Here is a 72089-nt window from a genome sequence, read left to right as displayed (position 1 = left end):
TGCATCCTGCAGTGGCAGGGCAGTCAGGGAGGGCTCCTCAGTGTAAGATACAGCAGTGGCATAACTAATGATCGTGCAGCCTGGTTCCAAGCTCAAAATGTTGCCTCGGAAGTGATGTCACAGCGAGAAGTGACGTCACGCTTGAGTTTTTTAAAAAGTGAAAATTGGAACCCACCTGCCGCCCCCAGCAGCTCACCACCCACTTGTTCTCCTGCCTCCCCCCAGTCAGTGGCATACCTAAGGCATCTATCTGCTACCGGGGTCAAAGAAGATTTGTAGCCCTCCCCAGACAAAATCAAATTTAATTAAGTAAATATATAAAAAGTGTGCTCCTGAATGGTTCGAGACACTGTGCTGGGGTGAAGACGGATGGTTATATTTAGCAAGAGGGACAACACTTGAAAAAGTGCCTTTTTACCCAGTGAGCGGGGGCAACTGTATTAAAATACATGGAAATGTGAGTTGACTCATATTAATATCTTATTGGTTTCATGCTGTATCATAATAACATGTCATTGGCTCTCAGAACAATCAGTCTCATAGGTCGGTTTTGAGTTAAGAAAATCCACTTGTTCCATAAGGCAGTTGTGTTTTCATTTTCTGGTTAATTGGCCATAACTTTTGACAGAATATAAATATTCCAATGCAGTTTGCTTCATTGCATTCAGCATTAAATTACTTTTCCAATGATATATAACATGATGGTATTATTCATACATAACAAGATTTTCACAATTTTGGTCACTACTGTCAAGCTCAGTTTGTTAACCCCCTAAAGCTTGATGCCTGGTGCAACTGCTACCCCCTGCACTCCCTTAGCTACGCCACTGAGATACAATTTGTTCCCTTACCTTGGGGCTGCATTGCGGCTTTATCAGTGCTGGGAAGTTGGATAGGTTTGTGTCCTCAGTGTAGTTTGACTAGCAAAACAAACTTCAAAATTTGACACCAAATCACACTTGAAATTTTTTCCAGCTTTTGTTCTAACAGTAAGGAATGGTTAGAAGTGGGAAAGGTTCTATGTCTCAGCTTGCTTTTTATATAATTTTTGCAAGCTTTTTGTTTCTGTAAATTTGCAAAAAGCTGTTAATATATGCTTCAAAAGTGAAGTAAAATTAGAGTCTCAGCGCATGACAGTGTTTATTACTTATTCATATTTAAAGGATGTTAAATTAATTTCCTTTAGGTTGCTGCATGTTGCCAGGCACAATTGTTATAATTCATTATAATAATTGCAGCTGTTTGTTTTCCTCTGATGCAAAAAAGAAAAAGGTTCATGATTACATCCCTGGAACTAAAAGGATTTGCTGTTAGTTCATGGTAGAGCAAAATAAAACAACACATTGTATAACCCACACCCACCCTGGCCATATCCTGGTAACTTGTAACCAAAGATTCAGCCTGGCACTGGCGTTGCTAGGGCGTGCGGGGGGTGCGGGCCGCCCAGTGGGGGTGACGCGCCCTGGGGAGAACATGCTAACTTTGCAGCTTTCAGAGCTACTCCATCGTGCCATACACCATTGGATGCGGAATGTCCAGCAGAACGCAATGCAAAAAACAGAATTGAAATATCTCCTTTCCTTCAAAAGCTATGGCCAAAAAACCAGAAAGAAAAAATGCATGGAGTGCTATAGAAAGTGAAATTGAGCCGTATCGTGCGTTTACTCATGAGTAGGTGTACTTACCAATAGTCCATCGGAAAGGGCAGGCTGAGAGGAATCCAAAGACACCAGAATGGTCCCAATCCAATGAATGGTCCCAATCCAATGTCCCTGCCTCCTTCCCAGCTGTGTCTATTGAGCCTGAAAAAAAGCCACGTGGCCACATTTACTTGCAAGTAGGCATACTTACCTTAGTCCAGGCAAGGACTGAGAGGACTCAGGGCAGGCTGAGAGGACTCCAAGGACATCAGAATGGTCCTGATCCAATGAATGCAGCCCCCAAAAACACAAAAGGAGGTCCCTCCCTCCCAGTCCTATGGAAAGCAAAGCAGTCTCATGGTTGTGTTTACTTGCGAGTAGGCAGATGAGCCTTGGCTGGTGGTCAGACCAGGCAAAGGGGAATGTGAGGATACCAGAATGGTCCCAATGTGATGGAACTGAAGCTCAACGTATGTTCCAGAAGGCAGCCTCTCCACCCCCCCCCCCCCCACTAAAAAGGACAAAAAAAGAGGCTTGAATGGTAAGGGGAAAGTTTTCTATTTTGCACTTGCAAAGCCAGGTGGGTCTTTATCTTGATGTGCCTGAAATAGAAGAACTTTAAACTGGGCACTGGGGAGGGCTGGAAATCTCACTGATTCTTTTTGGGGGGTTGTTATTGCAGGCAGACTACAGAGTAAGCTCCATTGGCCACTATGGGACTTACTTCTGAGTAGACATGCATAGGATTGGGCTGACAGGCTGCAATCCTACCCACACTTTCCTAAGAGTAAGCTCCATTGACCACTATGGGACTTACTTCAGAGTAGACATGCATAAGATTGGGCTCACAGGTTGCACTTCTGCCCACACTTTCCTGAGAGTAAGCCCCATTGACCACAATAGGACTTACTTCAGAGCAGATTTACTTGGTGGAACAGGACTGGCTCCCCCTTATTATTTCTTTTATTTTCATTTAATTATAAATAATTATTTATTTTAATTTGCTTGATGATGTCACTTCTGGCCATGACATCACTTCCCATGGATCCTGGACAGACTGTCATTCTAAAAAGTGGGTCCCAGTGCTAAAGGTTTGAGAACTGCTGCAATAAAGTGTTAGTAAGTCAACACCGGAGTGTGTGTGTGTAACTCTACAAGTTTTCAAAATCACTAAAATCAGAATTTAGAGGAACAATACCATCATGTTATATATCAATCAATGCGTAATTTCATGCAGAATGCAAAAACAAACCACATTGAAATATCTGTGTTCTAACAAAAGGTACAGCCAAAAAACCAGTGGGGGTGGAGCAATGGCACATCACCACGCCCACCACCTGGGGCATTGCTCCGCCCACTTAATGAGGTGACACGCAGGCCTCCCACTCTGGGTGATGTGAATCCTAGTGATGCCACTGCAGCCTGGTCTAGATAAATAGCTTCTGGACTAGATAGAAGGTGAGGAACTGCATATAAATGCTCCCCCATATAAAAAAAATCTGTGTACATGGAAAACTATCAAGCTAAGTTGAAGACTAGGCTAAAAACCATTGCCCTGATATCTCATTCTTTATGAGCAGGAAGGTAGTTTTTTGTTTGTTAAATGAGACCTTGTAAAGACTATTTCCAACAGATCAGGGAAGGGGGGAGAATAACTCTGGGACAAGGAAGAGCCAGGTCTGTCTTTTCTTTGATCACAATGGGAGTCCTAAAGGCAGGAGATTTCCAGCTGCCTGATCTGGCAACCCTACTTTTTACAAATCTCTCAAATATCTAAGACTATAACATTGTGCAAGCTTCCTCGCCCCCAGCATTCAGCCCTGGACCTTACAGAAAAAAGTTACATACAAACCCACGACATTTTGGCTAGTAGCCAGGAAGGAAATCAGCCTATATATTTTTCTTGATTGTGTGCATTTATTTGTTGATTGTGTGCATCATTCAGATAAGTCAACTGATCTAATGTGAAAAGGAGATAATACAGCAGGCCACCAAAGTCTTTAAATGTTTAATATGAATACTATGAGGTCTTTAATATGGATGTTCTGTGAGCTAAACTGAATCATTGTTTCCTGAGCCACCACTTTCCCTTGGAAAACAAACCTCTTCAGCACCAACCACCTTTCCTTTGTCTTAATCTTGCCTACATGACTGAACAGAATCTTTACTTGCCTTCCCAACTGTGAATCTGTCCAATGCCTGAATCTGATGTCTTGACTGCCTCTGTTATTGAGAATCACCTAGGTCATCTGTCCCTGTTCAATGGATTTCCTGATCCTGCACTCATGAACTTTCTAGTATGACAAGGCTTTTGATATTGAGGTTCAGCTGAGGACCACTTCACAAGGCCACATTCAGAACTTTTTCCATGTTGCACAGACTTTGATGCTGAGCATGTAGGACATTCTTTGAAGTCCATAACTTTTTCTGCCACCTGTAAAGTAGCAGCAAATTAAGAACCAATGTCAGTATTCAAAAAGAAAAGCTACTGATAAAGATATATTCTCCCCCCGCCCCCCCAGCAGCCCACTCCACAAAATTGCACCCAAATACCTTTTGGCCAGTTCTAGATTCTTCCTTGGTTCTCTAATGCACAATTTCCCTTCCATTCTCCATTTAAATAACCATCTATTCAAACAGTACCTGTTGATGAATGTGTTTGTGTTACCCCTACATTCAACCAGGTTGTGCAGTTGAACATTCTACAAAATATTCTTCAGGGTGTTTACTTTTAAACACGAAACAATTATAATTAGTATTTCTCTCACACATTCTGCTTTAGAATAGAACAGAATAGAAAATTTATTTGTCATTGTACCCGTATACACAAGTACAACGAAATTAGGTGCTTTCACAAGGTAAAACAAGACAAGACCAACACAAAACAACAATACAACAAAGTCAGGCAAACTACATATACAATCACCACATTGCTAAAACTCTGTTCAACATATCACTGTACCCCCGCATTTAATCTAGACACCGCACTGGGATAGAAACTGTTCTTTAATCTACTCGTTCTTGTTCTTATCACCCTATATCTTCTTCCTGAAGGCAATAATTAAAAAAACTGGTAACCAGGATGCGAGGGATCTCTCAGGATTTTTAAGGTTCTCGACATACACCTTGTACTGTAAAGCTCCTCCAAAGAAGGAAGGGAACAGCCAATAATCCTCTGAGCAGTGTTGATAACCCTCTGGAGCGCTTTTCTCTCCACCACTGCACAACTCGCAAACCAGACACAGAGACAATAAGATAGAATGCTCTCTATGTAGCTGCGATAAAAAATTACCAACAATGTCTCAGACAGTTTTTGTCTACTGAGGAGTCTCAAAAAGTACAATTGTTGTTGGGCCTTTTTGACCAGAGCCGCGGTGTTTGCACTCCATGTCAAGTCCTTCTTCATGATGGTCCCCAGAAACTTATCCTCGTCCACTTGTTCTACACAGACACCCTCAATACCCAAGGGCCGAATGTCAGATTTCCTTTTCCGATGGTCCACAATAAACTTCTTAGTCTTATTGATGTTAAAAATAAGGTTGTTGTTTTTGCACCATAAAGACAACTGTTGTACCTCTTACGATAGGCAGACTCATCATCTTCAGAGATTAGCCCCACTAACGTGGTGTCATCCGCAAATTTAATGATCTTATTGCTGGGATAAATATTGGTGCAATCTGAAGTATAGATGGTAAACAGTAGTGGACTCAACACACAGCCCTGTGGAGTACCCATATTGAGAATCCTGGCAGAAGAAACAAAGTCCCTTAATCTCACCCTCTGAGGGTGATTTGAAAGAAAATCCAAGATCCACATACAGATTGGATCTGGAAATCCAAGATCTTTAAGTTTAGATATCAGTTTGTACGGTATAATTGTGTTAAATGCAGAGCTAAAATCCACAAAGAGCATTCTTACATAGGTCCCCCGCTGCTCTAAATGAGTTAAAGCAGTGTGTAAGACGGTGTTTATAGCATCTTCTGTTGATCTATTTGCCCTGTATGCAAACTGATATCTTTCAAATGAGTCTGGAAGACAAGAGATGATGTACTGTTGGACTAATTGTTCAAAACACTTCATAATAATAGAAGTGAGTGCCACTGGTCTATAATCATTGAGGCTACTTATAAAGGACTTCTTTGGCAATGGAACAATGGTGGACGCTTTCAGACACGATGGAACAATAGCTTGGGATAGAGACTGATTAAAAATCTTAGTCAAAACCCCAGCCAATTGGTCTGCACAGTCTTTTACCACCCGGCCGGAAATGCCATCAGGTCCGGCGGCCTTCCTTGAATTTACCGCTTTCAGTGTCTTCCTCACATCATGCTCTCCCACAACAAGGAGGGAGCCATGCTGAGTTAATAACTGCGGTGTGGCAACTTCAGTTTGATTTACCTCAAACAGGGTCTGTGCATGAGTAAATAAATACAATATTAAGGATACAGAGAAAAACATCCATCAATTTCTGGGTAAAGTCTGGGGAGTTATCCTTGGTATGACAATAAGGTTAGTACATATACAGTAGAGTCCCATATTTTCATCTATGAAACATGAAAAGTAGAAAATCTGATAACTAACCTTGGGTCTATTGCACCTGGTGGATTATTACTGAACCCCTACACATAAATATATCTGGGACTGAGCCAAAGATTTTCTTGGTCTGGGATAGGAGCAGGGTCACAGAAGCAATCTGGCTGTCTGGCCATTTGACAGGCGTTCCTCACAGCCCACCACTCCAGACTACTAGTTGCCAGTCTAGCTCTTTTGGTCCCTGGGGAAAGAACAAAACCTCCTTGCCCCAAAGACCAATTGGATGCTTCCAAGCAATGGAAGTCCCATCACTTGGGAATATTCCTGGTTATACTGACCTCAGGGATGGGGAAAGGAGGCACTTCCTCTTCCCTGCCCCCCCCCCCAAAGTCAACTGAACTCTAGAGTCACCATCTGGCAGTAGATTTCATTACTCTTTTTGGAACTTATATTTGGAGCCACAGAATTCTAAAGTCAAAACACAACTCTAGATTTTCAGACTTTGGGCATCAGGGGTCAGCTATGGATACTGAGGATCACCTAGCCCCTTAACCAAAGTACAATCCATCTGATCCTTAAAGTCATCAGGACCTTTGATCTGATACAGTAGGGCGTTCCTTATGATCTTAAAATCTTAAAAGCTACAGGGGTCATCGGGAGAGTTTTTGTTACCTGATGAAGTCTGATGACTGTACCTGTGTAATAATGTTTTCAGACCATATACATGTGCTTTTTGTGTATTATATGGGCTCTACTTGGCCCATAGAGCACACACAAAAAAAGCACATGAATATGGGACACTTGTCCCATAGAGAAGATTATTCATTCTCTTGATTATGGAACAGAGGGAAATCATTGGTTTGACATGAACGCTTCCAGTGACAAGCAGATATTACTCAGAACAGACATTGGCACTGAAGCTCCTTTGTTCCCCATATAGGACAAACATACTAGCTCTTTGAAAGAGAAGAGCTTAATCTACTTCTTTTAGAATGTCTCAAGGATCAACGACTAACTTTTTAATATTAAGACAAACAATACCAGCACATGGGAGTGAAACTAGTAGGGTGTTTTGTTTTTTTTAATGCCCATGAGACACATTGCTACACACTATACAAATCTGCTTGGCTTTTATATCCTTGCACTTAAGATTTTACCAAAGGTTTCATTTTTCAGAATCCATAACTGACTGTAATATTTGGTTTACTTTTCTGATGAAAGCTTTAGTATTATTTAACCTTAGATCTCAAACCTATTCCCCACCAACTTCCGCCATGCAGCTGCACCGATGGAGCACACACTGCAGTGGGGCAGCGTCTGGTCCATCACATGCTGGGGGGAGGTGACCAGACAGCCTGGGAGAGGGAAGTAAAGATATGTTTTACTTATGTCTCCATAGGCTACCTAGATGTCAGTAGGTGTCCTTGGACCTACACCAGCTCTTTTGCTGGTGTAAGTCCAAGGAGAGGCAAGGGGCATCAGGCTAGGAAAATGAATATAGCATCTCCACATTTGCTGCTGCCAGGTTCCACCCCCTTCCTCCCCCTGCCCTCCCCATTCACTGCTCTATACCTTCTCTGAACCTTCCATGACCTGCACCCCTGGCACCTTTACCTGTTCTGGGACAGGCTGCATCTCTCTGTGGCAGACATGCAGAGCCACCAAGCATTTGTGTCAGTGGTTCCAACATGCATGACAGCAGCATGCCACTTATGGTGCTTCAGAGGCATTTATGACAGCGGGGTTGCAAGATCTGCCATTGTAAATGACCAAGAGAATTGGGCTAAAAGTCTTTCCATGGAAAGTATCCATGACTGACTAGGGAGGCAGGTGAAAGCCCCATCTATCCTTTGTTGCTAAGATTAGCAGAGACTAACCTTTGGTCCCTCTCCCTTGTGTTCAGAGGAACTGACTATTCCCCAGCTTTCGGAGAGTTTTTACTGAGTTTTATATTGAAATATTAAATAATTTAAAATTTTAGATTTCCTCTGCTCCTACATTCATTTATTGTGAGTCCTTTGGGGCACAAGCCATAGATGAGATTAAACTGTTCTTACCCACTGTGAGCTCTCAGAATGAACTAAAATCTCTCCCTCCCTCCCTCTTCAGGAAACCTTTACAGATAAAGTAGCCTGATCAATGATAGCACAATGTTGACTCAATTTGGGTCTAAGGACCTTCTTAAAGGGCAAGATTTAAAACAGGGGGCCTCAGATGCAGTGAGATGTACTAAACTGGGATACTTGTTCAGTCTTGGTCAAGTCAACAAGGGTTGATGATGAACTCAAATGAGCTTAACTGTGGAACTTAAGACCTTGCTGTGATGATTGCTGAATAAGTAATTCTTGAATGATAAAATCACACTACTGAAATATTACCTAACACATAACCATATCTGGACTGCTTTTACCCTCTAGATAGAAAGAAAGGTTTGAAACTGTAATGTGTCATATTACATGAAGGTTGAAAAACTGTTTGGCCATCTCTTTCTTTGCGGGCTGGGTCTTTAAGCAATGTGTGACAATGCAGAAAATGTGCTGGTCAGCAATTGCAAGTCTACATTGCTTAAGGTCCAGGGAAACTCCTAAGAGATAGAAAATGGTCTTCCAGGCTAGAGAGGCACAACAAGTATAATCAAATGTGGATGGCAAAGGCATTTATGGGAAAAGATTACATTTACCCAACACACACAGAGAGAATTTTTACACACACACACAGAGCAAATAGCTGCTACAATGCAAAAAGTACTTGGGTAGGCAATTTTCAGCAGGAAAAGAAAGGGTTAAGCGCCTCTTCACACAACAGTTTCAAGCCAGAGCAGGGCCCTGCATGGCTGCTTAAGCTAAAATAAAGAATATGAACAGTCCCAAGCATAGGATTCTACAGAGAATTTCAAAGTAACATCTAGTTTCCACATTTACACAGAAAGCCACACATTTCAGGTTTTGTGCATTTAAAATAAAAACAAACATTTGACCCAGTAAATCACGAAGGTATCTGACTTTTCTAAAAGCTGATATGGTGTTATTTTAAACACCGTTTCAGTACTCCTCAAAAAGCTGATATACCGTAGAGACTGGAAAATATATGATCTCATTATAAAAAAAACACTGCCACTTGGAAAGATCTCCAGTCGCCAATCATGACTTTGAGGTGGCTGTAATTTATAACTTTTGTCCCCAGAGCTAAGCCATTTAATCTGATAATCAGCATCAATCAAGGAATTTTAGTGCCACATTTTGCAGTCTGAGCAAAAATCCTCTCTCTTAGGAACAAATTAGGCACCCCAATGTGACATTTGCAAATAAATATTGTTCACCATAACATTCAGTGCTATGATTCAGCTGGATCGATTCACTATAGAAATGCTTTTGGAGTGAGAAAGAAGTGTGTAATTACATTTTAAAAAAATACACAAGAAAGACACATGCAGTGTAATGGCATTCTGGTGGAGTTGGAGGCTAGCTTCTCTGCCAGTAACAACATTCACTTTTGTTTACGCTTCCTTACTTGTTGACTGAAAGTTACTGCAGCCAAATATGCTTCTTGATGGTCCATAACTCATGATTAAAATGACGGCAAGATCCTATTATCTTGGCAGGCAGACTTTTTCATTGGCTCCAAGTACTGCAGCTTAGAGTTCAATATTTGAGGTGGGAAGAGCATCATTATCTGTCACAACACATTGTGACAAGCTACTTATTGCCAAAAACAAAACCAATACATCAGATGGCCTTTAGTAATATGTAATGATGTCCAACTTTCTGTTAATTTAGAAGCTTCTTCTAAAGCCAGGAAAGTACTGGAAAGGAGCATAATCATTTTCCCACTCACAAATCAAAGATTCTGTTAAATCTTAGATCAGGGGTGTCAAACTTGTTTCATACCAAGGGCCGAACAGCATTCATGGTGTCTGCTGAGGGCCGGAAGTGATGTCATTAATCAGGTCATAACCAAAAATAAACACTTTTTCACTTAGGAACTCATTAGCTGCAAATGACAGAGGAGAAAATACACAAATCTTGTTCATATTTCAGGGGCCTTATGTTTGACACCCCTGTCTTAGATGATCCCTGTCTGGGTCACAAAAAGCAACCTTACAGAATCAGTGAAACTGTGTTGCACCAGATTAATTAGATAGATAGATAGATAGATAGATAGATAGATAGATAGATAGATAGATAGATAGATAGATAGATAGATAGATAGATAGATTCTTTATAAATTAGTTGTGTCTTCACTGACTGAAAGATGAGACAACTAATCCAATTGTACTGTATATACAAAAGATATGTGTCCGTTTCTGAACTGTGATACATGTTGCTTACAACCCACCCAGAATGGCAAGACTATGGCTTCAGGCACTGATGTGACCTTCTGGTCATCCTTGGTCCATCTCTGGAAGAGGAAAAATGCACACATACACATGCACAAAGTCACTATAAATCTGTAGTGTATGCGCATTAAAAGGAAGCCCAAACCCAGGTCATGCTGTGCTCCTGGAACTTCTCACCATTTGGGAAAGTGTGGCACAAGCACATAGCAATATTGTTGTGGCAGGCTGTTGTGGTTCCTTGGGTTGTGTGTTTTCTAATGGAGCTGGACAGTATTCTAACACAGCAATAAAAATCCAGGAAAGAGAGAAAAAGAGAGAGAACAAACGCAAACAGGTCAGGAAATTTCTTCACGCATTACTCTCCCTTGTTCAGTATTACCTGGTGCCTGTTGAGTCTCTCAAAGTATCCCAAGGTCGAGTCTACCACCATGATCTCCACCTCCACTTGGTTTTAAACTCCTGCAATAGTTCTCCCTTCTTGATCACAGCAGCTTCTGACTGTATCCTTGAATATTGGAGCCACCTGATATGTACATCACTTCTTCTGTGCCTCACTTTTCTAAGCAGTAGGAAGTTCTAGGAGCACATCATGACCTGGGTTCAGGCTTTCTTTTGATGAACACAAACTGGAGATTTATGGTGTATCTGTAATATTTGCTTTATTTAGAAATATATAGGTTTGAACATAGGTAGCAGATGCTTCTACAAGCAACATCAGCTACAAGTGTCTTCTACGCACGTCAGCAGCTGCTAGCTGCCAGTTCCTTCTCTTAGGCTGCAATCCTATACCTGCATACCTGTGAGTAAGCCAATAAACCTGCCCCTTGCTTTGTGTTTTTGTCTTTCTATTCTTCCTCTTTCTCCAGTTTTCCTTCTTCTATCTCTTTTTTGTTTTTTGACAGTTTTCCTATTGTTAACTCTTTGACTTTTGCATTCTGTTCTCTATTCCCTCTCTCGGTGCCTCTCCAATCTGTATCGTTTGTTTCATTTTTTTTTTCAGAGTAAACATGCCCTGGACCAAAGTAATAGAATGGTAGGAGCCTTTTCTTTCTTCTTCACTGAATTTTGTCAGCTTCAGGCTGAATCCTATACATGCTTACTTGTCTGTATAGTCTCATTGAACTCAGTGGGACCTATTTCTGGAGAGACATGCCCTAGATCACATTATTAGGCTTCAGGGGCATGGCTGGAGCTTATTGCATTATGGAAGAAAGTTAGAAGAATTCACCAGGATCTAGACTCTGAGCAAGTCTAATATAACCTGATGCAAGAGATTCAACAGATTCCTGTAAGCACACATTTGAGCTATAATCATTCTTCTCCCCACTACCCAGTTCCACAAAATAATCCACCACCACCCCTAAACCAGAAGGGTGAATGAGTTGAAGGGCTGCAGCTCAGTGGCAGAGTACATGCTTTGTATACATATTTTTAATTTAATTTTTCAGTGTTCCCAGTTTTATTGGGTTTGCCCCAATTTTTCTGGGTTTGCACTGATGCTTCTGGTGTGAAAACATTCTGCATGTATTCAAAAGCACAGTTTAGTGATAAACAATGCTTTGGGGGGTTTTTTCTGTTCCTGACAGAAATTGCATGCCCTCTGGAGACATCTGGGTATAGTAGCTCCAACTTCAAGAAAGACGCACATTACAGCTCAAAATTAGCTACCACATGTGCCCCCCATCACAGATTCAGATGTCTTTCATTATCAGCTTTTAACATGCATGAAAACAGAACAGGTGTTGTGTGATGAAAGGAACAGAAAGACTGATTTTGCATCTGTTGGCTGCACTTGAAAATGGCATTTCAATTGTGTTGTGCCTGAGGGAAAAAGAATATACCCGCTTATTATTCACTGTCCAACAATACACCTGGCACCGAGAATATTAGCCCAAGAAAAGAAGCCTCCTCCCTTCTTGACTGACCGCTTCTTTCCAGGCAGGCCACAGTTTAGGAAATAGTTGTCATCTCATACCACACACGAGTGCCTCAGGCTGGCCATCAACATTTGATTTCACCAGCCAGTCAGCAGTGGCCACATAAGAACTGGATTCATTTGCTCCACAGGAAAATATTTATTCTTTATGGATGGTAGCCTTTTCCAAGTGGCTTCACTAGGGTTTGCATCACCTGCTGTGGGAGGCCCACACATTACCCCATTCAGTGAACCGGGCAATGCCCTGAGTGATGGGCATGGTGATTTATCATTGCCTCACCCCCACTGGTTTTTGGCTATAACTTTTGATAGAATAGAGATATTTCAACACAGTTTGTTTCCTTGCATTCTGCATGAAATTACACATCAAATGATATATATAGCATGATGGTATTATTCAAAAATAATTTTAAGATTTTAAAAATTTTGGCCAATAGTGGTGTCACATACACACCCCTGTGCGTGTCATCTGGTGTGGCCCACACCCATCTAACACCACCACTACCTTTTCCAGAAGTAATGCAAGTCCATCTTTCTCTTTTTTTATGAGACCGTAAATTATCTGGAACTCATTTAATGTGCAGCTGAATTTATATTTCAAGATTATAGTAACAAGAGTTAGCAAGATGGGTTTCAAGTACCAAACCCCTCAACACAAGCTTTAAATGCAGGTGTGCTAATCTGAAGTGTATACTAATGTGCGGATATGACCCATCAAAGTAGCACACCCTTTCTTAGCTCAAACAGGAATCACAGAAGGAAAAAGATAAGAGCAGCAGTTTGTTAGACATCATCACACAGCATCTGCTGTGGCTGGTCAAGAGGTGATCAACATACAACCCCTTATTCACCCTTTGTGGTATCTATGGGGGTATGTTTCTGAGAAACTTCCTTCCTTCCATATGTTCTCCCTCTTCCTGACCACGGAAGAAGCAGCATGCAGGCTGCTGCACTCTGACCCTGAATAGCAGGAAGTCATTGCTGATGAGCATCCCCTTATAGAACAACTATAGGATTGTCTGTTCCTTAAGTCAGTGGTTCCCAAGCTTACCAGGGCCATAATGCACCCACAGCGTCTTCTTCCAAGCTCAGCAGGTACCTCCATCTTAGATCTCACAAAATCTCGAGAGGTGCAAGATGGTGGCTTCCAAATTTTATGAGATTTTGGAAGACACAAGATGGCAGTGCCCAGTGCAAACAGGTGCAAACTCACGGGCAACTGGGGACATCCCGTGAGTGTGCCACGATGCCCTAAAACAGGGGTCTCCAAACTTTTTGACCAAGGAGCCGCATCAAATGTCTGGCATGGTTTTGAGGGCCGGAAAAAAAATTTAAATATAAAATTTATATAAATAAATTAGAGATCGAACTTAGATGTGTGAATAAATGAATGAATGGGCTCATTCATTCAACCTCTCTGGCCCTTAGAACACCCTCTAGATGCAACCAGAGCATAGTTCTAGTCATATTCGACTAAGTGGGCCAGGGGCTTTCAGGGGACAAGAGGCTGGCCGCGGGCCGGATAGAGGCTCACTGCAGGCCGCATCTGGCCCCCGGGCCGGGGTTTGGAGACCCCGGCCCTAAGACATCACAACGCATACTTTGGGAACCCCTGCTGTAAGCAGCAGAAACCTCTGATACTTCAGAAGATGCAAACAATTGTAGAAACTGTTTCTTTTGAAACTCTAACTTCCTCTGCTCCTGTTTGTTCATTCATAGCAGCAAAGTAGCTTGGTGGTGGAATTTACATAGGAACAAGGTCTTCTATTGATTGCTCTGCTTGCTGGAACCCATCCCTTTTTCCAACACATCGTATCAAAACTACTGCTTCAATGATTTTCTTGCTCACACATACACATTAGCACCCTACTAGTACATTCATCTAACCAAAAATCAAAACTGGACTCATGACAACTTCAGAATACAGAACAAGGGATCCTTTGACACAGGACCCAGTGACCCCTATGAAAAATAAAGCTTTGCAGGCTTATGATACTATGAAAATGCATCTAGAATGCAAACCTCATGATCAGGCACTTAGATTTGACTCATCTAACCTGCTCAGGACAAAAATAGGGTGGAGGGATCACAGGGATGAGGCATCAGTGCATAGGAACATATTACACCATATATGTGCTTACAGATGGATGCATAAGCCTGTGACTCAATTTCCCTACCATATATATAACCTAAACAGTATGAATTCAATGTATGATTCAATGTATGAATTTGTCCTGAGCATTTTATTTTTGCCTTATGCAAGCTATTAACGGGCAAAGTACATTATTTTAACCTAATTGTTGTCTTCCAAGCCATAGCAGTTAGTACAGTGCTATATCTTTTGAAATCCATCACCTGAGTATTGCCTAATTAAGTAAGCTAAATGGCCTCCAAATGAGCAAGAATGACTCCTTCTAGTTCAGGAAGGAATGTACTTTCTTTCCAACAGCAGATTGGTTTTAGATCCTCCATTCATTCATTTAATGATGAGCTAATTTGAGCCTGAATCCCCAGAGTGTCATTGTTTGGGTTTAACGTAATGCAGCATTAACAATGTTTTATTGACATGAGGCTGTATAAGAGCAGCTTCATATGTGCATTATCCAAGAGTCAGCATGTTTCAGTAGATTAGTTTTAAAAAAATTCTATTCACTGCTGATCTGGATTTCACCATTGGGAAACTCTAGATTCTGCAACCAGATCAATTAGCCAACTGGAAAGATGTATGCAAATCAGGTAAATTTGTCATAATGCTTCCTTGGGAAAAATGTTTCCTAATAGCAAAAAAACTGCTTAATAAAATTTGATTTTACAAAATCAGGCACTGGGAAGCACATTTTATACATACTGGGGGGTGGGGGGTACACACAAATCTACAACTAGCTCCACCACCCCACTGTGCAGACAGTAGACTGGCTCAATTTGAGGTGAGAGCTAGGAAGTTGTGGTTGTTCTGGTGTTGAACTGACACTTGAATGCTTCAAGTTTAAATCCCCATTGAGCCATGAAGTTTCCTAGGAGACCTTAAGACAGTCATTATCTCTCAGTCTCACCTACCTCTATTGTGAGGACAGAAAGAGGTAACAATCCATGTACACTTCCCTGTGCTTATTGGAGAAAGGGCAGTATAAAATGTGAAATATATATATTATAAATGAATATTAGTTCTTCATAAGGATAAAGAGAAATGCACCATACAGGTGTCTGTATTCTTCCCCAGTGGAATTAATATTTCGAGGAAAGTTTAGAGCAGAGAAATAGCATAACCAGAGCCTCTCTCCCAGGACCAGTGTTTCAATCAAAAATGTTACCTTTAAATGACAATAAAGTACAGGTAATGGGAAATTCAGTCATGGTCCACATCTCCCCCCCAAAATATCCATGTTGTTCTTTAACTTGCTTCCCTCCTGAGCCCTGATTTGGCAATTCTGATGCATAAATTGGTTGAAAGGTTTAAAATAAAATATTAAAATATTTTATATTAATATCAAAAAGTAAACACATGCAGCTGACAGCAAGTAGATGCAAATATAAAAAATGCCGATTACATTTTCTACAATTAGCCAGTTTAATGTTATTTTGAATTCATAATCCCTGATTTATGGAATGTTTCACTCTGTTCTTGGTACAAATAAGCAAATGCTCAAAAAGAATACAGCATAGTACCCTCCATGACCTGGAGCCTACCAACCAGACAGTTTTCTCCCCTTGAGCCTGATTTACTACCTTCACATTAACCAAGTTAACCACCTCTCTCCTGCTCTCAAGTTAGCATATAAAGGGCATCTCCATAAAAAGTGATTCAGACCTTCAACCGCTTAAGAATTACTTGGGCCTCTTGTCTCTCCATTCAGGTTTTCATTCATCAACCAATCAGTGTCATCATTTCTCAAAGGCATAAAACAGATTCTGGAAATAACTCCTTTTCACCTCAAGGCCAAAGCTGTTGTTTAAAAGCATTATTAGCCCTGGAGAGTTCACTTGGCACCAGTGGGAGCTTTTTCTCAGGGAAAATAGCAGCTGGATTGGGTCCCCTGCAGATCAGAATAGAGGGTAGGGTGAAAGTTTCCCTACTCTTGTACCACAGTCCCACTCCAGCTGATGTTGGTTAAAGAAAAAGTGAGTCTGTCAGGGTTAATGCTGTAAACATCGCATGCAGCCGGGCCCTGAAATCTCTCCAGCTCATTCTTAAAATGCAAAAGGGTGGGAGCAGTGGTGCTCCTAGAGGAGGGTCCATGGGTACAAGTGACCCCAGCTAGCCCAGCTGCCATCCCAACTCATGCCACCCATGCCCGCTGCCTCATCCAGGGGGTGTTCTGAGGGCTGGAGAGGGCATGTTCAAAGCCTACTAAGACCTCTTCAAGGCCTTTAAACATCACTTCCAGTTTTCAGACTAAAGGCCCTCAGAACGCCCCTGGGTGGAGCCAGCAGGCACAGCGGGGTGACACCTCCAGGTGGGGTTGGCACCCTTGGAGATGTGCCCCTGGGCATCACAATGGCCAGCAACAGGACTGAGGGGGAGGCACAGCTGCAAAACTAAGAGTCAAATCCTATCTTTTTTCTCCCTCCCCCAATGATGCAGTTGCAACAAAAAAGGCGTGAGCTGTATCCAGCAAGGGAGGGGGGAATCCAGAGGTTTGGGAGGGGACAGTGGAATTATTTTCCCTTATCTCTGTGAGCCTCCTGTTCTGCAGTGGGTCTCTTCGGACATGTGCCATCTCTCTAAAGCAGTGTTTCTCAAACTGCCAGTTGGGACCCACTAGGTGGATCATGAGCCAGTCTCAGCTGGGCCCCCATTTATTTCAATATCTTATTTTTAATATATTAGATTTGATACTACAATAGTGTGTGACTCCATTTGGGGAAATGTTACAGACCTGTACTTTTAACAAGCTACTATGTATATTCTTTTAGCAATGATAGCAAATGGGACTTACTCCTGGGTAAGTGTGGGTAGGATTGCAGCTTAGGATTGTTAAATTTTCCTGCTTGATGTCACTTCCAGTCATGACATCACTTCCAGTGGGTCCTCCCATATTCTAAAATGTGGGTCCTGATGCTAAATGTGTGAGAACCACCGCTCTAAAGAATCTTAAGGGAAAAATCTGAAGATTTTCTTAAGAAAATATCCTTAAGAAAAATCGCTTAAGGCAAGAAAAATCTCAAGGAAACACCTCTCTTAAGGCAGATGATTTTTCTTTTACACACTCAAAATTAGACCTTTTGGGCTGTGTCATGCCTCCAATTTTAACTGGGAGAAAAGACATGGTCTTCATCGATTGTAAGATATCAGCTATCTGGAAATCACTGAAACAAAGCTGGCTGAAGACATCATGGGTCTGATGGGCTCTTCAGGCAATACTCCTTATGCAGGCTAGATTTTCAAATCAACTTGACTTGTGCACAGAATGTTAAGGAGTTCAGACTGTAGCAGTGTAGAAGAAATTAATTAGCCATGCTTCCTAATGGGTGGGTAAATCTTGGGTAAATGAATATGTAGATCCCTGGGGTCTGGAACTAGAAGGTCTTAATTTGTATTTATGGAGAAGAAAAATGATACATCTCCAAAGCTGAAATTGTTAAAGAGATGGAACTGAACGAACAAGGGCCTCTTCAGCTGCAAACTGTGATTTTTATCTGATCTGAAATATAACCTGAACACTGAATTACACTGACATTTAAGTTTTTGCTGGCTACAAAAATTCTGAGGACGTTTTTCACCTGTAAATTACTGTGATAAAGTCTCAAACCTCAAACCTAATTTCACCTTTCTGAAGAGAGAGAGAGAGGATGTGTATATTTTTCCTGGACTTACGGATGAGTTCTCATAGATTCCTTACAGCCTGTCCAAGTCCCAAGCACCAATGCAGTTGTGCCAATGTGGCTTCTTCTACATCCTGTAGGGGAATTCTTCATGCTGGAGGCCTCCATGAGATAAGCAGATATTTGTCCCCTTGCCCTAGAAAGCAACTACAATGGGGCAATGTGAACTTGCGAGTGCTAAATCGCTAGAGCAAGTCCACGTTGCCCTGTGTTGCTGGATCAGGCCCAGGAAGGGGAATAGGTTATGGTGTGTGCCGTTGCCACTGATCTTGCACCTCTCCCTGGCCTGATCCACCCACTCCTGCCACTATCACTGCCCTTCCCCACCATTACACTCCCTTGTCACCTTCCCCCACCTTTCTCCCGCCCCTGCACTGCCCAACGCAGAACTCACAATCTGCTTCACAGAATGCACAGTCTGCCAGCTCAGAAGGGGGAAAACATTGGGCCAAGCGTGATCATAAAATACATCGTATTTTATTATTTATATTTTTATCCCACTCTTCCTTCAAGCAGCTCAGAACTTGTACATTGTTCCTACCCACATTTGATCTTCACAACAGCCCTGTTGAGCAATGATGACTTTCCAAGGCTTCTCAGTGAGCTTCATGTCTCAAAGTGAACAAAGGCCGAGCTCTTCCTTCTCCATTAATCAGCCACTACATCATGCTGGATTCACATACACAACGAAAAGACAAAAGCCTTATGCACAGACTCCACATTTACAAAGTTCCAGGTGTGCAACAGCCAACATACCATAGCCCTATGTTCAATCTCTCTGTGGACAACATTCATCTGAACAGGCAAAGAACATTCATGGGGAGAGACCCTCTCTGTGTTTGTGAGTGTTGAATTGTCAGTGTTCAAGTCACTGCGAGGATCTTTCCCATGGATATTTTTGGGTACAAACCAACACTATCCATGGGGAGAACTGGTGGGGCTTTGGCACACAGTACAGAGCATGTGGTTCTCACACATTTAGCACCGGGAACCACTTTTTAGAATGAGAATCTGTTGGGACCCACCGGAAGTGACATCATGATTGGAGGTGACATCATCAAGCAGGAAATTTTTTAACAATCCTACCCGCACTGACTCTGGAGTAAGTTCCATTGACTATCATTGTTAAAAGAATATCCATAGTAGCTTATTAAAAGTACAGGTCCGTAACATTTCCCCAAATGCAGTCACATACCGTGGTAGCATCAAGTCTAAGATATTAAAAATAAAATATTGAAATGAAAGGGGACCCACCTGAAATTGGCTCGTGACCCACCTAGTGGGTCCCAACCCACAGTTTGAGAAACATTGTGCTAGGGCAGGGGTCGGCAACCCGCGGCACTGGAGCCGCATGCGGCTCTTTCAGCTGTCTGCTGCAGCTCCGTGCGGGGCCAACCCATCCCGGGGAGAAAGGGGGTCGCTCCCCACAGGTGCTGAGGCTGCCGGGGCTGAAGGGGTGAGCCGGACGCGGCCAACGGGAGTCTCCCGCAGCCGCCGCTCACCAGCCCGAGCAGCTCCAACACCTCCTGCAGCTGTGCCCAGTAGGAGAGGGCGCGAACAGCCAGCGCCTCAAGTGCTCAAGTGCCTCAAGTGTTCAACAGCCCCACACCTCAAGTGCTGAGCTTCCAGCCTCAACACAGGTGAGGCCAGATCAGAGAGGGACGGCGCAGGCAGGACGAAAGAGCCCCCGCCACCGTCGAGGGCAAGCCCCCCCGCCACCACACGTTCCCTCCCGCCTGAGCCGCTTAGAGCCTCCCAAGCTTAGAGCACAATCCTGTGCGTGTCTCCTCAGAAGTAAGTCCCATTGTGCTTACTCCCAGGAAAGTGTGCACAGGATTACAGCCTTCAAGCTCCCCACTCAGCATTCCCGCCCAGTCGCTCACTCACACTCTCATTGCCCCATTTCCTTCACTTGGAAACTTGGAAAGGGGTTTGGAGACCCCTGCACCAGATGGTATTCTGTATGTGTTTGTATACTATATGTGTAACATACTGTATATGTAGCACCAAAGCATATTTCATGGTTGGGAAGTAATCACTGTTAGTTTGCCTTTTATTTTATGCAGTTTTGAACTCTTAGCTTGTTTGTTCAGGAGCACCTTTGTGAGCAGTGTTAAGCAGTACGAAGTGGTCTTGTTCAGAGGTAGTATTGTGTGGAAAGGCATTTACAGAAGTAAATGACAGTAAAGAATGACAGTATCCTTCACAAGCAGTTCACCTGTACACAATCTAAAACGGTTGTTCTCCAACTGTGGGTCTGGACTTGATTTTTGGTGGGACCTATAAGAGGGGAGTGTATTATATAACTGGGACCTACAAGAGGGGAGTGTATTATATAACTGGGACCTATAAGAGGGGAGCACATTATAAAAGTTGCATATACAAGAGGGGAGTGCATTATAAATTGGGACATACAAGGGGGAGTAATAACTATAAATCTCTTTATTGTATTGAAAAATACTAGTCATTAGATTTTGTATTTCATAGTCAAAAGGGTTTTGTGGCTCCCGAGGTTTTCTTTTCTCCGGAAAACAGGTCCAAATGGCTCTTTGAGTGTTTAAGGTTGCCTACCCCTGTACTAGGGTGTTCATGCTCCCCATCCTCATATTCCCTCTCTACAGAGAAGAAATGTATGAATAGGGCTAAAGTCATGGTTATGCAGCACTGTTATTTTAAAAAGCCTTTGGATAAAGTTAGATGTGCATTTAATCACACAGTTTCACCTGATGTGGTGGAAAGAAAAAAAAGATTAAATTCAGACTTTAATTTCAATGGTTATTAAAGATGTTTAAGTCCCCTCCTGTTAGCCATGGTATTATATATTAGCTAGAACAATGAGGCTTTTTTCCTTGAGTCAGCTTAAAAATAATGTTGACTGTGCTGTCGATATGTTATGGATTGCCATATTTATGTCAGAACTTATTGGCACAAAAATTCATCAGTAATATAAAATATTTAAGGATAAGTCTTAAATGTAAATTAAACTTTACAATTTCAGCCCCCTCTTTGTATTTCACTTGGCTGCTCTTGAATGTATCTGGGATGACAGTTTCCACAGATGATTTCAACATCTATATTTAGCCAGTAACTAAAACTACTGTTTTGAAATAAGTCTTTGCAGAAGAAAAACTGGCAGTCAGCTTCTTGTTCGCTGATTCTATACATCTGTAATAAATACCTACATTATACCTTTGCATGTGATAATTTACAGGTAGTTTTGACCAAATATAAGAACTGAAAGCTTCTGTTTTAAAGCTTTGTAGCTCCAGCCCATAGATGATACACCAAGCAGTGCCTTGGAGGGGGGCAACAAACTGAGAGCTGCCCATCTGTCAACCTCCTCCAGTTCTCTCCAACAATGGAGAACCTACAGTCGGCACTTCGCACTTCTCCCTGCTTGCAGAGAGCAAGCAAGAGGATTGGAACAGTGGCAGTATCTTTCTCCCTCCAGCGCTGCTGCAGGGGAAAGGGGGGGGACTGCCATGGCTGCTGCTGTGCCCACCTCTCATGGTCTGTGGCCACTCCACTGCAGCTGTAAAGGAGAGGTGGGGCATGGCAATCCTGCACCTTACCTCCCATTTTGTACTGTCTCCTTGCTTGTCCTCTGAACTGGCTTCTTTCAGAGGAATAGAAACATGCTCTCCTGTTCTTTTGAAAAACCCAGTGTGAGAACAAGTAGGGAGACCATGCAGAAGGAGAGGTAAGGGGTGAGATTGTCCTTCCTCACCTCTTGTTGTGGCTACAGCCATGGGCAGAGGGAGTGAGAAGGTGGCAACAAAGGCACTGCAGCACCTCTTCCCCTCTCCCTCCTTGGGCTCAGGTTGTACCTGGATTGCAGTATTTTAAAAACCCCTCTAGGTGTAAAAGTTAAAAAACAATTTAAGACATTAGAATTCTTCCAAGATATCTCTAAGGAAAAATACAAGGGGGAGATATCCATGATACACCATTTGCTTTTCATGTAGCAAGCCTCAGCTTCAGTCCCCGCATTCTCCAGGTATGGAAATGGCTGCATTCTATGCATTATTTTTGCTTCAACAGGCAATACAGAATCTGTTCTTCAAATCATTACCATAATCTCTCCCATTGCACAGTAATGTCTCATAATACTACAGTATAGCCAAACTACCTGTTTATTAGTTGTATCCATCAGCTATATTTTAATCAATATACGCTTTGGGGGAACGGAACACATTGTGTCATGTGTTTGGACAGTACCTAGGTCAATTAGGTCCTGATCTAATTGATTGATGCTCTGGGACAATCTGACAATAATGAGTTGATCAGCAGCCTGATTTATTCCACTGACATTATTCACACCAGGAATGTTAAGTGCACAGATACCTTTGCAGAATTGGATCATTATAAGTATAGTCTGCTTGTTTGCCAAGAATGCTTTAATTTGAAGTGCCCAAACAGGGGAAGTGCAAAATGGTAACTAAATGGCTTCCCCACTGCTGACATTAGCAGCTGCATAATAACTCCATGAGCAAGCTTTGTAAACATGTAAACAGCACAATTAATTGCAGTGATTATGCTCTTGGAAAACAGAGCATTTCAGTAATTCGGAGCTCATTGTAGTTCCCTGTTTACAGAACTGCAGGCACATCAGAATGTTAAATATATTTAATTTAGGCTTCAATTGTCTCCTCTTTAAAAAAAAACAAAAAAAGCATCTTAAGATAAAATTCTCCCCATCCTGAATTCCATTCGTTTCAACAAGGACAGAAATCTGCTTTCCTCCTTGTCTCAGCTGGAACAACCTCAAAAACAGGGTTGAGACAAGATGCACCATTTACAGAGGTGAGACTGACCTGTGGTTGAGCTCAGCTCATGCCCAGTGTCAGAGTGCACAAATCAGGAGGTTGAAGCCCAATCAGGCAACACGCTTGCACACTGCCTTTTGAGTTAGGTGCATGGCTAGCATTTTTTGTTTGTTTTAATGATTTGTCTAAAAAGAACGTATGTATGTATATTTGTATGTATGCGCATGCATCAATCTTTGACATTTAGAAATGAAAAACCCTCAACTTTAAAAGAAAGGACCACAACCGCTCTGGGGGTTGAATAGCTTTTACTAGGAAGGGGGGAGAAAGGGGATAGAACTTGCTTCAGGACAAAAAATGTTCTTCTGCATACAGTTGGCAACCTTCAGTCTCAAAAGACTATGGTATCGCGCTCTGAAAGGTGGCTCTGGAACAGCATCTAGTGTGGCTGAAAAAGCCGATTCGGGAGTGACAATCCCTTCCACACTGGGAGCAAGTGCAGTCTGTCCCTGGCCTGTCTCCCTGGCTATGGGCCTTCCTTCTTTGCCTCTTAGACTGTTGGCCAAGTGTCTCTTCAAACTGGGAAAGGCCATGTTGCACAGCCTGCCTCCAAGTGGGCTGCTCAGAGGCCAGGGTTTCCCACTTGTTGAGGTCCACTCCTAAGGCCTTCAGATCCCTCTTGCAGATGTCCTTGTATCGCAGCTGTGGTCTACCTGTAGGGCGCTTTCCTTGCACGAGTTCTCCATAGAGGAGATCCTTTGGGATCTGGCCATCATCCATTCTCACGACATGACCGAGCCAACGCAGGCGTCTCTGTTTCAGTAGTGCATACATGCTAGGGATTACAGCACGTTCCAGGACTGTGTTGTTTGGAACTTTGTCCTGCCAGGTGATGCCGAGAATACATCGGAGGCAGCGCATGTGGAAAGCATTCAGTTTCCTCTCCTGTTGTGAGTGAAGAGTCCATGACTCGCTGCAGTACAGAAGTGTACTCAGGACGCAAGCTCTGTAGACCTGGATCTTGGTATGTTCCGTCAGCTTCTTGTTGGACCAGACTCTCTTTGTGAGTCTGGAAAACGTGGTAGCTGCTTTACCGATGCGTTTGTTTAGCTCGGTATCGAGAGAAAGAGTGTCGGAGATCGTTGAGCCAAGGTACACAAAGTCATGGACAACCTCCAGTTCATGCGCAGAGATTGTAATGCAGGGAGGTGAGTCCACATCCTGAACCATGACCTGTGTTTTCTTCAGGCTGATTGTCAGTCCAAAATCTTGGCAGGCCTTGCTAAAACGATCCATGAGCTTCTGCATACAGAGCAACAAAATTGCCATTTTTTTTCCTGGTATGTTTGTGCAGACCACAGAAAAACACACAATGCGGTAAGGAAGATTTTCTTACTTTTTCCTTGGTTTCTTAATTCTGTTAAAACCACTACCATGATAGGATTCATTGTAAGGAAAGTATTTTGAGGACACCTGCCTGATAGAAGGTCTCCCCAGCATGGAAGATATTTATTAGAAAAGGCTTCCTTGCTGGATTTCTGCCCATTACGTGAGGGTTAGTAGATCTGGCTGGTAAGAGACATATGAAGCTGTGGCAGCTTTTTTATTTTATTTTCCCTTCTTCCTCCAGCAGCTCTGGAGCGATCAGGGGGTACTGGTGCCAGGGTCCTCTTGTATTTAAAGGTAGGCCCTGGCTCTGAGAGTGAGGGCCATTGCCTTAAGCTACATTGTTCTGCTGTGCTTTGGCTGAAGAACAAATCAGGAAGACTTAAAAAAAAATCAGGGAGGTCTGATGGACATAAGAGCTCTGCTAGATCAGGCTAAAGGCCATCTAGTCCAATTTCTATTTCTCAGAGTGGCCCACCAGATGCCCCAGGAAGCACACAAGACAAGATACCTGCATCCTGAATATGCATGCTGGGTAAAGAAATATTTTGTTTGTTCTAACTCTCTCGACACTCAGCTTTAGTGGCTATGCCCTGATTTTGCTATTGTGTGAGGGGAAAGAACATCCCTATATCCATCCCCTGCATAATTTTGTACGTCTCAATCAAGTCCTCCCTTAGGCACCTTTTTTCCCAGACAGAGCATTGGACTAGGATTTAAATCTCCAGTCTTCCATGAAGTTCATGGGTGGTCTTAACATAACTAATTTCCAAGGTTGTTATCAGAATAAAAGAGGAGGGAAAGGGAAGAGAGACCATATATGCTATACTTTGGAGTAAGGACAAATAAAAATGTAATACTTTTCTCATTCTACTTTACAACGCAGCATCTTCTACCATGTCTGTTGGCAATAACTGCATAGCTCCATTTTATGATATATTTTTTTTAATTTGCACAATAGTTGAGATCTTAAGAGCTCTGGTTCTGGATCAGATAGAGAAAAGCAGCCATGACAATACTGTGCTAACCAGCTCAGTGGAAGAAACATTTGGGTCAGTGGGGAGAACTGTACAATTCTGCTCAGGGGAGGAGGCTTAAAGCAATGTATGGGTAGATGACAGTTCAGGGAAAATTTCAGTCAGTCCTTCTTAAAATCAGAGATTTAAATCCTATGATCCATCACATCCCAACCCTAGTTACAAGGCCTCATTACTAATGACATTAATTGAAAAGGATAGCTTTTTTTTTTTTTAATAAAACACACTACTACTTGATTTAAAGCTTACGTGTTGATTTTCAAGCTTAGTTCACAGAGTGAAGAAAAAAAGATATTGCCAAACTTAGCTTAACTTTTAACTCTAACTCCAAGTAATCATTCTGAAGTGAATCCAGGAGACATTATCCACTAAAAATAGATTACTTCCTCAGAAAAAGTCCTTATTGCAAATAAACTGTCGCTTTTCAAAAAAGAAAGATTGATTAGTTTCTATTAATGGGATACTGGTGGCACCTAGCGGCTGGTTAATGGTATATAACCAGTATCAGAAATGATCTTATAACAGTATTTTTAAAAAAAATACTTATAGCGTATTTTATAGTTTGTTTATATTGTATTTTAACTAACCATTGGGTGCCCTTTGGGGAGAAAGGCAGGATATAAATCAAATAAACTAAACCCTGCAAATAAACTAGACCTGAAAATGTTGCTTGTACTTCAGTAGGCCAAGAGGGCCAGATCCACTATATAGATATTAGCAATACCCACACACATTATTCTACAGTACTTGCAAAGAGCCATTTAACTGGTGCTTCTAAAACTTAAGCTCAATTCAGAGTAGACATTGTAACATGTGAACACAGCTCCTTCTTAGTAAGCATAAGAAGCATCTGGGCAGAGACAAATTTGCCATAGTACTTTTTGACATGCATGTCAGACCCATTGCTCTTCATATATGCTCATAGCTGCATGGAAGCCATTTACCCATTGTGCTATCCCCCCCATGCAGCTGCGGTGCCAATCACAAATCTTTTCTCTTTCCTGTAGGGTAGAGGGTCAGGTGGGAAAGATCCATACAATCAGTCACATGAGTACAGCTGCTGGAGATCTTGCATACTTGAAAGGTACGTACAATAGCACCATAAGGAAGAGGCTCCTGCATCTTAAGGAGGAGCCTTCCTCATAAGGCTTATCTTATCATAAGCCTTCCTCATAAGGCTTATCTTCCTCATAAGGAAGAGGCTCCTGTTACTTGAGGAAGGCTGTGGCAATAAAACAGCAGGTTGCTCCAAGACTCATGGACTCCTTAAATCTGCTAGTCTGTGAAGAGAATGAATGAATTCAACCTCCTCCATCTGATATGTAGCCCTAACTACTTGTTTGGTGGTATGTCGACAGAGATGCTGGCAAGGGAGTTCTATGATGATCCAGAAAGGACTTCATGATGAATCAGGCTCTTAGAAGTGACCACTAGAGAACATTGATCCCTCAGATGAAAGATGAGGCAGACACACACAAGCTTTTTGATCACTTGGATTATTGAAACAAGTTTGAGAGGACTCTCACGAGGGTGTCAGAAGTGGAGTATGTGGCAGTATTGATTTCCATTACACTCTTTATTGTGCAACCATCTATTTATTAAGATATTAAGCAGATGATAGTAACAGTGCTGTTCTCTGAAGAGCAAGTTCTACAGCATTCTTTATTGCTCTACATCTGGTATATAAAAAGAGGCTGTTATTAATAGGATTTCCAGCTCTTCTCCTGGAACAGCTCTTATATTTTTTAAACTGCTGAATGATGACTAAAAATCCAATAGATGCTCTCCCCAGCATGCATGTGCAGTGATGAGGAACACTTCATGACTAGATTTCTTCCTCACATAGAGTCAAAAGCACAAGAACCTATATGTTAAATACTTACTGCTATAAACTCAGGCAATGAGAATGTAATAGACTCCTAAAAATTCTGAACCTGTTTTAAACCATTATTTTGATATTAAGATAATAAGAAGGGAGGGCACATTTCTGTTCCTTTTATGTGTCGACAGTTATGAAACATTCCATACAGAGAGGTTTTTCAGTTGACATGAATTCACCTACATTTTCTAACAGATTATATTGACCCATTTACCATTTAAACTCCTTTTTTTTTTAAGTGGGAACATAGCTTAAGTTGAGGTACACTGGAAATTTCATCAATCCTCACTTCCCCGGGGGCCAAAGGGGGCTGATGTGGGGAGGAAACCACAGGAAGTTACCATTCTTCCACTCATTTATCTTGGGCTGCAACCTACCATAAAGGCTAATTGCCGAGATGATTTAATGACCTATATCCATTTGTTAAGCAGATTACCCCTTTTCTAGGGCCTAAAGTGGCTAGAGAAGCTCATACAATGGGAAGCAAAAATCACAGCATCTTCAGCAAGTACAAGGTTGTACCCATTACCAGCAAAAATATCAAGAAAATATTTCTTTACACAGCAAGTGGTTGGTCTGTGGAACTCCTTGCCACAGGATGTGGTGACGGCATCTGGTCTGGACGCCTTCAAAAAGGCATTGGACAAGTTTCTGGAGGAAAAATCCATTATGGGGTACAAGCCATGATGTGTATGTGCAACCTCCTGATTTTAGAAATGGGCTATGTCAGAAGGCCAGATGCAAGGGAGGGCACCAGGATGAGGTCTCTTGTTATCTGGTGTGCTCCTTAGGGCATTTGGTGGGCCGCTGTGAGATACAAGAAGCTGGACTAGATGGGCCTATGGCCTGATCCAGTGGGGCTGCTCTTATGTTCTTAATACTGCTGGTGAAAAATCACAGCATCTTCAGAAAAGATACATGGGTAATTTGAAGACTTGTGTAACCCAACTGGCAATCATGAGATCTCTCCCAGTGGACAATATTGGGTGTCAAACACAGTCCACAAGAAAAGTGGGGGCTGCAGCTATGGCACATGGCAGGACTTTCCACCTTGTATTCCCGTATTCACTTGCTACCGGGCTAGTTATTTACCTATAGCAGAACTATAATTTGACTCAATATAGCCTGAATAGACCTGTCACCAGATGCTTCCCATGCTGCAAAAGGTCCTAGGAGGATCCGTTGGAAGCTGATATTCTAATTGGGGCATAGCACCCAGTACTGTTTGGTCCTTGACTCCTGCCATTGACATAGCAAGGATGTGGAGAGGAAGACAGGGCCAGCCTGTCTATTAGACCAATTGAAGCAGTTGCCTCAGGTAGCTGGGCACCCTACCTCCTTGCCTCTATTGTCCCTCTTTCTGCCACTCCCTGAATTGGAAAAGGAAGAGAAAATATGGAGGGTGAGTGGGAGGAGCAGAGCTGGCACATGATCAGGTAAGGGGGGCAGCATTTGGCATGCTGCCTTAGGTGTCAGGAGGCCTTGGGCTGGCACTGGGAGAAGAGATGCCTTGCACAGGAAGCAGCAGTCTGGTGATTTATTAGCTCTTTGGCTCCCCCTAGTGGAAACAAGTCAGGAACTGCACCATGCAGCCCACATAAACTAGCTTCTCAGTTATTTGCCAAGTGCAACACAATTCCAGCTCTCTCCCTAGATGATCAACAACTTTGGTACCATTGTGGTCCTACCTTATATTTTCCAATTACAAGCTGATGAATAACTGGTTCAAACAAGCAGGGGATTCTTTGGAGCTTAAATGGGTCCCTAAAGCAATTGCATGGATGAGGAGATAGAATTGCCCATATGTGGCAGGCAGAAGGCTACAGGAAGCAGATTAAAAACAGGTGGAGGCTACAGCAAAGCCTTCTAACACCCTTCTCACTAACCAGCAAGGCTAATCTTGAAGGTTCCTGGCTGACCTTGGGCCAGCTTAACTCCTTGTGACATCCTAGCTATGAAGAATACAGATGGTGATGCATACCTGCTTCAAGATTTTTTACATTTTTATACCACCACAAGATAGTCCTGATGTTTGTAACTTTTCCCCCTAAATCTCTGATGAATTTCCCCCCTTGATGTACTTTTTGTGCTATGAGCTGAATGAAGAAAAAAATCCAACACCCGCCCTTTGAAGCAGAATGCACATCAACATCTTTTTGTTTCCTGTATCATTAAAATTTGTACTCCTGGCATTACACAAGGGACTAGAGGATGTTAAATATCAAAAACATGTTTCATAATCTTCCCTAATTAGACCTGAACATTTCTGCAGAAGTCTTAAAAGGAATCTAGAAAGCAGGTTATCATCAACTTGCGCTCCCTTTTTTGTACACAAAAGAGCAAGGATGTTTTGTCTCCATCATTGGCATCCTTCAGTCTCGGATGGTATCACGCTCTGAAAAGTGGTTCTGGAACAGCGTCTAGTGTGGCTGAAAAGGCCAATTCCTTCTACACTGGGAGCAAATGTAGTCTGTCCCTTGTGTGTTTCCCTGGCTACGGGCCTTCCTTTTTTGCCTCAGTATGTTGGGCAAGTGTCTCTTCAAACTGGGAGAGGCCATGCTGCACAGCCTACCTCCAAGCAGGATGCTCAGAGGCCAAGGTTTCCCACCTGTTGTGGTCCATTCCTAAGGCCTTCAGATCGCTCTGCAGATATCTTTGTATCACAGCTGTGGTCTACCTGTAGGGCACTTTCCCTGCATGAGTTCTCCATAGAGGAGATCCTTTGGGATCTGGCCATCGCCTGTTCTCATGACATGACCGAGCAAGTGCAGGCATCTGTTTCAGCACTGCATACATGCTAGAGGTTCCAGCTCATTCCAGACCTGTGTTTGGAACTTTGCCCTGCCAGGTGATACTGAGGATGCATTGGAGGCACCACACGTGGAAAGCGTTCAGTTTCCTCTCCTGTTGTGAGTGAAGAGTCCATGAGTCACTGCAGTACAGAAGTGTACTCAAGACACAAGCTCTGTAGACCTGGATCTTGGTATGTTCCGTCAGCTTCTTGTTGGACCAGATTCTCTTTGTGAGTCTGGAAAACGTCGTAGCTGCTTTACCAATGCGTTTGTTTAGCTCAGTATCAAAAGAAAGAGTGTCGTTTTAGCAAGGCCTGCCAAGACTTTGGTCTGACAATCAGCCTGAAGAAAACACAGGTCTTGGTTCAGGATGTGGACTCACCTCATTGCATTACAATCTCTGCGCATGAACTGGAGGTTGTCCATGACTTTGTGTATTTTGGCTCAACGATCTCGACACTCTTTTGTCTCCACAGACCACAACAAACATCTCCTTCCTACCCCTCGATAATTTAAAGCTTTATAGCTCAAACTGCCACTTTGGTTACCTTGTGCATTCATCACTCTGTTGAAAATAAACCAAACTCTAAGTCGACTGTCAAATGCAGGAAGTTATTTGCAAAGGTTGAGAAGCCTAGAAGTCTATCAAACTGGTCCCTTGTAACATAATGCTCCTCAGACAGTTTTGACCAAACTACCACTACCATTCCTTATCAGATTTATGGACAGTTGAAACAATAGTGGCTTCAGCAGTTCTATGTGGAATTTGAGTATACTCAGTTAAGAAAACCCATAAAAACTACTAATTGCAGTAGGGTGGCATTCTTTTATAGGGCTTGCCACATGCTCTTAAGGTATAGGTGTTACACCCCATCAGTACCCAACTTCTTCTTACAAACACCAGTGCACTCTCTAAACCTAATCTGTGGAAATGAGCTCATATGTAGCTGCCTTTGACCAAATCAAAGCACCAGTCTCTGGTAGGTAGCAGCAGGGTTTTAAAACTGAGGTCTTTCCTAGACCTACCTGGAGTTGTCAAGGATTAGGTCCCCCCCTAACCCCTGCTAACTGACCAAAGAGGAACCTTTTAAAAGAGTCACTCTCTCATATATTTAAATATATAACTTCATATTTAGGTATCCCTATTCACCCCAGTAGTGTCTCTTCTAGCAGCTTGCTGGTATTTCTTCTGCTTCTTTTTAGATTGTGAGTGTGTTGGGTAAAGAGAATCATTTATTTATGCTGTGTAAGCTACTTTGTGAGCTTCTGTTCTGTATTGTAAAAGTGGTACATAAATATTTGTAGCAATAATTCTTTCAGCATCAGCCCCCTATCTGCAATATAGGGATGATAATGCTATCCTTCCTTAGATAATTCTTATAGACAATGTCTCTAAAGAACGAGCATAAGTGTGTGGCGTTTGGAACTCCATCCTACAAAAATACTCTTCATGCAGCAAAACTCCACTTTAACTCAATGGGCATACTTCCAAGTACACATGTACTATAAAACAAACTCACTCATTCCTCCTTTACTTTTTCCTTCCCCTCTAGCATGAGAGAGACACAGATCAACCTATTTGAAGGGAAGGAAGAGGAGGGTATATACTCCATGTAACATTTTCCCCCTCACACACACACAAAACTAGAGGAGCTTCTCTAAGTTCCTTCCCTTCTTTCCTGCAACAGCTCATTCTGCACCTCAGTCCAGAAGCTCTGACTGTTGCTTCTTCAATGACATCCAACCACTACAGCTACCGCCCCTTGGCTGCAGCCATTTCATTGGAACCAGGAACAATTTTAAGTTGCCATGGTGACCTGTATCCGCTAAGCCCTGCAGTATTTACAGTATAGAATGAATGAATGAGTAAAATATCTAAGCATGATACAGAACATCAGCAATATCTGTGTAAAGGTACACCTTTCCAACAAGACAGCATTAATATGAAAAAGTTGAAATACTCATTTTTAAAATCTGGTATTTTATCAAGCTGATGGATTTAAGCACTTTTTCCACCCATCCCTCAATGAATTTCCTAATCCAATGGCAACTACACAATGATTATAAAAGTCAATATTTTTAAAAAACTGCATACTTTTATTTGGCTTTATTTGGCTGAAAGAGGGGAGAGGAAAAGTCATTTACAAGTAGGCAAAAACCCATCCACTTATCATTTGTAGATGCTTTCTTAAAACAAAGATTATCATATGAAATTCTTAACAAAAATGTATCCAACTGGCTTGCTGCATCCCCAAACCAGTCTCAGCTTTGGGTGTACATAATTTTAAGCCACAGACTTTTGTTCATGCAAGTAGTAAATGTGTGCCTAAATTTTCATGAATAGAATTTAAGTATGTAGAAGTCTGTGATGCTGCAGATACTGCTAGTTATTTATCATTTAAAAGAATTAGGCACAATTACCACACTGAGATAATTTCCTGGAAGACTAGTTCCATATTTTAGTAATACCTTGTACTCAAGGTTTCTTCCAAGTTCAAAGTTGAATCAGCTAATGCAACCCACTGGCAACTGTCAACAGGATAAAGGTTATACTGATAGAAATGTAGCGCTATGCAATCTGGGCCACCTTCATATTGAAACATTTTTTCAGAAACAGATCTTAGAGCCTCAAGCAGATCTTGAAGTTCATTTCTAATTAAATTTGAATCCATTTTATTTATGGCCACAAAAACAAATCACAGCTACTCTTATTAACCAGTTACAGTTCACTGCAATTTTACCATTTGTTTTTCTAAGAAATTACAATCGCCCTGATAAGAAAGTTACATATCAAGTTATTTCCATAGGAAATGTCAACCTTCTACTTTTCATCAACAAAGAATGATAATGCTATTTTCAAGACACCTACTTTTAAGCAATAGTCTTTTTGGTAAAAGCTAAAATTTCACAGAAATCAATACCCTAGCAAGCTAAGTTTATTGCTTTCCTTTTTTACAGTGAAAGAATTGTAGAAAGTGAGCAAAGATATCCTGTGTAAAAGAAAGTGTATGGTTATATTGATGCCTACACATCAACATGTGTTGCTTTTGACCAAAATTTGCTTTTTATAGAATCATACTCCAAACTCAAGCTGTCAGTTTGCTAATATCATAACAGCAAAGCAGATATGGATTCTGAGCAAAGCAGAAGGCTGCCAACAATTGTACACAGGTATAAATGCATGGTAGTGTTTCACTCTCCCATCTTCCCCACAGACTTTGGCAGAATTAAATCTTAATATCTTCAAGAGATCCGCTATTTTTGATGACCAAGATAGATTTTGATTGGACCCGTTCAGGGTTTGTTTGCAGAAGAACCAAGGAGTACTGTTCTGTTTTCATTCTACATGCAGCTCTCTGCTATAAGAAGTGAGGTCCTGTGCTGCAAAACATTTCAGATTGCATTTCCATGTCTTGACACAATTCTGCTACTTCAACACACTTCTGTGTGCCAGCGCAGATAAATGGCAAACACAGTTGTCGGGCAGCTGCAAAAAGTAAGACAGCAAGGCATCTTGTCAAAGAGTATTTTCAATTTCTTAACAAAATTAAACAATGAAAAGTCAGTTCACCCGTGTACATGCACCACTGGCCGACTGCAACATAAACTGGTGACTTGCATGCACAAATGTGTCAAAATAGATCCAACACCACATTCACCTTTTCAAATCCCTTCAGTTCGCAATGCCTTCCTTCTGAATTTGTCTACACATTCAGCTGCCGGCCATTAATGTAAAGAAATCAAGTGATGTACACAAATGCTTAAACCAGTCCTTAGTAACCACCTCTGCTTGGTTTTGTCAAAATAACCATGGTCAAGCTTGGCATGAACGCAACTATTATCAAAAGGCCACTAGTTGCACAGGTTGCCAATATGCTAAACACCTCATAAAAAGTTTGTTTTGAGCCAATTGCTACCCACAGCTCATTACCTTGGGAATAAATGAACATACCAACTTGGACATTGGTCCATCCATAGTTTAGCACATTCTATTCTGACTGGCAATACCCCTCTAAGGTCCCCTGAACAAGGTATGAACTTGGCCCTTGCAACCCAAGGCCCTTTTAACTGGATATGCCAATAAGTGAACTCGGCGCACGTTCTATCACAAAAAACCCTTTTCAGAGAGACAACTACAATCTTTTAGATAGAGAAATATGTGGGTAGCAGTACCTGAGCCCCTAATCTGGAGAGATACCTATTTCTCAAACTAAAATCATTCTTTGGCTGTAATTTGGCTAAGTCATCCTCATTCTGACGTCTGATTTTTTCTTGTCTTTCTGCTCTGTAAAACAAAGGGAATGTCATTAACACACAGTTGTAAGACATAATAATTAGCTAGATCAGTGTTTCTCAAACTGTGGGTCGCGAGCCAATTTCAGGTGGGTCCCCATTCATTTTAATATTTTATTTTTAATATATTGAACTTAGATTCTGCCATGGTATGGGACTGCATTTGGAGAAATGTTACAGATCTGTACTTTTAACAGACTACTATGTATATGCTTTTAACAATGATAGTCAGTGGGACTTACTCCTGGGTAAGTGTGGGTAGGATTGCAAAAAATTTCCCTGCTTGATGATGTCACTTCTGGTCATGACATCACTTTCAGTGGGTCCTGACATTCTCATTCTAAAAAGGTGGGTGCTAAAAGTGTGAGAACCACTGATCTAGATGTTAATTCTTCACTCAAAAGGTATGGTTGGGTGTGTTTCTCAGTCAAGGGAAATCCAAGGAAAACCCATTAAAAATCCATTACGGGTTACAAGCCATAATGGGTATCTGCAACCTCCTGATTTTAGAAATGGGCTACGACAGAATGTCAAATGCAAGGGAGAGCACCAGGATGTAGGTCTCTTGTTGTCTTGTGTGCTCCCTGAGGCATTTGGTGGGCCACTGTGAGATACAGGAAGCTGGACTAGATGGGATGGGCCTATGGCCTGATCCAGCGCAACTGTTCTTATGTTCTTAAGGAGGTAGATTAAGCCAAACAAATTTGACAAACAGACACTCTCTTCTCCAGTATTTATTAATAAAGGTCAACTTTTCAGTGCAAAGCGCGAGTTCAACATATTCAAATCAAGGTTTTAACAAAACAATTGCTTTAAAAAGAGAATACAGTTCCAAGTATAAAGAGAGTTGGGAAAACCCTCACCCAAAAGACTGCTTAGCAGTCTGTTAGAAAAACTACTAAAATCTGATACTCCCAGATACAATGTTTGATCTCACAAAAATTGCTCAGCGGTTGCTACCACCGTACTTTTATCACCAGGTCTTCATGTAAACACACATTTTCCTGGAAGTCAACACCACAGTTTATTTGGAAACCACAATTCGTAGAGATAAGCAGCATTGATCTTATAAGGCAACTGTCTCACCAGAATACGAGATGCAGTCACTGTAGAATGTACCATTATTAGTAGCTGAACCATCATTCCTCCTCCAAAGAACACAAAAAAATCTTTTAAAGTGCTGCTCATAAAACCAAAAGATATGCTCCAATACAAGTTGAAGAAGCCAATTTCAGTTCAGTAGTAACTGAGTCTCTTCAATGATGCGTGGATACACAAACATGAAAGTTTTGTGCTGACAATCGTCCAAATTCTCTGACAAAGAAGCATGTTCGGGAATTCATGTGTTCTAGTTGTAATGCATATTATCTTTACCACATTGTCCAAGTTGTACACACCAAGTTGATCTCACACACACATATACTATAACACTCTTCAACTGGACATGTTGTGGATCAAGCGCTCCCCACTTCTGGATGGTATTTTCTATTCAGATCTCAATTTCTGCAAGAAATATTGTAGTGAAAGTTATTGTAACAGTTTGCTTACAAGTTCTTTATTGCATGTCAGAAATGTGATGGTGTTGAATAATTCAGAAATGTTTATAGAAAAGGTTAAAAAGTGGGACTGTGTTAAGAACAGAAAGCAGCATGCTTAAGATACAAGTAAGCAACTGTTTCTAGTATGGGATACCCACTATGGCTTAGGGGATACACATTAGGTACCTTGCCCTTACATGCTCCACTGGAGTGAGAAGGAGACCTGCAAAAGTAATACTATTCATGTATATGTATGCAATTGATTCCAGTGGACGAAGTGGGCAGATTGGATCTTAAGGTACTGAGGCCATAGCAGCACCTTTTAAGGCCAATGTAATTCCATATCACTATTAGAATAATTTACATTTATTGCTAACACTCGTTTCAGGTGCTGAAACAGAGCTGCAGCTCAACTACAGCAACGCTCACTTACGAGGCTGCTGCAAAGCATGAAAAAAGCCACAAGGCAAGTATATACAAGTTTTCCCAATGCATTTTCAACACGCTCAAAAGAACAGAAGGTGTGCAAACACAACAGGACTTGCACTTTAGAAATATAACTGAACTATAAGAATTTCATTCAGGAAACAACCAACTTTAAGTAAATCTGAATTTTGCGGTATTTACAATATTTAATAGACTCAAGAGTTCACATTATCTGAAGCATCCAAATGTAACCGTTTCCTTTTCTCTTCTTTCCACTGGCTGTGGCTGACAAATCTTTCTGCATTATGTATTGAAGTACACCAAAGCCAGACTTGTACACAACCTCAGAACTTACTTGTGTGGCAAGCCATTTCCGTGCAGTGAAACTGGTCACACTGTTCCGGTTATTTCATCAAATTACCCTTCTCCCTTCACACAACGTTTGCAATGACACGATGAATTACCAGCAACACACAAACACCTTGCTTCATGAAGTAGATTCCATACAGATGCATTTAATAGCCAGGATGCTACTGAGCCAGAATACTGTAGTGGTTTGGGAGCTGGACTTAGACCTAGAAGATGCAGGTTCAAACTGCCATGAAGCTTCCTGGGTGACTTCGGGCCAGTTCACTATCTCTCAGCCTAAACTACCTCGCAGGGTTGTTGTGGAAAGGATGAACTGTATACACCACTCCGGCCCGAAAGGAGAAGAGAGGAATTTGTCCTTTTGATCCTAGACTCAGGTACTACGAGTCTAAATAAGTGCCAGTTCATCTCTTGATTCAAGGTGGAGAAGAAGGCTGTAATTTCTAGACTCGTACACAGAGCCTGGCTTCCTGGTACCCTTTGATGGATTTGCCTTCTGCAAGGCATACGTGTTACTACAAGAAATTCAGTATTCCAATGTACTTGCGATTGCCCTCCTTCTCAAAAAGAGAGCAGCAAGGATGTGTTCACACTGTTTTATGTCATGTACAAAGCATGGGTTTAAAACATTTCTAAACTTGCAAGTCAGTGCAACACAAGCCTCAGCATGCAATTGAGTAGTGGGTGCAAGATGAGTTGGGGCAATTCCAGGCCACTGCCCTTTACCACATTGTTTGATTAGTAGGATAGTCTGAAATCCAAGCCAGCTTCAGCCCCACCAACAATATTAATATAAGTCATACTGCAAGCGATTTGAGCCACTCTCCTTCACAGCCCCCAAGTCTGCAATATGTGAATAAAAGGCTGTACAGTCACTGGCTGAGCAATTTTTACAAAACGAAAGACTGCAGTCCTGTACACACCTACCTGAGAGTAAGCCCTACTGAAAATAGTGGGACCTATTTCTGGGTAAACATATCCAGATTTGTGCTACGAAAATTACATTTTTCACACAAAGTAAGATCAAAGGTTGCAAGAGTACAAATTCTGGTCTTTGCTGCCACTTTATCCTTCAGACTGACATACTGTAGTCCCACCAAAGCTACACTAAACTCCTCAATTTCTCAATGGGCAATCCCACTTCCACCCTAAGGGAAAACACAAGTAGTACCAAAAGGGAACTTAATGTTAAAACCATTTGATGGTGTCTCTAGACTTTTCTTCTGTGGGTTGGGTGACGGTTGACATGAACATCCCCCATTCCAAACACCAAACTTGAAACTGGGGAAAGAGTGATTCATCACAACCTTACACTGAGGCACATGTACATGCGCTTGATTGGCAAGCAAGATCAGCCAAACTTTGTGAATCCCTAACCATACAATTCTATCTATAGCTGCAAAAGGAGCAAACTATCCTCAAAATACAGCTTGCCCACTAGCTCCAGTCTCCCCTTAGGATGTGCTGAGGTACTAATGAAGTACCATCTCCATTCAGGTGGGACCCAGAGGCCAGCATCCCATGTCAACAGAATGCACCACCTAGAGAAATTATCGGAATCCTTCAGTGCCCAAGAGTTCCTTAGCAATCAAATCCAAGTGGAAAGGGTTGCTTGAAACAAGGATGCAAATCACCAAGATGATTAGAAAGCCGTAAGGTGTCTTAAAGAGGCACTACCTCTTTATGAAGTTGAAAGTTTCCAAGATGAGTTTAAGATGCAATTAGATTTGTGAGTACTTTCATATTATCCAAAGATACATTTAATTCCATCACTTCCTTAGGCATCATGCTACGCATGGGTGGTGTCAAGGGCTCACACTCATCAGAGGATCTACCCGACCAAGCTATCTCTCATCCCTCAGTACTGGTAGAAGTGTTAACACCCAATGAAACATCAGGGGTGGAGAGGTGCTATAGGATGCTGAATGTAGAACTTTGCCCTAGACTCCCTGCAAACAGGTGGTGGTATGGATGTTAATGATCTAATATTGGTTCAAATGTGTACCCTCAAATACTGTAGATGTTTCAATCTATTTAGAAGTCATTAATGGCTAGTGTGTAAGAAGTGAACCATGACCACTTAAATTTAAAACCCTGTTCAGCCCTGAAGCTTACTGGGGGGGGGGGGGGCACCTTTGGGTAGTCACCATCTCTCAGGTAAAGTATCTCAGAGGATCGTTGAGGACAAAATTAGGGATGAGAGCAGTGTACACCACCCTAAGCTAGCTGGAGGAAATACAGTACATTAATGTGAAAAATAAGCTTGCCCTTTCATAAGATCGTTCACAGAACCATCCTTCTCTAGTATATTGGAGTCACCAGCATCATCATATGCAAGTATTTTGCACCCGAAACATCTTGAACTGGCTCCCTTTTAGGGAGACTGCAAGACTGATTATGAAGCAATCAGATAAAAAGCATCTGTAACTAAACACTGAACCTCTGCTGTATTTTCCAGTTCGTCACCTAAAGTTAAGATTTTAAATCCCAATCCAGATACCTGAAAGCTAATCAATTCTACATTTCTCAATCCAGGAAGAGTCCTGGATTTGCCACTCGTCACAGAACCAGATCACACAGTATTTTTTTTACCCACATTGCAGTTCTCACAAAGGCTAGTGTCATGTGTGCACTGGGTAACCACAGCAATACACAGCAGCAATGCTCTCAGTCCTTACTGCTTGTCTTGATTCAGGATCTTTGTTAATAATTGTTGCATTTTTGGTAGTTTTTAAAGCAAGATGTTTTTTAATTTCAGATAAATTGCAAAGTAAATGTTCATAACTCATAACATTTACTTTGCGATTTATCTGAGATTAAAAAACTACCTAGCTTTAAAAACTACAAAAAAATGCAACAATGATTTGTTAAAATCTACATTCCCTTTGCCAGAGATATCATATTGTCTAACCAATTTAGGTGGCAGAGAGAATGCAGACTTAAAAAAAAATCATTTACCAAACCTCTTCTCTGAAGCCCCTTCCACCAGATCCCACACTGTTCTGGAGGGTTCCCCTGACTCTCGGGATGTCTTTCAGGAGATGCAGGGAGCAGCAGAGAAGCAGGAAAGCTCCAATGTAGAATTTTACTCATATGTTCTTGAATCCAAGCCATCATCTTTAAGCCATCTCCAACAAGAGATGAGTACTTAGCATATGATCCTCTAATTCAGCCATTTTCAACCTTTTTCAGCTCACAGCACACCGACAAGGCACTAAAATTGTCAAGGCACGCTACCAGTTTTTTACTTACATTAAATTACTACATTACAGTTAATCTTGAATTAATAAAATACAATGAAGTCATTACATGACAAAAAAAATTGACAAGAAACGTGGAGAGGGAAGTATATGTGGTTTCTGAAAAGGAGGAAAAATCCTATGTTCAAATTCTTATCAAGAGTGCCAGAAAGTGTTGGCAAGGACAGGGCAGGTTGATCACATAGTGGGTGAGGGGCAGTGAGGAGACAGGATTGAAACAAGTGCAGGATTAAACTGGAGGTGGGGGAGAGAGAGAGAGAGAATGTGAGGCAGTGATTCTGTATCTTTGGAAGGTGTGGACAAGTGAGGGGAGGGACAGTAAGAGAGTTGCTAACTATGATTGTGAGATCTTTTGGGGGGGGGGGAATATGCCTGGGGAAGGAGGTGGGGGAGAAGAAGAGAGAGAAGTGCCAATTGCCTGCTTGTGTATTTGAGAAAAAAGTGCAACCAAAAGCCCAATCCTATGCATGCCTGCTCAGAAGTAAGCCCCATTATAGTCAATGAGGCTTATTCCCAGGAAAGTGTGGACAGGATAGCACCCCCAGAGCCCAATTCTATGCATGCCTACTCAGAAGAAAGCCCCATTATAGTCAATGGGGCTTACTTCCAGGTAAGTATGGATAGGATTGTGGCCTAGCTCCCTTCCTCTAAAAGCCCCGAGGTGCAGGGAGGGTCGCTTTGGGGAATTGCAGGCAAACTGGCAAGGAAAAGGGACTTTCAGAAACCCTTTTCACTGCCAGCCTAAGGCAGCCTGACTGCCAGCCAGCCCTTAGGTTGGGGGCCTCAGGAGACTCGCTCACTATGTACCTGCGTGCCCGCTTCTGTCTCCTTCTCACTCACTCCGCAGCTCCCACCTCCTGGCTCCTCCGGGCTTCTCTGGTTGGGTAATCAGCACATAGGTAGGCAACAACCACCTTCATGCCCAACCCTTTGCATGCCTACTCAGAAGTAAGCCCCATAGTAGCAAATGGGGCTTACTCCCAGGAAAGTGAGGATCAGGTTGCAGTGAGTCATGCTCAGTAGCAGCAGCAAGCTCCAAGCGGACTCTTCAGCTGCTGCATGGGATGCAAAGCAGCCACGACCAGCCCTTTCCCTGGCTGCTCCCTTGCTTGTTCTCCCTGCCGAGGAGGCTCAAAGCAGCTGCTTCTCCTACACGCGGGTGCGCAGCTGCTGCTGCGGCACACCTGAGGCAGCCTCACAGCACACCAGTGTGCCACATCACAGTGGTTGAAAACCGCTGCTCTAATTCATTCAAATATGTGAATATACAGAGCCCAATCATTCAAAATAGTTCACTATCAGTCCCCTAGGTCTTCTGCATACACCAATTTGCAACTCCAAACCCCTGCACCATCTCTGCAGCTGACCTATGGGCAATATACCACTTACTTTCCAGGTTAAAACCATAATGACATACTTACTCAGCCGCAACCAACTTCTGCAGCTTTTCCCTTTTGCTTGCAGACCAGTTAAGGTCACCTCCTATGGCAGAAAACAGCCTGATGTGGTCAACAGATCACTGAAAATTTTTATAACAAGAAATTCTATTCCATTTCAAAGACTAAGTGGGTTGTGGCCGCAAAACATTGTTAATCAGGTGCATAAATGCTAGTGCTTGGAAAATAAATTTACTTGGGGTAGGGGAATGATGTGCTCATTGAAAAGCAGTGAAGTCTAGACATTTAGAAGAGCACTAAACAGAACACACAGCTGACACCAGCATAATTCTAGACAGAAGGAAGTCCCCCTCAGTGATTGTACTGGTATAGTTTTCTAGATAATGGAATAGTAACAGACAGCTGTATCCTTTTTCCTACCCTTTCTTTCCTATGCCTACCAGCCAGCCATGAAGCTAGTCCATCAGTAAAATCAATAAAAAGCTTTTGCTTTCGCAGCCACCATTGGCTCTGCAGTGAGGGGGAGGGGCTGCTTTACACAGGGAGACTACGACACTTGGGTGTTTTGCCCCCCCCCTCCAGGAATGCAAGCAACAGTAAGACAATTAAGAAGCTCAAAGACTGCGTTGCAAAATTAATTCATATCACAGGTTGAGTCTCCCTTATCTGGAATTCCAAAATCTGAAATATTCCAAAATTCAAAACTTTTTTTGAACACTGAGAAACTTTTTCTCGGTGAAAACTACATTTTCCATTGCCTTGAGAGGGAGTTAGTCAGGTAGGCCTGGGACAGGCTTGAGGGGAAGAGAAAGGACAATGTCACAGTGCAGGGGGAGTCTGATGGTAATTTCTTTGGAGAGGGGTAGACGAGGCCACCACTGAATGTGGGAGGAAGAAAAAGAAAACCTGGGAATTAGTGTTGGAGGGATTTATTAGGTCTTGAGGTGAAGAATCCAAAATGCAAAACACTTCAGGTCCCAAGCATTTTGGATAAGGGATACTCAACCTGTATAAACTTTTGCCACTGTGGTGTATAATGCTAGTTCAAGGAAATAATTAAGACCACATTGTTGACTCAAACACAGTCTCAAGTTAAGAGTGGCAGAATGAAGACACTTACTTCTGAAGAGATTCACAAAGTACAGCATGACTACAGCTATGAGTGACACTAGAAAGCAAAGAATAAAAAGTTAGGAAAAACTTAACATTAAACAGAAGGAACAGGAAAGACAGTGTTATTGCAAATGGCTTGACCAGCCAAAGAGATTCATATGGGAACAGTTTCTCACATGAAGATATAAGTTGCTCAGTATAAGGCTGAGAATACTTGGAAGACGGCACATGACCTGCCTTCTTGCCATCAATAAGGAGTCTTTGCTGGTTTTGCTTATTACCCTGTAGCTCTCTTACCCAGAGGCCAGAATACAGACTACCTAGCACCCCTCTGGATCAAATACCAACACCTACTGTACACAGAGTTTACTTCCATGTCAATGTGTGAAGCAGCAACATAACAGCTTCCCTTAAGCACTAAGTTGCTATTATCACAGCTAACAATTTTTCCATACCTAATGAAGTAGCCATGCACAAAATAAGTCATTTAGAAATGTTTTTCTTTTAAGTGTGTGCACGGCTGATGAAGGGGAAGAAAACTGTAGATGTAAACTAGAATCCATCAAAAACTTCTCCTGCATAAGCTAACTATATGAAACTTTCATATAATTTCTATTTCAAGATAAGCTTCTTTTTCCTACTCAAAAATAAGATTGCTTGCACCTTCACAAGATTTCATTACTTACAACACAGACAGGCACTGAAGAAGATTTCCAGGAACAGATATCCTCGAGAATCCAATATCAGACCAGCTGCAATTGCAATAATTGCCAGACCCAAGTTTTGAATTGACTGCATGCTGGGGGAAAAAAATTGATTATTAGAATACAGCCAAAATTAATTGATTTGTGCAAGCATGCTCTTTACTCCACTTTTCTCCAAGTGGCTTACAAATCAATTGTGTTTTTATTTCTCTTATCAATAACTAGACAGCACAGTCACCACTTAAAATGAGAAGCAGCAAGTAAAGACTAGAGCACATCTTTATGTGCCTTCCTAACCAAAAGGAAGCTATGCTGGTCACTGTGTTTCCAGAACCAGTTTAAGATGCTGATATAGCCCTATTAATCTCTAAATAGTCTGGATCTGGGATATCTCAAAGAATCCCTCTCCCATATGTCCCTCTCTTTGATCTGAGACAAGCTGAAGCAGCCTTGCTTCAGGTACTCTCACAATTCGACACCGGCCTCTATGAGAAGCAGGGCATTCTCAACTACTTCCCCAGGGTGGCAAGAGACCTTTCCTGAGGTCGAGCATTTGGTGCCTCACTTTCTGGCATTCTGCAAGCCAATACAAACCTCCCTGCATTGGTTATCTGTATCTGTAATTTATTTCTGGCTTTATATTTTGTTATTAAGTACTGTACTATCTTAGTTTGGTTTCACTGTATCTTGGTTTTGTTGTGGTTTAGAGTGATTTCTAGGCACTGTAAGCTGCCTTGGTGCCTCACTGAAGAGGGAAAGGGAGGGTAGAAACTGCAAAAATATTTGAGTTGCTAGTTCATTTTCTGCTGACCTTGGGATTTTATTGGGATAGTTTAAATTTAATTGTTCTATTTTGGTCTATTATAGGCCACCATGAAATAGTTTTGTGGGCAAAAAACATTAAGGACATAAGAGCCCTACTGGATCAGTCCATAGGCCCATCTAGTCCAGCTTCCTGTGTCTCACAGTGGCCCACCAAATGCCTCAGGGAGTACACAAAACAACAAGAGACCTGCATCCCGGTGCCCTCCCTCACATCTGGCATTCTGTAAGGAATACTCAGGCTACAACACAAGATTTATATCACCTGATCCATATCAATACTGGTTGGCATTCAGAAAGACATGTATGTGGCATGAGGTGTGCATTGTTTAACTTGATGGAGTACAGTACGAAGTGTAGCAGCAACAGCAGAGGAACAGACTTGGAATGGGTCAAGTTGTGACATGCACTGGTGCATATGTGCTGGCCCATGCTGTTCATGACTACTTACATTTTTGTAAGGAACTGAGTTTCGAGCCAACACATTGGATTAGCATGGTAGAATGGAAATTTTTTCCCCTGCCTAAAAATCCATTTAATAGCCTAGCTTGCAGAAGCAATTCCAATTCTCATTGCTGAGATGGAGCAGAAATATCCATATTTTGCACATTAACACAAATGCAAACAGGTTACACCAAAGCAATCTGCTGAAAAGGTAGCTAAATGAGTCTTTCTTGCCATCAAGAATGTGCCATATGATCAGAACTAGAGAATGAAAGCAATTATGACACTACTAAACCCACTAAAGTGAAAAAACAAAGTGCTTACCCAAAGGATCAAGATCCAAATACTTACAAGCCATAAGCTGTTCCCAGTTGGTGTTCAGGGACAACAAATGCTACCATAGGCCACAAGGCACAAGCAAGGAGAGAATAAGCTACTCCCAGCAGACACTGGAAAACAGCATTAAAATAAAACACATTAAGCAAAAGCTATAACCAGCTCCAGTGGGAGCCGCAGTTATATGAATTAAACAAATAGGTCATCTTTCTAATTGGGTGCACAAACAGTGATAAGGTTTTTTCAATAGCTTGTTCTGCTACCAAACTAATACCTGATCAGTTGGGAAATTCCTATGTATAAGAAATGCAGTATCAGAAATATGCTTCTAGAACTGATGATTATCGTGGTCTAGACTGCAAACATGAAAGATGGTTTAGAAAGGAGCAGGCAGGCCTAGAATCTCTTTTGTACTGAAACACTGATAATAGTAGCTCAGGAGACAGTCACACACTTGGCTTAGTCAGACACTTAGGGCCCAATCCTATCCAATTTTCCAGTACTGGTGCAGCTGCAATGCAGCCCCAAGGTAAGGGAACAAATGTTCCCATACCTTAAGGAGGGCTCTGACCGCTGCCCCACCACAAGATGCGGTGCATGCGCCAGTGGTACAGCGGCACCAGCACTGGAAAATTGGATAGGATTGGGCCCTTAGACTGATTTACTTCTGCTCACCCAACTTCAGAATCTGTGGCACGAATATTAGGGGGACAAGCCAGGATTACCCAACGTTCTGCATCCCATCCTCAAGCAGAAACATTTTTAGAGCACAGCACACATGAAACGTTATTCACTGTGTGAAATGACTGCCCTGTGTCAGTGGTTCTGTCAGTGGTTCTTAAACATTTAGCACTGGGACCCACTTTTTAGAATAAGAATCTCCACCAGAAGTGATGTCATGACCAGAAGTGACATCATCAAGCAGGAAAATTAACAATCCTAGGCTGCAATCCTACTCATACTTACCCAGTTGAAAGTCCCATTGACTATCATCGTTAAAAGCATATACATAGTAGCCTGTTAAAACTACAGATCTGTAACATTTCCCCAAATGCAGTCACATAACATGGGAGCATCTAGTCTAATATACCATATATACTTGCCTATAGGTTGAAAAATTTATGCCTAAAAATGGAGCCTGAGATCCTGGATCGACTTATACCCGGGTCAATGCAGTGAATGAAACAGGGGCTTCTGGGAAGCTTAAGGAAGCTCAGTAGCTGTCTGGTGAAGTTGGGGGGGGGGGGCTGGAAATGGGCTGAGAAGCAGGAAGCAGGTGGAGAAAAAGGAGAATTTTTACCAGTAATTATGGTATTCAGAGGCAGCCGTTTTAGCCTCTTCTCCAGACAGGAAGAGAAGTGAAGGCACTTCTGGGAACTGTAGTCTGTATGGGCTGCTGCTATGGAATGCAGCACATGCTCCCACAAAGCCTCCCCACAATTCCCAGAAGCCCCTTTGTCTCCCTTCCAGTTTGGCGAAGAAGGGAAATGCCTCCTTCTTTTGCTGCTGCCTCTGAACACTCCTGTCAAGTCATTTGCAAAGAATTTCACCCCCTGCCAAGTTTAGGGGTCAGGTTTTTAAGATCCCAGGATGTGATCCTCATTTCCATCTGAAACAATGTCCCAGGCTGCAATGCACCAGTACTTAAGAATAATACCCATGGAAAGCACTGGGTCTGCTTCTGACTCAATAGGGTTGCAACAGTGCGCAGCTCAGTCCTTGTTGCCCGTCTCCCTGCTGTGAACTGAACTGCACACTCCCAATTGCATGTTATATGTAGAGCCTCTGGCTTCACACACCAGGCACCTTAAAGAAGGATTTGACTAATGGTTCTACTGGTATGTTGTTTACAGGCACAACACTTACTCTGACAGAGTTTGCACAAATGTTGTGAAGACCAGAATTTGAAAAGTTAATGAACAAAAATTCATCTTAAGATCTTTTATTATATTTTTAATAAATTAGAAACTGTAGTTTTTAGGTAACAATTACTGGAAGGTTATTTTTCAGGATCTGGTCTCGGGTAAAATCAGACAAAATTATAGTCAGACCCCCCCCCTAAGTTTAACCCCCGACTTATCCGAGGGTCATAGAAAATTCCATGATTGGGGCTCAAAACCTGCTCTCGACTTATCTGTGAGATCGGCTTATGGGCCTGCGGCGTATGAAATATTGGAATGAATGGGGACCCACCTGAAATTGTTTCACAATCCACCTAGTGGGTCCCGACCCACAGTTTGAGAAACAGTGCCCTGTGTAGACTTTCCCTTGGGAAAGTCAAACTGGAGGAAATACTTACCATGGCAATCCAAGGGTTCCAGAAGGTAAAGGCCAACATGATGTGAGAGACCAGCGTGATCACCACAGCACACATAACCCAAGTAATATTCCTTCCAACTTTATCAACTACGAATCCAAAGACAGGGGACATTGGTGCCGATATAACATACACAATGCTATTTAAAAAGAGGTAAGAGAAGAGTTCATCATTTGAAAAGAGCCAGGTAAACAAGATGCAAACTCTTTTGTAGAAGAGAGCTTTAAAAATATTATATAATGATACAACTGCCTTCTCCCTGCCTCCTCAAAGAAAACCAGTTCATGGTTCAAGGTATGCAGTCTTGCTAATGAGTAAACTCATGGTGCTAAAGCTGGCCTGATCTCACATAATTTTTCCTTCCTTCCTAGGATTTTCATCCCAGTTTTCTCCCATACCAAAGGGAACTCAAGGCGGCTAACAATATCAGCTTAAAATAAAACTATATATATTAAAAACAAAACATTAAAACCCCAGGATCACTATTTTGTCTTCTTTTATAAAACACCACTGAAATGGTACTCTCACTAGCCAAGGAATAAAGAGTCATAGTTTACAAAGCAGATGCATGGCTCAGAGAATGATAAGCTCTCAATGGTTACTGCTAACAAGTTTTCAGGTGGCTAAGGATGCAACCCACATGAAAGAGCACAAAAATGAATCCTATTTGAACAAAAAAAGGGTGACAGTTCATTTTCCTACCAAGGGACACACTCAAAAAAACATAACTTTAGTTTCAGGGTAGTGGTTCGTTTTAGCATTTGTTTTGCATGTGACTAGGTGTCCCCCAAATCACAGAAGGCTTTCATAAACTGTTTTTATTTAAACAGCAGAGCCCCATTCTGCATCACAACCTATTCTTTTCCAAAGCAACCAAAAGCACACATGTGGAACAGATGTCTGCAATTCAGGAAACAAGTCCAAATCTCCTTGAACACATGGAACAGCTGTGCACTTTAGAGCCCAGTCTAAGACTACTTCCCCACTAGCACTTTGGAACAACCACACTCTGTTCACTCGTTTTTCATGAAGCACCCACATGACATTGTCAAATCATTCCAGTGGTTTTTCATATTTCTCTCCTGTGCTTTTCAGCCTGAATTGTGGCCTTTTTTTCCCCCATTATCACACACACAGTTGCAACACTGGCCTGTCTGATGTGCACAGACAAATCACTACTACAGCTTTTAAGACAAACCGTTCCTTTAAATAAAATGCTTTTAAGGAGAACTGTTGTTTTAAATCAGGGGTCTCCAAACTTTTTGGCCAGAGGGCCACATCATATATCTGGCATGGTGTTGAGGGCCAGAAAAAAATTTAAATATAAAATTTAAATAAACTAGAGATGAACTTGAATGAATGAATAATTGAATAAATGGGCTCATTCATTCACCCTCTCTGGTCCTCAGAATGCCCTCCAGACGCAACCAGAGCACAGCTCCAGTTGTGTTCGGCTGAGCGGGCCAGAGGCTTTTAGGGGACAAGAGGCTGGCCATGGGCCGGAAAGAGGCTTGCTGCATGCCACATCTGGCCCCCGGGCCAGGGTTTGGAGACCCATGCTTTAAATAAAAAAAACTTCCTGTATACAGGTTCAGTCTATCAGCATGGTAGGGCGGTAAATGCTGAACTGTTCCTTTGGGGAGAAGGGCGGGATAAAAATAAAGTTTATTATTATTATTCCTTCATTCAGTTAATGAGCTCTTATTCCCACAGAGTACACATGAGTTACATTACTGGTTTCTTTCCATTCTTCCCCCCCACCCTTTTCTTGAATTGTTCTTGGCAAAATGGCACTACTTCACACACAAAAAGAAACAAAAACCTACAATTTTGCATGCAACCCTCAGTGAACAAAAAGTTAGCTAAATAGCAATTTAAACTGCCACCTAGCAGCATTGACTTAGAAGGCAATATGACTAATCCAACTTGGAAAGAGAAGGCTGTCAATTAACTGTATTAAACTTGTCTATAGACATTACCTAACAATTTGACCTAGAGAAGGGAAAGGCTTTATCATTGCACCAAATGCTGTGTGGAATTTCCATTTTAATTTCACCTTCATCTAATTGTGGAAAAGCAACGCCTCTGCAGCACCACAGGCCTGAATAACTGTGTTTACAGCCTTTTTAGGCTTCTCTTCCAATAAAGGGCAATCGATTTTTCTTATACTAATAAATATTAAGAAAACGTTTTTTAAAAGCTGCAGATAAAACAAAGTCTGCTGTGAAAAATCTTTCAGCAATCCATGCACTATGCATCATATTCCCATTGATTTGCTTAAAACTTCTTTCTAATAAAGATGTGCACACTCTTCTCAAGGTGGTACTGAGCCCAGGCCCTCTACCTACAGAAATATTAATAGCAGAGTCAGCCATCTAGTGAGACACTTTGGTATAACATCCCGAAATGATAAAAAAATATTTTGTCATAGTTACCTGTTGATTGCACTTGCTTCTTGGGAAGAAAATTTGAATTTTTCAATGAAGAAAACCCTACAAAGACCCAGAGGAGAGAGTTTTATAGTCTCACAACTTGTCTCACAAGGGACACGAGAAACAGTCTACTAAAAACATTAAATAGCAGTAGCCTGACACCAGCCCACCAGAGAGGCTAAAACTTAGCAAGTACAGCAGGGAGAGAAACCCTGTTTTCTGATTCAGTAACTCCTCCACAAAAGAAGCTTACTGTATGTAAGAGCAGTACCTGCTAGTACTTTCTGTAAGGATAGTTCACTATCCCAGAATAAAAACTGGACAGATTTCCTTTAAAAGTCTAGCAGCAGAAACTTTGTTGGAGCTATGCAAGAAAGACCGTCTGGCCAGAGATGAATGGATGAAACTCTGTTACACCACTTCAGATCATTGCGTCATCTAGTCCAGTACTGTCTATTGGGGTACAGCAGCAACCCAAGGTCTTATCAGTGGCGGCACTAGGGTTCACTAGGGTTTAACCCCTCCTAATTGGGTAAGAGGCACTTTTTCAAGTGGGTGCTCCTTTTTTTAGCAGGGGGAGAGTAACTGGCCCACCTCACCCCAGCAGTGTCTGTTCTAGTGGCTGACTGCTGGTATTCATTTGCATCTTTTTAGATTGTGAGCCCTTCTGGGACAGGAAGCCATTTAGTTATTTGATTTTTCTCTGTAAACCGCTTTGTGAACTTTTAGTTGGAAAGCGGTATATAAATACTGTTAATGTTAATGCTCACGTCACCCGGTGAGGGAGGCCAGCGTGTCACCCCCATGCAGTGGGTAGGGCAACACTCCAGGTGGTGGGCATGGTGATCTACCATCGCCCCGCCCCCGCTGGTTTTTTGGCTGACCCTTTTGATAGAATTAAGATATTTCAACGCAGTTTGTTTCATTGCATTCTGCATAGAATTACACATCAATTAATATATAACATGATGGTATTTTTACAAACTGATTTTAGTCACTAGTGATGTCACCTCCTGCCAGGTGTCAACTTACTAACAAGAAAAAAGCCATTCTTGATGGCTGTGTCTCCAAAAATTGATTAAAAATAAAAATCCCTATTCCTTTTTAGCTATTCCTTTTCTCCTGCCTCCTTTGGGGGGGGGGGGTACTCTGTTGGCTGCTATTGTAAGACAAAAGGCACAATCCTAGCTAGGTCTACTCAGAAGTAAGTCCTATTGTGTTCAATGGGACTTACTCCTAGGAAAGTGAGTTTAGGATTGCAGCCAAACAGTCTCTAGGTCTCAGTTTGCATCAGTTTGCAATTAGCAGATACACACAAAACAAAGTCTTCCCCTCCTGCAAATTCATCACTTCCCCCCTCCCTTTCCCAAACCCTCCAGGTGTGCTGCTAACAAACTCAGGGCACAATCCTAACCAGGTCTACTCAGAAAGTCCTATTTTGTTCAATGGGGCTTACTCTCAGGTAAGTGTGGTTAGGATTGCAGCCTCAGAGTACTGGCAGCTGTTTTTTTGTTTCTAGTATATAATTATAACACCTTCACACCCCATTTTGGGGGTAAGTGAGGTGGGGTGTTGTAATGGGGAGCCATAGCCAATGGCCACAAGGATCAGGGGAGGCGCGAGCCAGAAAAGTTCAAGAACCACTGGACTAAGGCATGTTTGCCTACTCGCAAGTAAACGCACAATACAGCTCGGTTTCACTTTCTATAGGGCTCCATGCATTTTTTGTTTTCCAGTTTTTTGCCAATAACTTTTGATAGAAAGGCGATATTTCACTCTGGTTTTTTGCATTGCATTCTGCAAAAACTTCTGCATCCAACAGTATATAACATGATGGGGTTACAACTAACCACCACGATTTTAGCGTGTCACCCCCCCAGTGCGTGTCACCCCCCCAGTGCGTGTCACCCCCCCAGTGCGTGTCACCCCCCCAGTGCGTGTCACCCGGTGGGGACCGCACCCCCCTAGCAACGCCACTGGGTCTCATACAGTAAACTTTCAGAAACCTGCTACCCAAACTTCTTTAACTGGAGATACCAAGAATTGAACCTCTGACTTCAGCGCACAAAGTCTGTGTTCTACCGCTGACTTATGGGTAGAGGCGATTGAAAATGGTGTTATACATTTTACTCATAAGAATATAACAGCCCTGCTGGATCAGGCCAAAGGCCCATCTAATCCTGCTTCCTGTATCTTACAGTGTCCCACTAGATGCCTCAAGGAGTACTTAAGTCAACAAGAGACCTGCATCCTGGTGCCCTCCCTTGCATTTGGCATTCAGAACAGCCTACTTCTAAAATCAGGAGGTTGCACATACACATCATGGCTTGTAACCTGTGATGAACTTTTCTCTCCAGAAATTGGTCCCATTCCCTTTTAAAAGCATCCAAGCCAGATGCCATCACCATATCCTGAGGCAAGGAGTTCCACAGACAAACTACATGCTAGGTGAAGAAATATTTTCTTTGTCCTAACTCTCCCAACACTCAATTTTAGTGGATGTCTCCTGTTTCTGGTGTTGTATGAGAGGGAAAAGAACATCCCCCTATCCACTCTATTCATCCCCCTGCATAATTTTGTATATCTCAATCATGTCCCCCCCTCAGGTGCCTCTTTGCTAGACTGAAGAGCACCAAACGCTATAGCCTTTCCTTGCAAGGGAAATCATTTTGATCACTCTCTTCTGCACCACTCAGACTTACTCAGATGTAAGTAATGTGTTCGGTAAGATTTAGGCTGTAATCCTATCTGACTCACTGGAAACAAACACCTCTAGGTATGAATTGATGCCCTCTGCCCTGAACAGCAGTCCAGAATTTGAACCCAGGATCTCTCACAGCAAGAATCACACTCAGACTAACAAAACAAGACACAGTGAAAAAGGCACCAATTGCCATTTAGATTTTTAAAAGGCAATTATAGAAGCCCGAAAGAGTGGGTAGGCCAGTAAGTCAGAGATCATCACTGGCCTTTAAAGGATTAATTGAAGGCAGGGTCTTGAGAAAAAAACTGGGTTCAAAGACTGGCAGTAAAAGCACATCAAAAAAAGCTTTTGAACTGAATGATGAAGTCTCAGCACAAGCACAAAACAGCCACACTGTCATTTTGTCTTTCAAATCTCAAATACTTTATGGTAATAGCATTTGCTCATATCTTCTTGATTGCTTCAACTCAGTAATTGCACTGCACAACCATGAAATTTGGAACTGGACACAGAACTAGACACTGGACGTTTCAGCCAATATTTGAGCTGTTCCTAGTTAAGTATCAGAAGGCAAACTTGAAAATGACAGCAATGTATAGCACAACGTCAGAGGCCAGAAAAACAGAAAAAAGCAGGGATAGAGAAGAGGCTATGCAGGGTTTCCATTAGTTAAGTCATAGGGCTTCAGTGCCCAACATGACTCTTCACTAGCAAGATAAATTATGTTAAATAAGCACACACAAACACAGATTTTTTTTAAGCACAACACACATGGCCTTGCATCTGCTTCTACAGGTGAATGGCTTCACATCAAACACAAGGAACTTCACACACATATCTGTGACAGGATCTACAGACAAATACTAAAATTCAGTTACAGGTATTTGTTTTAAAGCAGCGATTTTTAACCTTCTTCACCTCACAGAACAGTGACAAGGCTCTAAAATTGTCAAGGTTTTTGACAATTGCCCTCAGGTTTTTGACAATTGCCAAGGTACATTGTGCTGCTGTCAGGTGGCTCACACCCCCAATGGCCCTACTAAGAAATGACCCTCCTCAAACTCCTGCTACACACCTCTGAACCATTCGAAGCACACCCAATGTGCCATGGCAATCTAGTTGAACACTGCTGTTTTAAAGTCACAGGTTGGGGAATCATTCACAACTTACTGTTGACTAGCCCTATGGTGCAAGAACAATGGTCAAACCAAATACAAAGGAGAGAATAATCAGCAGATTTCAATTTAGAAAACTCTCCATGACCCTCAATCACTTTCATGTGGTGAAATGCATCATTTTATTACAGTTCATTTCTAACCTGACTTACACTGAATTTAGGAACATATCACACCATGAAGCCTGCAAAGTTACAGCTATTGTCTTACAACTGGTTTTAGTAGTAGGGCATTTCGAAAAGCAAAGAGGACAGCAACCTGGGACAGAATACAGTGCTTAAGAATCTGTCACTGAGACCTGGGTAATACAAATCCTGAGCTAGAATTGAGAAGTCCCTGGTTCAAATCTTGCCTCCGTCACTCCTTCAGTAAGTGGCAGGCAAGCAATTCAACCTCAGCTCCTCTCTCCATTTGCAAAATGGGGCTAATGCTTATTTGTTTTAAGGTTTATGGTAAGGATTAAAATAAGATACTAGATGTGAAGCACTTCCAGCACTATACAAACGCTTAATACCTACAGTCAGCAGATCATAATGCCTACTTAAAAACAATTCTTCGTGGCCAACAGTGTGCACTAAAGTTCAAATCTACATGCTAGAAGCAAACATGGAGTCCAACACCATTTTGTGCTTTGTAATGCTAATGCTGGTATGGGAACCAGATTTGCAGGGGAGAATTGGAGGTTATGAAGAAGGTAATTTACCTTTCTCACACCCTCCCCTCCTCCCAAATCTCTACATTCATGTGAACTGGAAAACGTGTTGGAAAACATCTGTTTGCTAGTATAAGCTGTAGCCCTACTCTTAGCCACCTTTCCACACACAAAAATGACTGCTTGGCTATTTTTTCCTACTTTTACTAAATGTGGTCCCCATTTCCTTTTGCATTCCCAATCCCCTCCCCTTTTCTGACTAATGATAGTTATTTAACATCTGTGCAAAACCTAAGTACTGTATAAAATGATTAGATATTAACATAATAAAAGTGACACCAATTCAGTCATTCAAACTCAATGTCAAAACTTAATTAGGCAACGCACTTGATTGTACAATCTGATCTCACATAGTTACAAGCACATCACAGAAAGAGTAGGTTGTTTATGTTTTTAAGCTGCCGCTCAGTACTATGGTGCTTTGCCAAAAGAGTAAAAGCAATTTCTGACCAGCAATTATCAGGTCTACTCATCAAATATAAAGCTGGCATAAAACACATAGGCTTGCATGTACAGTACATGGGAGTGATATTCATATATGAAAAAATATGTGTATGAAGAAACACAACGGAAGTTACATTGATTTTTAAAAGATGAGACATATCAAAAGTTAAACAAACTACAAAATGGCAAGTCTGGCAAAATGATGGTAAATAAACACTTACTTTCCAAGTCCAATGAAAGGGAAGACGGCCACATAGTAACACACACAGATAATAAATATGAGCCAAAGGGACAATGAGAAGTCTTTCACATCAGTTAATTTAATCACTTCACCTTGAGAAAGAAAAAACTGAATCAGCTCTAGTAAGCTACATTTTAAAAAGACAATAAAACAGTGATTCAGGATGTTCAGCTACATACATAGGATTCTTTCTGGAACATGCACAGAAATGGTTTAGTCGTACCTTTTAGAATGTTCACTAGTGAAACCTAGCATATGTTGCAGTTAGGGGCTTGCTTACAGTATGCAGACTCATGAGTTAGAACTGTTTTAAACTTGACTTTCACCTGTACATCTGTGTTCTCTACTATCAAATTTAATTGGCGAACAGGGTTTACTACAGTAACATTCTGTGCAATAAGAAAGCAAGCAGGTACACCTGCCATAGCACAACAGTAGACATTGTGCTATCTAATGAATTAGAGTCCCATTTTCCTTCAGCTCACAGGACAAAAATTTTCTATAAGCAGACAGGTTCTGTAAGGTCACATATGAGACAGCCGCCACTGGTCCCTGTTCACCCTCCCCCCCCCCCAGTCTCTGAAGCCAAGGGGAGCCATGTTTCCCTCGCCTCCATAGACTTTTCTGAGCCTCCTGGAAGCGCAGGAAATCAGAAGTCGCATGTTTGCCCAAAATGGGCATTCTGAGCCTCTGCTAAGATCAGAAAAGCCTCTGGATGCAAGGGGAGCACAGCTCCCCTCACTTTTGGAGGCTTCGCATAACATCAAGCCTTGCTTGGCAACAGGGGTGCTGGTCCACATCCCTGTTGCTAAGTAACACATGATTATACAGTGTTTACTGCACTGTACACTATACAAATCACTGCTTAACTAAACAGCAGTTTACTATTACCTTGGCAGCTGGTCAGCCTTTAATACTTCTGCAAGGAAAACTCCATTTGAGCTTTACAATTGGAATGGTGGTCCCCAATGTAAGAACTCTTACCTCTGGGCAGCCTCATTTTGCAACTGGAAGTGAACTCAGGTGGTTGAGTGCCTGTTATAGGCAATGAATATTGACTTACCAGTTTTCCCTTGCTCTTTGCAAAGAATTTTCTCTGCTCTTTTATCCAGATAAGCAAGAATGACAGCACAGAGAAGTGAAAAGATACAGGTCACACCACCTACAATTAAGAAAGGTTAGTTATATTTGAGCCAATGTCTAGTCAATGAACAACAACTTTGTGAGAATTCACATGTTACAACAACTGCAACATACATATGCATATATGATGCCTTAAGCATACATGAGACAGCTAGCATGGATCAAAAGCCACTATGTTTTATTGCCAATTACCACCTCAGACATGGTGTAGGCATTTCACAAATTCAGCTGCAACAGCAATAACATTCATGCATGTGCGAGTCAGTCCTTCACTATAGCAGAATTTCACAGCCATCATAATGGAGCACAAAGTTTGTTCAGAATTAAACCAATCCTAGAAGAAGTGACACTGTCATTCAACATTGTTATGTATGGCAAAGAAGGACATTCTGTCAACTTAGAGCAGGTGGCAGGCTGACATTCTGCCAACTTTTTGGCAGGAGGGCCACATCATCTCTCTGACACTGTGTTGGGTTCAGGAAAAAAATAATTTACACTTAAAATTTAAATAAATTTACATACATGTATATAGTAGATGGAACTTATATGAATGAATGAATGGTCTCACAATAGCTCAAGGCCTATAAAAGACCTTGCACAAAGCAAGGCCTACCTTTCCTTTGTTGCCACTGCTGCTTCACAGATGTGAAACAGCAAGCAGTGGAGAGAGCCTTCAGCCTGCAGCTCATACAAGAGTAAGTCGGCCCTCGCGCTGAGAGTAGTCATGTCAGGCCAGCACAGGCTCCAGCAAGTCTCCGGAGGGACAGAGGCTCATTAGAGACTGGGGACTCCTCCCAGGTCAGATGGGGGTCCCCGAGGGCCCCAAATGGCCCCCAGGCTGGGGTTTGGACACCCCTGAGTTAGAGAAAAGAACTCCAATTTTACTAAGATAAGTCTGGTCTAGAGGGTAGAGCCTCCATTGCCTGAAGATTAACATCCACAAGGTCGCCAGTTCGAGGCCACCGGCACCGTGCGACCTTGAAGCAGCTGGCAAGCTGCAGCTGAGCTGTTCCATCTGCTCGGAGCGTGGGAGGATGGAGGCCAGAATGTTAAACCAGATCGGAGTGTAACATCTTGAATGTGGTGGTTCTTGAAAGAGAGAACCTTCTTTCAATTTGTAAAAATCCCTGCGTGGATTTATTAAGCCTGCCTGTGTAAACCGCCTTGAATAAAGTCTTGAATAAAGACCAAGAAAGGCGGTATATAAATACTGTATATTATAAATACTGTATATTATTATTAAGATAATGGGCAATTCAATTTTGGATTTACTGTAAATTGCGCACAATTCACAATATTGGGATAATGGATGAGGGCCTAGAGACTGTAGAGAATACAATAGTCTGCAATTAAGTGAATCTTTGACACACATTCTAAATTCAAATGGTCTCATAACTCTTTTATAGCACCTCATATATTTGCCGCCAACTTGACAACCATGAAAAATCCACCATGATCTACTGAACCAGATTTTCATAAGCCTTATGCACATGGCATTCCTTCAGCTGTCTTGGTCTTAGATGCTCAGTTTCTAAAATGAATTGGCCAGAAGGGAATATACAACATCTCAAGTGGATATTCATGAATTATTTTGCTTTATATCAAACTGATGGGATAGGAAAACAAGAAAGATCTAGAGTTCAAAATTATTCCAAGGTAGCACAGTTCCGTTAAACAAGTCTATCACAGCTCATAGATAACAGGAATGGCATCCTATAACCTCAAGTTAAAACTTCAGCTTTGCTTTCCTATGTCATACTATGTATGGTTGCTTACAAAAAAAATGATCCTTCATATAACACTTGTCAGAACTGAAAGCTGAACTTTTAACCATAATCTTCTAATTCATCACATATGGAAATCCTAAACTGATGCAAAATTAATCTTGCAAGTTTACTAACCTATCAAGAGTGTTACACCGAGAGTAGAGTAGCCAGTAGAACCCAGCAGATCTTGAGCTCTGGAGTACACCCATCCCATAATATTCATGTTCACAGTGCTCCCCTAGGAAAGAATGACTACAACTGTTAATAATGATTTTCAGAAAATAGCTTCTAAAAACCACACACCCAATGGTAGGGCCCACAAAAACCCTTCTAGGTTGAGATTTACATTTCAAGTTTCAATATGCCAATAGGTCACTTGAGGCATCAAATAAAGTTGTGATTTCAGAACGTTCAGTCTGCTTCCAAAATCTATTAACTATTTCCAAATAGCTCATGACTTTGAAGAGATCTTTGCCAAGTATTTCTGAGTTAGCTTGAAGTATTGGGGACGCTGCATTTTGCACTGCAAGGAGCCATACCTTTACACTTCAACAATTCCAAGAGACTGCAAAAAGCTCTTTTAAATTGAGATTTGATTTTTCATAGAGATTATCTCCCAGTTACATTCCTGCTAACTCTAACAATGCAGTGGCACTATGATATACAGAAGGCATCACAGAGATCTTGGGTGGGTAGAGAGAAATGCATTAAATATGTTTTTGGTTAACAGTTACAGTAGTCAAAAATGATACCTCTTCCGAGATACTCTTTTGATCATGAAACAGTGACAAAGCTCAATAGAAGATGACTATCATCATACCCTGGATGGCCACCACTGGAGACAGGGTGGAACTATAATGGCTTTTGTTCTGACCTGTCATGCTGGTTATCCTCTTAGTAAGACCCAAGGTTATATTAAGTGCATATTATACAGACTTGCTTATACTCAAATGCACACACATACAGTACAACATTTTCCACCAACCAGGATGATGCACTTTAAACCGCAAAATGTCATCAGGCATCAGTCAATGCCTATCACTGCAGATGGGAATCACTGGTATTTCAGGTCACTTTAAGGTCCCTAAAAATCTGCAGTCATCTCCTTCTAGGAAATAATTTTAAATCATTCAGCCCACTGGGAAGACAGACCAAGTGGCCTCTCCATGCAAAAAAAAAAACAAAAAACACCCTGCATTTTACCACATTTTGTATCAAGGAGTGCCACTTTTTGCCCACATTCACAATGTGTTTATGAATGTTTGAACTCCACAAATGTTTATGAATGAACGCACATATAAACCTATACACAAGGACTCTGCTAATCAATTACTTCTTACAATAGTGCATAGTTAACTGTCAGAGTTCTCCCCATTCTTATGCGCTGAATTAGAAAAATTCACCACTAAGTTTGGCAGTAATTCTAGGGGAAACAAAAATCTATTTTTAAACTTACAATTCTAGCCATGCTGAGTTGAAGTCCAAACACAAGATTTAATTCTTTGCCTTTAAACCAGCTGACAGCATAGGTATTTTGGGCCACGGCTAAAGATTCTCCTCCAATCCTAAAATAAATAAAAATCATCAGGAAATTGGATATCTGAAGCAACATGCACAACCCTTGAAATAGGATTTAGACTTACAGCCTGCCCGCCCCCGCCCCCCTGCTGGTGCACTGTATTCAGTAGCGGATGGGGCGGATCAGAAGACTGCAGAGAAGGAGCTGTATATACCTTTACCGCTGTGTAAGCCTCCAGCTCCGCAATGGGTCTCCTCGGACCTGTGCTAGTGAGTTCGCTAGTGCAAGTCCAAGGAGAAAAAGGTGCAGGGAGGCTGCTGATGGAGGGGATAGCACCTGGTGGAGTGCATCATCCACACCAGATCTACATCCCATATCTTCTCCATCCCCTGTTCCTCCCCTCCCCCACTCCCTCCCACCATCTTACTTTCCTCAGCAGTTGGTTCTAGCTTCCTCTAGCATTAAGCATGGGAAGGCTCTGGCCTTACCAGCATTGCCCCAGCCATGCACTAGTCAACACACTGCCAGAAGGGATTTTTCTGCAACTGCTTCCAACAGAACACATGTTCCACTGGCAGCTTCAGGATGGACTTTTAAGCTACATATTTGTGTTACTACGCAACCCTTTAACCTTAACACAATATTTAAAAAAATCAGGAAGTTGTCTAATTTTTCAGATGCAAGATAAAGAAGTCACAACTCTTTAAAGTTTGTTTAAATATAAGATTCCATGGGGGCAGTCTGCTTCTTTGCTGTTGTCTGAAGGGAGGTCTGCAGAAATTTATACCAGGTTTAAATACTACCAATATATCAACTCACCCAAATACAAATCTGCCAGCTTCCATCAATCCAAAAGTATTGAATACTGCTCCCAGAGCAAATATCACCTGTAAAAGGGGGTGATACTTCAATTATTGGAGACCATATTATTGGCAAATATTTGAGCCAACAGTTTGCTTCAAGCAGATTAATCTAAAATACAGTTTCTCAGATCTGGCATTAATATATCTATTATTTTTTCCTGTATTAACTATTACACAATACATGAACATTATGGACTTTGCTCACCTGTCCAACACAGACAAAGCAGCTAAATATTATTGTGCCCCACCTGCAAGAAAGTTTGGATCATATTTACAACAAAGAATTCTCACTACACAAAAACCCTTGATTATCACTGACCAAAATAAAAATAAAATTCTCCAAGCTTTAGAGCTGAAAAGACTAGGCTGTGAAATTGCACTATACAGTATTTTAAAAAGCAAGACAAAGGAGAATATTACCAACATTATTATTAGATATGTGTTAAGAAATAACATTAGTTCAGCACAGTCATTAAAAGACACAAGCTACAATGCAGATAAAGTTCTATTTTCAAGGTAAAGAGAGTACACAGTTACCTTATACCAAACACTCTGTCTATCAGAAAGCCTCCAAAGAAACAGAGAATCACATTTGGCCAGGAATACCAGGAATATAATGCCATGAATTCAGCTGTGTTCAGTTTCATATCCTAAATAGAAAAATAGAACTATCTTTAACACGATGCAAAACACATGCATAGAAAAATCCACTCATTGAATTGCTGTTTACTGCAACCCTAGCACTATACTCAATCAAGGCTGGTCTCTATCCCACAAGAAGATGAGCACTAGCATCCCTGTTTGCTGCTAGTCAGAAGAACGCTGCTGATATGCTTCACATATAGACCGAATAGGGGAGGGGGCAGGGAGATTTGCAGGCTGCTCACGATGTATTTTTTCCTAGCAATCTTCCCATATTATCTCTCACCCTTCCTCCAGGACAATCGAGAAGCATTTTATTATCATAACACCCATATGACGTAGTCTTATAAATGGTGTTCCCTCTAAGCTGCACAGTCAGACCTGGTGCCTCATGCAGCTTCTGTTCCAGTGCTCCAGAGTTCAGCAATAACAACAACGTCATCACCCCATGTAGCTCTGTTAGGGCTCTGAACATACCCTGTGAAAATTTCAGGGAACACTGATTGCAAACAACCCACTATTTAGCCATCCCTCCTCTCTGACCTCAGTTGCTTGCACAAATGCCCCTACTGCCACCATGCCTATATTTCATCAACAGTCAAAACAGTCCAGTATTTTATAATAGCTGTATGAATTCTCTCTCCCAAATCCGAGAGGCAGGGCATCCTTTCCTTTTTAAAGAAAGAGAAAAGTATGCACAACTTTAGTGCTATATTTCTATTTAGAAAATTCTTGGATTATCTGATTTCCAAGAAGTTGTCTGCAAGACTACCTTAAGAGATAGCTATGTTCTGAAATAAAGGACAATCCTCAGGCCTTAAGCAAATCCAATCCTGTTAACAGTCTACTCCAGTGGTTCCCAAGTTTACTGTGGTCGCAGTATTCTTTCACGGTGGCCTCTTCTTCCTGGCTCTCACAGGTGCCACCATCTTGGATCTCCTGTGATCCAAGAGGGCAGTATCCAGGAGAGCCAGGAAGAAGAGGATGCCAGGGACATCCCATGGCACCCCTGTGAGTGCCATGAGTGCCACTGTGCCCTCAGTGCACTTTTTGGGAACAACTGATCTACTCCAGGGAGTGTCCTGATGCATCAAACAACTTTTGTGTTGATGAAAATTAGATCAAATCAATGAGAAACTTCATGATACAAGTACCAGACAGTTCTTTCTCAGCTTCAGATATAAGTGAACCAAAACAATATTAAATCATACTACAGCTATGTTACAATACTTATGTTACATAGTAACACATATTTCAATTGTAAGGGACTGAACAAGCCATTTAATGATAGGTGCAATTTCGTATGAAGTTCAACACCACACAGGGTTGCCCTTGATGTTACTGAAACGAACTGATGTTACTGTCATGTACAAACATATATGGGGGGGGGGGAATTCAACATTTTATAGATCTATGTTCTTCACTTACCCTTTGAACTTGAGTTTGCAGGGCTGCTGGATTGTCATAACAAAAATAGCTTCCTATACAGGAAAATTCAGACAAATTACATCACACTTTGTATCTTGAAATGGCTTACAACAAGAATGATAAACAATTTGAGTTTCACAAAGATATCTTCATAAGGATGCAGAGCAAAAAATACCCTTTCCATTCTCTCTTAACTGTTCTCTGGGGAGCAGAGAGTCACAGAAGGATACTCTCAATTCCCCTTTTGCTCCTTTCCTTCTACACTTCCACCCCCCACCCCTACAACTCAGCAGCCTTGCAGCAGCAGCAGCAACAGTTCTTTTCCACAGAGCAAGCTGTAGAAGGCTCCTGTGCAAGCTTTTGTCATCCCTGATCTATTCACAAGAGGGCAGGTAGAGGGAGCAATTACAGTAGCACCTGAATTACTCTGGAGGAGAGTGGGAAGCCTAGGGAATTTCATGGGGCTGCCAACATGAGAGTCATTCCTGCACCCTTCACAAATGACAACAATTTACGTTACTCAGCAAAAGCACCACTGAACTCTGCGCATGTTTAAAAGCAATATTGCTATACAAGTCCTAGTGTGGGAAGGAAGACGGGGGGGGGGGTTAAAAACTGCAGCCAACTCTGCCAACTCAGTAAGTCAGAAACCACTCATGAGTTTTACTTCTCCCTTTTATTTTGCTGACACTGCCCTTCTGAGCAACGTGCAAAAGTTTTCATAACCTAACCTGCAATTATAGCACACCTGAATTCATACTGAATGAAGCACTACAGCAGCTATGATTGCACAGTTGTCTAATGTTGCCCTAAACCTCTCAAAGGAAGCATAGTATAGAACAGTGATCTTCAACCTTTTGCATGCCAGGAACCCAATAAATAAATACAGTATGAGACTGGGGACCGACCACTGGCCCTGCCACAATGGGACCTGACCCACCCACTCCATGCCCCTGTTATGCCCACCCAGCACAGTTCACTGTAACCAAATATTATTAGAGAGAGCAGGAAAAGTTACCATGAAGCCTGGCACTAGCCTGAAAGCTATTTTAGCACAATTACTAAGAACCTGAGCAAGACTGGGACACAGTCTCCTGGTACATGAAGGGGTACACCAGATGCCTCCCCCTTTACCTGGTGGTGCTCTAGTCAAGTGGTCTTCAAGTCTTTTTGGTCCAGTATGTTGCTGCGACCCACAACTGAGGCTTAGCAACCCTGACCCCAAGGTTGAAGAAAACTGGTATAATACAGTGTCTCTCAAGGTTTGTCCTCTGCTGTACCACTTCACATGGTCCACCTGTTCCAAGTACCACCACAAGTAACTGGTGATGACATCACCATCAGTTTCTTCTGGGTTGGGAGGCCAGATGTGACATGACAAACACCAGTAAGAGGCTCAGGGTGGATGGGAGGGCTTTTACAAGAACAGAAAAACATGCTTTAGAGCTCTGCCCACCAAAGCCTCCTACCACTGTTTGTTGCATTGCATTCCTGGTCTTGCTGCTTGTCTGCAGTTATCTAGGGGTCCTGTGAGTACCACCAGACACCACCTCAAGTAACAATAGTGGTACCTGTACCACTGGTTGAGAAACACTGGTACAGTATACAGATTAAACAAAAAAGGTTCTGCAGCACCTTAAAGATGGATTCTCCACAAGCATATCTGAGCATAAATTTATTGTTAATATTTCCTGGCACATTCCCATGGCAGCTGTTTCCCTTTATGTCTTCACTGTGTTTAAAGCATCCCTTTGACCATGCAAACAAGGGCTTTAAGAGAAAGGCCCCCCTCCTCAAAGTAAACTTTTTAAGGCTCGGATCCTATACACACTTACTTGGGAGTAAATCCCACAGAAATAAATGAGACTTACTTCTGAGTGGACATGCATTAGGATTGTGCTTTAAGGTTGCTCAACCACAGGGCATGAGAGGGAGTCCAAGGCAGTGTCCTCCTCCTCACTCAGGCTGCAATTCGACCCACACTTTCCTGGGAGTAAGTCCCATTGGCTATAATGGGACTTACTTCTGAGTAGACATGCCTAGGCTTGGGCTAAGGATGCCATCCTATCCACACTTTCCTGGAAGTAAGCCCCATTGGCTACAATGGGACTTACTTCTGAGTAGACCTGCCTAGGCTGGGGCTGCCACTTACTCACCAAAGCCCAGGAAGCACATGAGCGCGAGGACCACCAGCCTGTGAGGGAGCCGCTGCGGGTCGCACAGCGCCGGCATGCGCTTCTGCGGAGGGCTGCTGTCCTGTCCCTCCGGCGGCGCCGAGTCCTCCTCGCCCAGCAGCGCCTGCCGCAGCTGATCCTCCTCCGCCATCTTGGCGCCCGGCTCTGGGGTGAGCTGCAGACAGGCAGGGCGATCAACTGAGCGTCGGGGCACGTGACCCGCCTCCCGCCCTGAATCACGTGACAGCAATACCCCAGCGCCCCCTAGAGGTAGAGAAAGGTGATGCGCAGCTCGAACGTCCGGCTGCAAAGCGAAAGCGCCTCTTAGGGTGTGACCCTCTTTCCCCTTCACTGTCTATGTCACCCTGTCCTCTCCACCCTTTCCTGGGGGTAAGCCCCACTGACTCTAATGGCACTTACTTCTGAGTAGACATGCAAAGGCTCGGGCTCTGAGTGATGCTCCTTGACTGCACTTGCTCAAGCCTATGCGTATCTACTCAGAAGTAAGTCTCATGAGAGTCAATGGGGCTTACTCCCAGGAAAGGGTGGACAGGACTGCAGCCTGCAACTCCAGTCCCATGCATGTCTCCCAGCAGTGAACGCTGGGACAGTCAGGACAGACAAAAGAAAACATTTCTTTACCCAGCGCATCATTAACCTGTGGAACTCCTTGCCACAGGATGTGGGAATGGCGTCTGGCAGGGTGACCAGGCGTCCTCTTTTTCCAGGTCCTGTCTTCTTTTCTAGCCTCGTGTCCTGGAAAAAAACTTCAATGTCCTCCTTCCCCCTGTGAACAGACCCTGTTGCCCTGACCCTGGGTAACACCACTGCGACTTCAATGGGCTTCCTCAGAGCTGGGTCCGCTGTTGAGCAGGAACAGAACCACGGAAGCCAGTGTAGGGCTTCCTGTCCAGGGAGACAGGATTCGGCAGCAGACTCTGCCACCATTTCCACCCCCTTCCTGGGCCTGGTTCTCCACCCTCCCTCCACCCGGGTCCCCTCCCCAGTTGCCCCCATCTCCCCCCCCCTCCGCCCTGAAAAACCTTGCCACCAACTGGTGGCAATACTTACCCCCAGCGGCTCCAGCACCGGGTTCTCCTGGCGTTGAGGCACAGTGCCAGCAGTTCACACGTACCGCTGGCAGGAAAATGCTTTATGGCACTTTCATAACACTCAACTGTCTGAGGGCCCAGTCCTATCCAATTTTCCAGTGCCAGTGCTGCTGTGGCTATGGGGTATGCACTGCTTCCTGTGTTGGGGGTGCAGTCACAGAGGCCTCCTTAAGGTATGGAAACATTAGTTCCCTTACCTTGGGTCTTCATTGCAGTTGCGCCAGTGCTGGAAAGTTGGATAGGATTGGGCTGCGAGTGTACCACCAGCAGTGGACACCATAGGATTGTGTCCTTAATTCCCCCAAAGGTGTGCAAAACCCCACAAGCTTATTTTCACAAAACTTTATAGTGTTTGCTTTGTTGTGTTGGACTTATCAGGGATTTTGGTCAATGGCTTTTGCACTATAAGGTCATAACTTGTTTATGACCTTGAGGAAATTGTGGTTTTGTTTTGCTAACAGTTTGTAACCACAAAAGCTAAGAATACACATTGAGCAGACATTGCTCTAATGTCTATGACTGGTGTGAATGGCTGACCATATCTAGGGGCTGAAGTGATTAATTGGGGCACAGGGAACCTGCGCATCCTGAGGAAAGAAGAACCACAACTGACCAAACAGATGCCAGAAAGTATGGGCTATCAGAACTTCAACATAGACTCAATACTGGTAGTTTTTAATTCCCCTGGAAGGGAATTTCATAGTTGTGGTGCCATTACAGAGAAGGATCACCCCTGAACTACCATCTCTCTAACTTGGGACAGAAGCTGCACTTGAAGGGGATCCCCTCGGAGTTCAGTGGTCTGGAGTCTTAAAACCAGTGCTTTTTTTGTGGAAAAAAAGGTGCAGGAACTCACAACTTGTTAAACTTTTATTTATTTATTTATTGGAGAAATAAATTATTTTTTATGTGCTTCCCCCCTAAAGATGAACTTACTTCTGAGTAGACATGCATAGGATTGGGCTGTCAATCTCCACATCCCCTTCCCCCTAGCTATTTTTTCTACACAGGGGGAAAAATACTGTACAGGTGCACTTGTAGCATGTAGTATGTAGTGTGGCACTAGGAGGAGAGGAAGCAGTGAATGGATTCCGAAAAATGGCTTACATGAGTTCCATGTAGTAAAATTACTCTAAGCAACTGTGGGAGTAAGAACAAAAAAGGAATTCTTACACGAGAGGGGTCCTTAGGTGCACATAGAAACAGCTACGTTTGCAAACAAGCGATTAAATATGGTTTAATTCAGGTATCAGAATACTCTGTGTCTTTGGGAAGGCACTTGGCATGCAATTGTATGTTTTCTGCTGCCCTGCGCAGCTGCTGTGCATTGCTGGAGAGGAGCTGCAAATGCTGGCTGGCGGAGGGCATGCTTGTGGGGGAAGGATGAGGAGGATCTCTGGCAAGGCTGGACAGCATGTTGTACACATGTAGAAACCCTTTTCACCTGCCCTTAGCATGTGAAAATGGGTGCAGATATATATCTCTGCCAGGATTAAGAGCCCAATCCTAGGTATGTCTAGTCTGAAGTAAGTCTCGTTCTAGTCAATGGAGCTTACTCCCAGGAAAGTGCCTAGGATTGCAGCCTAAGAGCCCAATCCTATGCATGTCTACTCAGAAGTCCACTTTAGTGAATGGGGCTTACTGTGGATAGGATGGCAGCCTTAGAGTCCAATCCTGTGCCTGTCTACTCTGCCTCTGTTTTGCTCCTCCCTCCTGGAATGACTCTGAAGGGGAGGGGCCCCTGCAAAAAGGTGCTGGAACTCCGTCCCCCGCGTTCCATTAGAAAAAAAGCCATCTCTTGGCTTAAAACTCATCTCTTGAAATTACAGACCAACAGGCTTTAGCATACTAAACTGGTGACATTCCACTGAATGTAACAGAACCTGTTTCTGAGTAAACAGAATTAAATGTGGGGTTTTTTTTAATTGCAGCATCTTCAGCACCTCATCCAAAATCCAGTTCTTACTTCCCTGCAAGAGGTATAAGATGCTGTCCCATTTGGAAGAGAAGCCGGAGTATCATTTATTTATTTGAGAAGGTGATACTATGTTTTAGCAGATGGTGTCACTCTAGAGCTGTATACCTGTGGACTGCTTGAAAGAGAACCCCAGGAGAAGCCTTCTGCATTTCCTTTGTATGTGTATACATGAGTGAAATATATTATTGAAGTATGAAATGTTGACATTTTATTGGTATCTTTTGGGAAATAAAAGTTAGTAGCCTCATCATCAAAGTACTCTGCTAGCAACACAATGAATAAATAAGATTCTGTGAACATTACTAAGCTAGGGGTTACAGCCACAGTTAGACCAGCTGTGGACATTTTGTTGGATGTACTTATTACACGTATGTCCTACTTTTAGTTTAGGAAACTAAATAATCTCCTACCTTGGCATTTATTGGGCTGAGATCTGTTCAGCTTTAACTTCTTGCAGATAATTCTCTGAGATGCAGTTCTAGTGTTTGAAAAGCAATTTGGGTAGGGGGAATGCACATGCTCCCAATGTTGAAAAAGATTTCACATTCCCTCTGCACAAACAGCTTTTCAGAATTATATCACTGGTAATGAAAAAGAGTGAGCTCTCCTGTGGTTTTAGAATGTCCCCAGTAAAAATGGCACATGCCACAGACTGTGGTATCTTAAAGGCACCATCACATTTGTTCATAGGATTCACAGGCTAGGCCTTTTACCTGTTTGGAGTCAAGTCATTTTAACTCTCTTTAACCTCTCCTTACAGGTTGCTCTCTAACTATTTCTTTTGTTAAGTAGATTAAGGCCCAGTCCTATCCAACTTTCAAGCACGTTGCAACTGAAATACAGCCCTGAGGTAAGGGAACAAATGTTCCCATACCTTGAGGAGGCCTCTGTGACTGCCTGTCCACCACAGGATGCAGTACACACCCCATTGGCATGGCTACACTGATACTGAAAAATTGGATAGGATTGGGCCCTTAGTCCACTAACAGAGAGCTAACGATTAGGAAATAGCTGGGAATCTGTGTGTTTGTGTCACACCTTGGAGAAAGTGACCCTTTTAAGGGGAAGAAGGCAGGCACACGTGTGTAAAACTTAGCCGTTTACAGCTTGGAACAAATGGAGGCAGAGAGAATTGTGAATTAGCTGAAGGATATGATGAACCAGGAAAGAGACCTTGAGGTCATGTGGATAGCTCAGTGAAAATGTTGACCCAATGTGCAGCAACTGCAAAGAAGACAAATTCCATACTAGGAATAGGAACAAAATACAATCAACAAAATACACACATGGCCTCCCCAAGTCTCAGAACACTCTCTGAGCACCGCTTGTAGCAAGGTTGGCCAAAGCGGGCAGCCTCACTGAGAGTGCCTCAGCTGCAAGAGAGGGGGGCAGAACTGTAGCAGTTTTACGCTACTTGGGAAGCACCCAAGGCTTAAGGCCTTGTTGCTTGAGGGAGTGCAGAGAGCACTGAAGGAACCTTGGGAGAAGAAACTGAAATAGCAAGGAAGTCAGAGCCAAGAAAGAGACGCCAGGCATGGATTCAAATGTAGATGCAGGGGGAGAGCTGGAACTGAAGAAGAAGCTCCCGCTTAGCTCCCAACAAGCCCTTTTTATTGAATCTCAAACACATGAGGCAATACTGATACAACTAGATGGGACTGACTGACTCTAGCTAACCGCAATACACATTCCTAGATATGAGTGCTTCTTAACATCCTGTTGTTTACAGGCACTGGGATCAGACTCAGCATATTACCAAGGCTAACGGAGTGTGCTCCGGCTAAGCAGGCGTGCCTGCAATTGCCACATACCAAGCTAAGCCCAGCTCCTGTGCATAATTACTACACAGAACAGGCAGGGCCTGCCCCCTCATGGAGTGACGCCCAGGGTCACAGCACCCCTGTGACCCCCACCTCAGATGTGCAACTGTCTCTTGCTGCCCACCAGAGCAGATAAGTAAGCAGGTGAGGAGTAACGGGGGTGGAGAGGGGTGAAATTAGGCTGGGAGGGAGGGCATAGCAGGGACCGGGAGGCTGCAGGAGAGGGTGTTTGGCACATACTGGATCCTATACCCCTTTCATGCAGCCTCCCTACCCCCTTTCCTCAAGACTTGCACTAGCAAAATAGCTTGTTTAGGTCCAAGGAGATCCACTGCAGTGCGGGAGCCTTACAGAGGTGTAAGGGGATTTAAAACCCCTTTTGCCTCTGAAGCCTCCCGATCTGCCCACCCACTTTTTGTGTGGCTGCACCAGCAGGGGGCAGGAGGATAGGATTGGGCTCTAAGATTGTGATCTTAGATGCATTAACCTAGTCCTAGCACAAAGTTCTACTTAAGTAACTGAAAGTTATTCCTAAGAACATGTATTTAGAGTATGCAGTGTCTTGCCTCATCTGCATGTCTGAAGAGTGAAAAAACAGACCAGTCCTTTTCCCAAAGGCTCATAATCTGAAAGAGACACAAGGATAAGACACACACAACAAAGAAAGGATAGGGAAGTGGATACAAGGAAAGACTGGGGATGAATATGTGATTATTTGTTTTAATGAATTAAAAATCCACATTCACTACTCCTCATACTTCTGAAGCAGTAGAAAATGGCTCAAGAATTGTATTGGCAACCTTCAGTCTCGAAAGACTATGGTATTGCGCTCTGAAAGGTGGTTCTGGCACAGCGTCTAGTGTGGCTGAAACGGCCAATCCGGGAGTGACAATCCCTTCCACACCGGGAGCAAGTGCAGTCTGTCCTGGGTCTGTCTCCCTGGCTATGGGCCTTCCTTCTTTGCCTCTTTGCCTCAGACTGTTGGCCAAGTGTCTCTTCAAACTGGGAAAGGCCATGCTGCACAGCCTGCCTCCAAGTGGGCCGCTCAGAGGCCAGGGTTTCCCACTTGTTGAGGTCCATCCCTAAGGCCTTCAGATCTCTCTTGCAGATGTCCTTGTATCGCAGCTGTGGTCTACCTGTAGGGCGCTTTCCTTGCACGAGTTCTCCATAGAGGAGATCCTTTGGGATCCGCCCATCATCCATTCTCACGACATGACCGAGCCAACGCAGGCGTCTCTGTTTCAGAAGTGCATACATGCTAGGGATTCCAGCACGTTCCAGGACTGTGTTGTTAGGAACTTGTCCTGCCAGGTGATGCCGAGAATGCGCCGGAGGCAGCGCATGTGGAAAGCGTTCAGTTTCCTCTCCTGTTGTGAGCGGAGAGTCCATGACTTGCTGCAGTACAGAAGTGTACTCAGGACGCAAGCTCTGTAGACCTGGATCTTGGTATGTTCTGTCAGCTTCTTGTTGGACCAGACTCTCTTTGTGAGTCTGGAAAACGTGGTGGCTGCTTTACCGATGCGTTTGTTTAGCTCAGTATCGAGAGATAGAGTGTCGGAGATCGTTGAGCCAAGGTACACAAAGTCCTGGACAACCTCCAGTTCATGCGCAGAGATTGTAATGCAGGGAGGTGAGTCCACATCCTGAACCATGACCTGTGTTTTCTTTAGGCTGATCGTCAGTCCAAAATCTTGGCAGGCCTTGCTAAAACGATCCATGAGCTGCTGGAGATCTTTGGCAGAGTGGGTAGTGACAGCTGCATCGTGGGCAAAGAGGAAGTCATGAAGACTATTTAGAGTATGCAGTGTCTTGCCTCATCTGCATGTCTGAAGAGTGAAAAAACAGACCAGTCCTTTTCCCAAAGGCTCATAACCTGAAAGAGACACAAGGGAAACAACAAAGAAAGGATGGAGAAGTGGATACAAGGAAAGACTGGAGATGAATATGTGATTATTTGTTTTAATGAATTAAAAATCCACATTCACTACTCCTCATACCTCTGAAGCAGTAGAAAATGGCTCAAGAATACAGTACTGTATTTATGTTATTCTTTGTGTCAGGACTTGGGGCCCAATCCTGATCTTTGCGCATTGGCTCACCACCAGCGCACACAGTCACAAACATGCCATAAGTACATTTGCGAGTAGTACTGTGGGCCCAGCACCAGAACTAGTTCGGCGTGAGCCTGTGCTGGGCCAGCTCTAGTGTTGGGCCTGCAGTCTGCCACCCAGCACTTGCTAAGAGCTATGGGAGGTGGAGAGGTTGAGTGGGGATGTGGGGGGAGGTGTTCCGGGGCAGGGGAAAGCAAAGAGGAGGTGTGACGGGGAAGGAGCAGGGCGGGAGGTGGTTGGGACCAGTGGAGCTCAGCTTTGCCAGATCCAGAGCCCTACATCAGGCCTTGTGGCCCAACACAAGGCTTCTTGATTCTGCACTGGCTAAATAGCTGACGCAGAGTTGAGAAATCCCATTGCAGGGCCATTTCCCTTATTTGGGGGGGACAAATATCCTCTTCTCCTGAGTATCCACCGACAGCTGTCCGGTGTGCTCAGGATGACACAGCAGCCATTTTGGCACTGCAGCAGCGCCACACACCAGGCAGCTCAGGATTGGGCTGTCTGTCGGTCTCTTGCAGTGAAAATAGACTGTACCTACAATCTGATGATGGTTGATACAAAAATCAACTATCCACTATCCAGTGTAACATTCGTCTAGTTAGTAGCATGTTTTGCATAGCCATTTCAATGGAAATTGCTCATTTTATACAACTGAAATAAAATGTTTTTCTCTTT

General features: G+C 42.7%; 1 protein-coding gene across 2 annotated transcripts; it reads right to left on the bottom strand.

The window, feature by feature from the left end:
* Positions 1–32204: 32204 nt before the first annotated feature.
* Positions 32205–64564, bottom strand: MFSD1 (major facilitator superfamily domain containing 1). Of its 2 annotated transcripts, XM_066621012.1 has the most exons (17): positions 64373–64564; positions 62217–62269; positions 60684–60796; positions 60352–60394; positions 60103–60170; positions 59221–59329; positions 57900–58002; positions 55919–56017; positions 54836–54947; positions 49583–49639; positions 47130–47286; positions 44846–44943; positions 43211–43323; positions 42532–42579; positions 41436–41496; positions 34302–34413; positions 32205–33615 (listed from the first exon to the last, which is right to left on the bottom strand). In XM_066621012.1, exons 1-17 carry the CDS (start codon positions 64539–64541, stop codon positions 33556–33558), a joined length of 1575 nt encoding a protein of 524 aa, XP_066477109.1. In that variant the 5' UTR covers positions 64542–64564; the 3' UTR covers positions 32205–33555. The 2 variants fall into 2 exon arrangements, with proteins under 2 accessions (XP_066477109.1, XP_066477111.1); XM_066621014.1 differs by lacking the exons at positions 32205–33615; positions 34302–34413 and adding an exon at positions 35143–35924.
* Between the last annotated feature and the right edge of the window lie 7525 nt (positions 64565–72089).

The sequence above is a fragment of the Tiliqua scincoides genome, chromosome 3 (assembly GCF_035046505.1).
Source record: "Tiliqua scincoides isolate rTilSci1 chromosome 3, rTilSci1.hap2, whole genome shotgun sequence".
NCBI lineage: Eukaryota > Metazoa > Chordata > Lepidosauria > Squamata > Scincidae > Tiliqua > Tiliqua scincoides.
This window is presented reverse-complemented; position numbering and strand designations above follow the sequence as displayed.

Bases quoted from the DNA above. Each gene is read 5' to 3' on its own strand.
- MFSD1 (XM_066621012.1), bottom strand. From the start codon at position 64,541: ATGGCGGAGGAGGATCAGCTGCGGCAGGCGCTGCTGGGCGAGGAGGAC. The intron at 60,797-62,216 runs GTAAGTGAAGAA...TTTTCTATTTAG, and splicing joins TGCAAACTCAAGTTCAAAGG to GATATGAAACTGAACACAGC. The intron at 42,580-43,210 runs GTAAGTAATGAA...TTTGCTTTCTAG, and splicing joins CTTCAGTGCCTGTCTGTGTT to TGTCACTCATAGCTGTAGTC.